This window comes from Mus caroli, unplaced genomic scaffold (genome assembly GCF_978045245.1).
Source record: "Mus caroli unplaced genomic scaffold, Mus_caroli_1 scaffold_12, whole genome shotgun sequence".
Classification (NCBI taxonomy): domain Eukaryota; kingdom Metazoa; phylum Chordata; class Mammalia; order Rodentia; family Muridae; genus Mus; species Mus caroli.
In genome coordinates this window covers 111,213,383-111,285,471 of record NW_028227267.1, presented here as the reverse complement: position 1 = coordinate 111,285,471, position 72,089 = coordinate 111,213,383, and positions in this window count along the sequence as shown.

The following is a 72,089-nucleotide window of genomic DNA, read 5'->3' as shown; positions in this document are numbered from 1 at the left end:
TTTTCTGAGATTGACAATGTTTAAAAATATAATTGGGTAGCCATTTGATTTTATCTATAGCTCATGGAAGGTAGACCTGAGAACAACAGCAGGAACCCTAAAACAAGGCCAATTGTGAATTTTTGTTTGTTTATTTGTTTCTGAAAAGGGGAGGGGAGCGAAATTGTACTACAAACCATCCTGGTTTCTACCACCACTCCCTAGATTCCCCTCTCCTTTCTTCCCCCTCCTCCCCCTCTACTGTATTCATGCATGGCTTTTTCTCTGTCTCTTCTACAGTTTTCACCTCAAAGTTAGGCAGACATTCTAACTATGGGCTATATTCTTAATACCCTTTTTGTTGCTTTCTTAAAAACTGTTCTAATACAAAGACCTCTTACTTGTATTTGTATAATTACTATCATTATAATAATTTCTCACCAAAAAATGCACAGCAGGCCCAAAATAAATCTTTTCAGAAGTACTTTTAAAAGACAACTTTATTCCTCTTAATACTTAGTTTGTATAAACAGTGAGTGAAAGATCAATGTTACAGAATATTCATGTGGTTATTCTAAACAACAAAAACATGGACATAAGTATCATAAATAGTTTACTTCTTAAACTATGTTTGCAAACATTTGGAATTATGTTCCAAAGCTTTGAAAAATAATATAGCAGATATACTCATTCTCATGTTGAAGAGTCAGAAAGAAATATAGTTAAATAACAATAAAGCTTTTATATGTTCCCATTTATGTACATTTTAAACTATAGCTTAGTCCCTTCAGTGGATGATATTGGCTTTCAGCATAAATCATTTCATAGAGAAGAGAAAAAAATGTGAGGATCTCATGTGAACATTAACATTGGCTTAGAAAAGCTGAACAAGCTACTTAAACTCACAAAGAAAACAATTTGGTCTTGTTCCATGTCATGCTGTTTTCCTGTTCTGAATGGCCTCGCACTTGACTTTTCTTGTTCTATTTGTCAGTACTGAACTCAACTGCCTGCAGCTCAGAGTGTATATGTGATCTGTGATCCACCAGCCTCAGGTTCTGGAATAGCTGGTACATATGTACCACCAGGCCTGGCTGCTCCTTAACCTCTCATGAATCAAGGTCAGAATAATGCCAAACATCATAGCTAACACTGACATCTTTGTAGCTAAAGCTACCAGGATAGTAAACTTTAAAATTCACAAATGACACAAAAAAATTGTGGAACAAAAATAGAACTCGGTTTTGACAGGAAAATACATGTAATTCTGTCGTAGAGGCAGCACTGCATTTTATCTTTCTTGTGAAAATCCCTGAGGGATAATACCATTAAGAGTCCCTAGAGATTCTCTGTGGAACAGAGATTCATATTGCCCATTGATGTTTAGTGAGCATCAGGGATACTGAGTCTATGAGTTATCATCCATACTTGTATTGACATTGCAGTGATGCAGCTGCATTTGAATCACTCATGCACTTATCCTGAACATTACCTATGTGTCTATTCTATTCTAAACCAAATAAACAACTAGCTGACCAAGACAGACCTAAGGAAAATCATTTCTTATTTTGCTGTTAATGTCATATTTGGGGTGAACCAAAGTTGAATATCTCTGTAGGAAAAATCACATAATTGACCTATATTCTAGAAGAAAGATTTTACCAATGTATTCTATACTGTTATGTGTATTTCAGTCTCATATAATCTTCATCATACTCAAGATTAGAGCAAACTGTAGTAGGTTTCAGAACATAAATGATAGATGTTAGAGGCACATGACAATTATAATACTGTTTAAAAAGTCCAGAAAACTATCTCAGACTTTAATATGAACAGAGAACCTTTACAGTAATAGTGAATTATCACTTAAGAGTTACAAGACAGGATTTCTGAAGGATTCTTTGGGAAATAGCATATATTAAACAAAATTACTCTTCTATCAGATTAACGTTATTTGAAATAGATTCATATTTACATCAGTTATCATTACTGAAAATACCATTATTAGCTTTGAAGAAAAACTATAATTGGGATCAAAATGAAAATCAAACAAATGAAAAAAAAATGAACTTAGGAGTTACTAAGTGTAGATTAAGTATAAGGACATAGATGATGGGTTAACAGACTTTTGATAATGAGGATTAATGTTAAAATAACATTCATGAAAATGATAGGACATAGTGGAATATATAATGTGAGATAATAAAGCAACAATTCTAAGACGCAATCAAAAGGAGGTAAAAGAAGCCGAAGATGTGTGACTGATTGGGTTTACCATTCATCATTATACTGGTAGGATTCAAGACTGATCAATATGAGTCAAGAGACATCAGTACAAATTCCTGAAACTGAAGAAGATAGAAGTCAGTATGAACAGAAACACATCTGGAACCAGAAACTCACAAAACAGTAAACAGGGATCTAATTTTAATATCACAAGATCAAAAAAGCAGCATAGTAGGGAAGAAGACATTTGGATGGCTGGAAAGTATACTGCACTATAACAAATGATGAACTGAGGAATCTCACAAGACAAATAAAAAAAGAAGCCTGAAAAGAAAAATGTACAATCAGAAAAGCTCTGGGGTAGCTAGGGCGCAGGGTCGGCTGACACTCGCCAGCTACCCACAACACCCACCACAGGATCTTAAGACTTCTGGTGAGTGGAACACAGCTTCTGTTCCAATCCAATTGCCCACGGGACCTGAGACTGCATTAGTTAGGGAAGCAGAAAACCGGCCTGAGTAGGACCACAGGCCTCTTCCTGCCGGACCAGCACCGGGGTAGCTAGAGCGCAGGGTCGGCTGACACCCGCCAGCTACCCACGACCCCCGACACAGGATTTTGAGACTGCTGGTGAGTGGAACAGAGCTTCTGCTCCAATCTTTAAACAGTGACAACGACAACAACTAACCCCAGAGATTACCAGATGGCGAAAGGTAAAAGTAATAATCTTACTAACAGAAACCAAGACCACTCACCATCATCAGAACCCAGCACTCCCACTTCGCCCAGTCCAGGGCACCCCAACACACCGGAAAAGCTAGACACGGATCTAAAAGCATATCTCATGATAATGGTAGAGGACTTCAAGAAGGACTTTAATAACACACTTAAAGAAATACAAAGGAACACTGGTAAACAGGTAGAAGACAGTAAAGAGGAAGCACAAAAATCCCTTAAAGAATTGCAGGAGAACACTGCTAAAGAGTTACAAATCCTTAAAGAAAAACAGGATAACATAATCAAACAGGTAGAAGTCCTTACAGAAAAACAGGAAAACACATCCAAACAGATGATGGAAATGAACAAAACCATACTAGACCTAAAAAGGGAAGTAGACACAATAAAGAAAACCCAAAATGAGGCAACACTGGAGATAGAAACCCTAGGAAAGAAATCTGGAACCATAGATACGAGCGTCAGCAACAGAATAGAAGAGATGGAAGAGAGAATCTCAGGTGCAGAAGATTCCATACAGGACATCGGCACAACAATCAAGGAAAATGTAAAATGCAAAAAGATCCTAACTCAAAACATCCAAGAAATACAGGACACAATGAGAAGACCAAACCTACGGATAATAGGAGTGGATGAGAATGAAGATTTTCAACTCAAAGGACCAGCAAATATCTTCAACAAAATTATAGAAGAAAACTTCCCAAATCTAAAGAAAGAGATGCCCATGAACATACAAGAAGCCTACAGAACTCCAAATAGACTGGACCAGAAAATAAATACCTCCCGACACATAATAATCAGAACAACAAATGCTCTAAATAAAGATAGAATACTAAAAGCAGTAAGGGAAAAAGGTCAAGTAACATATAAAGGCAAGCCTATCAGAATTACACCAGATTTTTCACCAGAGACTGAAAGCCAGAAGGGCCTGGACAGATGTTATACAGAAATTAAGAGAACACAAATTCAAGCCCAGGCTACTATACCCAGCCAAACTCTCAATTACCATACATGGAGAAACCAAAGTATTTCAGGACAAAACCAAATTCACACATTATCTTTCCACGAATCCAGCCCTTCAAAGGATAATAGCAGAAAAAAAACCAATACAAGGACGGAAACCACGTCCTAGAAAAAGCAAGAAGGTAATCCCTCAACAAACCTAAAGAAGACAGCCACAAGAACAGAACACCAAGTCTAACAACAAAAATAAAAGGAAGCAACAATTACTTCTGCCTAATATCTCTTAATATCAATGGACTCAACTCCCCAATAAAAAGACATAGACTAACAGAATGGCTACACAAATAAGACCCAACATTTTGCTGCTTCCAGGAAACTCATCTCAGAGAAAAAGATAGACACTACCTCAGAATGAAAGGCTGGAAAACAATTTTCCAAGCAAATGGTATGAAGAAACAAGCTGGAGTAGCCATCCTAATATCTAATAAAATGAACTTCCAACCCAAAGTCATCAAAAAAGACAAAGAAGGGCACTTCATACTCATCAAAGATAAAATCCACCAAGGGGAACTATCAATTCTGAATAAATATGCTCCAAATACAAGGGCAGCCACATTCATTAAAGATACTTTAGTAAAGCTCAAAGCACACATTGCACCTCACACAATAATAGTGGGAGACTTCAACACACCACTTTCACCAATGGACAGATCATGGAAGCAGAATCTAAACAGGGACACAGTGAAACTAACAGAGGTTATGAAACAAATGGATCTGACAGATATCTACAGAACATTTTATCCTAAAACAAAAGGATATACCTTCTTCTCAGCACCTCAGAGTACCTTCTCCAAAATTGACCACATAATTGGTCACAAAACAAGCTTCAACATATACAAAAATATTGAAATTGTCCCATGCATTCTATCAGATCACCATGGACTAAGGCTGATCTTCAATAACAAAATAAATAATAGAAAGCCAACCTTCACGTGGAAAATAAACAACACTCTTCTCAAAGATACCTTGGTCAAGGAAGGAATAAAGAAAGAAATTAAGGACTTTTTAGAGTTCAATGAAAATGAAGCCACAACATACCCAAACTTATGGGACGCAATGAAAGCATTTCTAAGAGGAAAACTCATAGCTCTGAGTGCCTCCAAAAGGAAACTAGAGAGAGCACACATTAGCAGCTTGACAACATACCTAAAAACACTAGAACAAAAGGAAGCAAATTCACCCAAGAGGAGTAGACGGCAGGATATTATCAAACTCAGGGGCGAAATCAACCAAGTGGAAACAAGAAGAAATATTCAAAGAATCAACCAATCAAGGAGCTGGTTCTTTGAGAAAATCAACAAGATTGATAAACCCTTAGCCAGACTCACTAGAGGGCACAGGGAAAGCATCCTAATTAACAAAATCAGAAATGAAAAAGGAGACATAACAACAGATCCTGAAGACATCCAAAACACCATCAGATCCGTCTACCAAAGGCTATACTCAACAAAACTGGAGAACCTGGATGAAATGGAGAAGTTCCTAGACAGATACCAGGTACCAAAGTTGAATCAAGATCAGGTTAATGATCTAAACAGCCCTATATCCCCCAAAGAAATAGAAGCAGTCATTTATAGACTCCCATCTAAAAAAAGCCCAGGACCAGATGGGTTTAGTGCAGAGTTCTATCAGACCTTCAAAGAAGATCTAATCCCAGTTCTTCACAAACTATTCCACAAAATAGAAACAGAAGGTACTCTACCCAACTCATTCTATGAAGCCACAATTACTCTGATACCTAAACCACAAAAAGACCCAACAAAGATAGAAAACTTCAGACCAATATCCCTTATGAATATTGATGCAAAAATCCTCAATAATATTCTTGCTAACAGAATCCAAGAACACATCAATACAATCATCCATCCTGACCAAGTAGTTTTCATCCCAGGGATGCAGGGATGGTTCAATATAAGGAAATCCATCAAGGTAATCCAGTATATAAACAAACTCAAAGACAAAAACCACATGGTCATCTCGTTAGATGTGGAAAAAGCATTTGACAAGATCCAACACCCATTCATGATAAAAGTCTTGGAAAGATCAGGAATTCAAGGCCCATACCTAAACATGATAAAAGCAATCTACAGCAAACCAGTAGCCAACATCAAAGTAAATGGTCAGAAGCTTGAAGCAATCCCTCTAAAATCAGGGACTAGACAAGGCTGTCCACTTTCTCCATACCTATTCAACATTGTACTTGAAGTCCTAGCCAGAGCAATTCGACAACAAAAGGAGATCAAAGGGATACAAATTGGAAAAGATGAAGTCAAAATATCACTTTTTGCAGATGATATGATAGTATATATAAGTGACCATAAAAATTCCACCAGAGAACTCCTAAGCCTGATAAACAGCTTCGGTGAAGTAGCTGGATATAAAATTAACTCAAACAAATCAATGGCCTTTCTCTACACAAAGAATAAACAGGCTGAGAAAGAAATTAGGGAAACAACACCCTTCTCAATAGTCACAAATAATATAAAATATCTTGGCGTAACTCTAACTAAGGAAGTGAAAGATCTGTATAATAGAAACTTCAAGTCTCTTAAGAAAGAAATTATAGAAGATCTCAGAAGATGGAAAGATCTCCCATGCTCATGGATTGGCAGGATCAAAATTGTAAAAATGGCTATCTTGCCAAAAGCAATCTACAGATTCAATGCAATCCCCATCAAAATTCCAAATCAATTCTTCAACGAATTAGAAAGTGCAATCTGCAAATTCATCTGGAATAACAAAAAACCTAGGAGAGCAAAAACTTTTCTCAAGGATAAAAGAACCTCTGGTGGAATCACCATGCCTGACCTAAAGCTTTACTACAGAGCAATTGTGATAAAAACTGCATGGTACTGGTATAGTGACAGACAAATAGACCAATGGAATATAATTGAAGACCCAGAAATGAACCCACACACCTACGGTCACTTGATCTTCGACAAGGGAGCTAAAACCATCCAGTGGAAGAAAGACAGCATTTTCAACAAATGGTGCTGGCACAACTGGTTGTTAACATGTAGAAGTATGAGAATCGATCCATTCCTATCTCCTTGTACTAAGGTCAAGTTTAAGTGGATCAAGGAACTTCACATAAAACCAGAGACACTGAAACTTATAGAGGAGAAAGTGGGGAAAAGCCTTGAAGATATGGGCACAAGGGAAAAATTCTTGAATAGAACAGTAATGGCTTGTGCTGTAAGATCGAGAATTGACAAGTGGGACCTCATGAAACTGCAAAGCTTCTGCAAGGCTAAAGACACCATCAATAAGACAAAAAAAAAAACACCAACAGATTGGGAAAGGATCTTCACCTATCCTAAATCAGATAAGGGACTAATATCCAATATATATAAAGAACTCAAGAAGGTGGACTCCAGAAAGTCAAATAACCCCATTAAAAAATGGGGCTCAGAACTGAACAAAGAATTCTCACCTGAGGAATACCGAATGGCAGAGAAGCACCTGAAAAAATGTTCAACATCCTTAATCATCAGGGAAATGCAAATCAAAACAACCCTGAGATTCCACCTCACACCAGTCAGAATGGCTAAGATCAAAAATTCAGGTGACAGCAGATGCTGGCGAGGATGTGGAGAAAGAGGAACACTCCTCCATTGTTGGTGGGATTGCAAGCTTGTACAACCACTCTGGAAATGAGTCTGGCGGTTCCTCAGAAAATTGGACACAGTACTACTGGAGGATCCAGCAATACGTCTCCTGGGCATATATCCAGAAGATGTCCCAACCGGTAAAAAGGACACATGCTCCACTATGTTCATAGCAGCCCTATTTATAATAGCCAGAAGCTGGAAAGAACCCAGATGTCCCTCAACAGAGGAATGGATACAGAAATTATGGTACATTTACACAATGGAGTACCTCTCAGCTATTAAAAAAGAATGAATTTATGAAATTCCTAGCCAAATGGATGGACCTGGAGGGCATCATCTTGAGTGAAGTAACACAATCACAAAAGAACTCACACAATATGTATTCACTGATAAGTGGATATTAGCCCAAAACTTAGGATACCCAAGATATAAGATACAATTTGCTAAACGCATGAAACTCAAGAAGAATGAAGACCAAAGTGTGGACACTGTGCCCCTTCTTAGAATTGGGAACAAAACACCCAGGGAAGGAGTTACAGAGACAAAGTTCATAGGTGTGATGAAAGGATGGACCATTTAGAGACTGCCGTATCCAGGGATCCATCCCATAAGCAGCTTCTAAACGCTGACACCATTGCATACACTAGCAAGATTTTGCTGAAAGGACCCAAATATAGCTGTCTCTTGTGAGACGATGCTGGGGCCTAGCAAACACAGGAGTGGATGTTCACAGTCAGCTATTGGATGTATCACAGGGCTCCCAATGGAGAAGCTAGAGAAAGTACCCAAGGAGCTAAAGGGATCTGCAACCCTATTGTTGGAACAACATGATGTACTAACCAGAACCCCGGAGCTCTTGTCTCTAGCTGCATATGTATCGAAAGATGGCCTAGTCAGCCATCACTGGAAAGAGAGGCCCATTGGACTTGCAAACTTTATATGCCCCAATATAGGGGAATGCCAGGGTCAAAAGAATGGGAATGGGTGGGTAGGGAAGTGGGGGGCGCTATGGGGGACTTTTGGGATAGCATTGGAAATGTAACTGAGGAAAATATGTAATAAAAATATTAAAAATTTAAAAAAAAAAGAATTAAACAAAAAAAACAACAACAACAAAAAAAGAAAAATGTACAATAAAAAGGGACGAAGAGGAGGCTGTCACCTGGATGTAAATTAAATAAATTAACTAATGGAGAAAAAAGTAAAAGAAAATGTCTCACTGACCATAATTCTTCACAACAGATTAAGAAATGTTCTAGTGACTAATAAAATTTTACAGTTCGTAAACAAACAAACAAACAAGAAATAGATATCACCTCTCCCAAAGTGTGAAGACTATCTCAAGGAACACAAATAATTTCAGTAAAACAAAATGGAAGCGAAAGTCTTAGAAAGTCAGTTGGTGGTAGAAGTGGAAAGAAAATACTCTTCTAAAGCAAAAAGCTTGAGTAGATTTTCTGGCAAAACATAGGCCAAACTCAAATTGTACTTCTAAAATGTGAGCCTCTAAGCACCTTTGAATATTTACAGCTTCACTAGCCTCAAGGAATACAAAAGTCACAGCCACACTGACAGTAACTATTCTACAATGTAAAACCAAATCCATTCTGTATTAATTTCGTATGATGGGCTTTGTCCTGACGTCAAATTAAATGGATATATTGCAAATCTGCATAGCTCTAAAACAATCTTTTCCTTAAACTCACAGCTAGGCCTTCACAAAAGACCTGCAAAATGGATTGGTAATGTGTTACAACAATGAAGAATGATGTTTTAGGTATGCAAGTCACTTGCCCATCCAAAAATTCAGCCAAGGAATCAAACCAGAAATATAGACTTTTCTAATCATATCAGAAGGTGTAGAAAAATCATTTGCCAAAGCCAAACATGATGATATAATACTATACACACAAAAACTAACAAGGGTCATTTCTTCAGTGTGCTCAAGAACACTTACTAGCAATCCTAAAATATATCCATAGCTAACTATGAAAGTTTCTACAGGAACAATTCAAGGCTGATGTGTATCACCCTTAATTAATATTCTACTGATAAATAAAGCAAGAAACTGAAATAAATACTGTATGAAATAAACCATCTCTTTAGACAAACAGAGAGACTGAGAGATTCAAGGCTGATATGTATCACCATTAATTAATATTCTACTGACAAATAAAGCAAGAAACTGAAATAAATACTGTATGAAATAAACCATCTCTTTATACAAACAGAGAGACTAGAGAGGAGATAGAGATAGAGAGAGAGAGAGAGAGAGAGAGATTCACATAAAGTTTGGTAAACAGTAAGGTTATTATGGGCTTAGAGAAGGGAAAACAGGATCAAAATATACCAGATAAAATGTAATAAAAATACAAAAAGGAAAAAGTTGTTGCTACTTCTTGATGGCATTGTGAACCTAGGCACTCTGACAGAGTAAAGGATACAAATATTAATGATCTCTTGAAATTAACAAAGAGAATTCAGAATAAAAACATTAGTACATACCAGCAAAATCACTTGGAAAAACAAAAAAATAAAGTTATAACAAGAAATATGAAATATTCAAGAATTAATTGATGCAGTATATAGGATCTCTATATGAAAAAGGAATTCACAGCTAAAAATTATAAACTATTTATATAAATCAGTGGATATTTGAGTTTCTATGATGACTCAGTATTAGTGAACTGTGGATTTGTTTTAATTTGGGGATAAAGACCTGTACTGGCTAGTTTTGTGTCAACTTGACACAGCTGGAGTTATCACAGAGAAAGGAGCTTCAGTTGAGGCAATGCCTCCATGAGATCCAACTGTAAGGCATTTTCTCAATTAGTGATCAAGGGGGAAGGGCCCCTTGTGGGTGGGACCATCTCGGGGCTGGTAATCTTGGTTCTATAAGAGAGCAGGCTAAGCAAGCCAGTACAGAGCATTCCTCCATGGCCTCTGCATCAGCTCCTGCTTTCTGACCTGCTTGAGTTCCAGTCCTGACTTCCTAGGTGATGAACAGCAGTATGGAAGTGTAAGCTGAATAAAACCTTTCCTCCCCAACTGCTTCTTGGTCATGATGTTTGTGCAGGAATAGAGACCCTGACTAAGACAAGACTCATACAACCAATGTTAAAAACAAAATTCCTTTAGATCTAGAATTTTATAAAAATGTTAACTCAAAATGCAGTATAGATCAAAATATAAAATACCTAATTATAAAAATTATTTAAAACATAAGAAGAGATATATCATCTTACATGAATCTAATTTCCTAACAGTAACATCAATAGTAGTACTAATAAAAAATATTAAAACTTATTTTAATTACATTATATTTTATTAAAATTCAAAGTTTAGTTGTATATTACACTAGTTGAATGGGAAAAATCAAACGTGAGAAATCATTACAAAAAGCATAATTAATAAAGGACCTATATTTCTAACTAATAAATATGCACACTACTAAAAATGCAAAGGAAACCCTGTTGTATTCAGCCCCAACTAAGACATACCACAACTCCTGTGCCTAAGGTCAAGGATCATAGCAGAAGAGGGAGTGGAAAGCTTGTAAGAACCAGAGAAACAGGAAGTTTGCTGTAAAATTCAACAACCAGGATAAGGACAACATTTTAAAATTACATATGTGTGTGTGTGTCTGTGTGTGTGTGTCTCTGTGTGTGTGTACATGTATGTGTATGTATAAATAATATGTATAAATACACATACATTTAAATGTATAAATCACATATTGTAAATATCTTACATATTTAAATTTTCTATGCATATTTAAATTGTAAACATTTAAATTATATTTTTTTAATCTGAATAGATAGATATATTTAAATTTAAAATAACTTTCTAATAAGATATTATTTGTTGTGGATATCCCTGGGGCTAATATTTGATGTTAATTCCATTCTCCAGTGAGTGGTGGTTGCAAACTAGGAATGAGTTAGCACTCAGGTGATTTCCTGTAAACCTGCTCCCCACCTTAATTTATGAAATAAAGGACAGCTGATGATTGGGCAGTTAAAAGGGAAGGTGGAGTGGAAGGTGAGGAGAAGGAAGAAGGAAAAAATGGAAGTGGGAGAGGACACAGAGGAGGAGGAGGAAGATGAAGAAAAGTGGAGCAGAAGCACATGGCCTGGAGAAACTTCAAGTTCTAAGGGGTTTCATTCATATGGAAGATGGTAGTGTAGCGGTAGATCTGCCCAATCTAAGTCCACAGCATATATTCATATGAATTGAGTCCTGTTTTCATTGCCTGGGTTTATTTTGGATGGAGAATTACTGCACCAATTATCCAGTGACATATCAACCATATTAGAGGATGGCAGTTTATTATCTTCACAGTAATTCTCCAAACTCAAATCTAGTTCAGAGTTAACTTTCATTATGAAAAGATACTCATCATTGTAGAGAAATTAAATCCAGCAATACAGCCACTCTGGCAAGGGATGACATCCAAAAACCTTCAGGGTCTATGTGATCTGGCAGAATTAAGACATGCTCTGGATTGCTGTGTGATCTGCCTGGAAGGCAGACACATACTTAGTGCCCACTGCCCACTTTTAAATCCTAACAGTGAAGATAAGTAAGGTTTGTTTGTAGAGAAACCAGTTATGCTTGAAAGTAAATGAGCATGCTGAAGACTTAATTATTTATCCAGGACTGAATCAAATCTAAAGGTCAGAAGCACACAACGTTTTTGTTTGTTTGTTTGTGTTTTTAGATTCTTACGCTATAATTGGGACATGGAGGCTCAACAATGAGCAACAGCTTGAGTTTTATAGAAAAGTAGATTCACTTCATGAATACAGCTGGAACAAATTAATAACTATGTTGCAGTTAGCAGAAATAATTTGACTGTAGTACAAAGTATGGACAATAATATCCAAAATTATTAAGGCTTCTAATGGATATATATCTAAGTTAGAGAAAGCATCTTTTAAATTACTGAATATGAAATATTAAATTTGCAGTTGCATACTGAAAGACAAAGTATATATAGAAGTACTAGTAATTCTTTTTTTTTTTCTCCCAACTGTTGGAGATGTTGACCAGAGTGATGATATGCGGTCCATGTGGATGGTAGAAGGGAACTAAATACTGGTCCTTACTTTATAACCTCTGAATGTATAAAAACGGAGTATACCAGATGGGGAAAGAAAGAAACATGTTTTTGCAATATTTCAAGTGGGTCTTCTATTGTAAAATTATGCTGGTGGATCATAACCTGGGCATGTAAGTTGTGCTGTGCTTTGGACTTAATGAGATTGGTCTACAGGGAAATTCTAACTATCTTTATATTATGAAAAATGTTCGTTAGCTAGTAATAGATGAGTTTAGAGACAATTTCTTTTCTGTAAATAGAGAAAAAAATCCTAGATACGGTGTTTAAACGATTCTCCTGATGTTCCAATTTCACAAAAATTACTAAACAATTGTGAAGGAGGATTGGTAATTTGCAAACGATAATAATGGATCTTCTTTCAGTGATAACTGCAACGTATACCATTACATGTGTAATTGCAGTGATCTTCATCAAAGCACTGAATTACAGGTAACAGATGAAGGACAAAACGTTCATTTCCTAGATGTATAGGGCTCTTTGAGATAAGTAGTCAGATAATTCTAGTTGTTGAGTGATACATCATTTCATAACAACATTAATATGCATTTTAACAAGGCTCACATTTGTATTCAACTATATGAAAAGACTAGATAGTTGGCTTAATGAAATTCATGACATTTATGTCAAGGTTAAAGTTTCATCCTATTCCATATCTCAAGCAGGTGTGTGTTACAGGTTCTTCGTTCTCGCAGCGACAGGAAAGACACAGACACCAAGTCGGGTTTAAGTAGCAACTTTACTTCAGGCTTTTTCTTTTACAGCTCCCTTCCCCAGCAGCTTCTTCTTAAGGCAAGGGCTAAACAACTCCTATTACAACAGCTTCTCTTACTCTACTTCTACTCATGGCAAGGGCTAAAATTACTCTTATTCTACTTCTGGCTTCTACCTAGGGCAAGGGCTAAAACTACTCTTATTCTACTCATGCTGACTCACCTCCGTCTAGCTCCACCCCACCTCATCCAATCAGAATTCACACAGCTCCAGGCAAGAGCTTAGGTCGTTCACAGATAGGCTGACAGGTCAGGAGGAATTGTCCAGCTTGGCAGGCAGCACACGCTTGCATGCTCGGGCAAGGCAAGGCAGTAAACAAGTGGGTTTCACAGGGCCTGCACCTGCTTCCCGCAGGTATGAAGTTCAAGAACTATTTTTATTGCTAATGTTGTCTTTAAGTCAATGCAATGTAAGGCAGGCTTTAAGAATATGAAAAACATCAGCCAATAAAAAATCGCCTAATAACAGGCAAACTATTACAAGCTATTGTTAGGTAAATGTTTATAGATACTTAAGAAAATGATTCCTGCAAAGAAAAATTATCTCAGTAACATGGAAATTAGTTCATATTGTTTATGCAGCCACCATATCAGTTATACCTGTCAGGTGTACCTTTTACATTACATACACAGCTATGTATAGGTGATCACTGTGCTAATATTTTTGCTGTAAATTGTCTCTATTTTTATTTAAGTTTATAAATGGTAAGAGATTGATGTATACATCTTATTTTGTACATTTAAACCACATACACAAGTGCCAAATGATTATGTAAGTTTTGAAATGTATATTAAGGATATTATTCTCTCAGCACTATCACTAACAAATTCTCTGCCCAATTCCAAAAACAAGCATTATTGATTTAATAGGTATAATTTCAGAATGCGTGCATTGTTAAAGCGTAGGTACTACTTCTAAACACTTGTTAGATTTCAGGATGTTGTAAATATGTGTATATATTAACAGGTAGTTGGTAGATTGAGATCAATTATTATTTCAACAACAAACTAATCAAGTACTCACGGATGAAATAATCATTTTCCTCTATTAATATGGTAAAGGAAGTGTTGAGCATTGAGTACAGGCTAGCTCTTATAGCAGCTGAATTAATGATGCAAAATATTGTGAATGAGAAACAATGGAGTTGATTTTAAATTATTTGAAAATATGAAAGATTATTTTTGGAACTTGTTTTTAATCCCTTATAAATTCATGTGTTGATTGGTTTTAAAATTGAACTTTGAGTCTACTTCTTGTATCTATGTGTAACCAAGAAGGAATGGTAGACTCTTTTTTTTTAATATATTTTATTACGTATTTTCCTCAATTACATTTCCAATGCTATCCCAAAATTCCCCCATACCCTCCCCCATCTCCCCCATTTCCCTACCCACCCATTCCCATTTTTTTTTTTTTTTGTCCCTGGCGTTCCCCTGTACTGGGGCATATAAAGTTTGTATGTCCAATGGGCCTCTTTCCAGTGATGGCCGACTAGGCCATCTTTTGATACATATGCAGCTAGAGTCAAGAGCTCCAGGGTACTGGTTAGTTCATAATGTTGTACCACCTATAGGGTTGCAGGTCCCTTTAGCTCCTTGGGTACTTTCTCCAGCTCCTCCATTGGGAGCCCTGTGATCCATCCAATAGCTGACTGTGAGCATCCACTTCTGTGTTTGCTAGGCCCCGGCATAGTCTCACAATAAGAGATCTAACTTATATATTAATGCTTACAATGTAATTATTAACACTAATTTAGAAAATAGCACATTTACATTCTTAAATAGCAGACTGAATTCACAACTTAAAAGTGAAGATGCTAGATAATGCTTAGACATTTCCAAATGTGTGTGCATGTATGTTTGTATATATATATATATATATATACACACACAAATACATACACACATATATATATATATATATATATATATATATATATATATATATATATGGTGTGGGTGTGTTATGAGTGAAGGAGAGAGAGAGACAGAGGCAAGTAGGAATTATGGCATTGTGGTTTTGTAAAGAACAGTGAACAGCTTTGAGTGTTTGCCCTTGTCCTCAACTTTAAGACAGAATCTTTCTAGGTATGTGTGCTGTATGAACCACAGATCCTGCAACCCTCCTATTACTCTCTTGCATCATGCTAGAATACTGGAGTTGTAAAAAGTTATTGCTACATCTGTCTACTACCAGAGTTTTGGGAGTCCAAACTCAGATCTTAACAGTATTACACAAGATGTTTCACCCATTGGATTAACTTATCAGTCTCATAACAGAATTTAGATTGTGGACTTATAACTGTTGTCTTGTTTTGAGTAGTATTAATTTATGCAATAAAACACATGTGGGTCTGTTGTGGATAGCGTTGGGGTTAATTATAGTTCATAATTCTGTTCTCCTGTTAGTGGATTTGAACAAGGAATGAGCACTCAGCACTCAGGTGATTTCCTGTAAACCTGTTTCCCACCTTCATTTGTAAAATAAAGGAGAGCTGATGATTGGGCAGTTAAAAGGGAAAGTAGAGCAGAAGGTGAGGGAGAGAAGGAGGAGAAAATGGAAGAGGGAGAGGACACAGAGGAGGAGGAGCCCATAGCCTGGACAAACTGCAAGTTCTAAGGGGTCTCATAAATGTGGAAGGTGGTAGTGTAGCAGTAGATCTGCCCAATCTAGGTGCACAGCATGTATTAATATTGTGTTGTGTTCTCATTGCTGAGCATATTTGAGTTGGAAATCTACTGTAATAAAATGGTGCCCAATATATTGATTTGAATTCAACTATCCTGAGATAAAGGTTCAGAACTAGATAGGGAATATTAACCACTGACTCCAAGTAGAGAGAACAGTGATAATTGCCTGCTAAGAACAGGTATTAATTAATAGACATCTGTGGCTCTAGGTAGAGAGCAAAACATATGGGTGTTATAATAGGTATTAATTAAATGTCTGTGGCTCCTGGTAGAGAGCACAACAGGCAGATGGTATAACAGGTATGTATTAGTGAAAGTTTGAATTGCTTTAAATATGATATAAAGATATATTGCTCTAATAAGTCTTATGGGATTTGATAGAGGGAGACTCCCTGAAAACTAGATCCCAGAGAATCAAACGAAAAGTTTATCTTGATGATACTAAAATATTGTTTTGAGGTTTATCTATTACAGAATATACAGCCTTGGTGACTTTCATCATCAGATATGCTGAACTGACCTGCCTGGACTCCTGAGGTCTTGGTTTTTCATCTGGATCCAGTCAGGACACAGACATCAGAGACGAATACAATCATTGGTGCAGCCTTCTTAAGAGCAACTAACTCCCCCATTTCCCTTCCCCACCCTTCAAAAATATCTCAACACCCATATTCAGCTAGAAGAAGTTAGTTCCCTAAATTTTGAAGTACAGGGCTTAGACTCAGTCCTTCTATTCCTGTTATTATAAACAGATCTGAGATGTTTAAGCCTTTGAGTTAAGGGCCAAATAGGAAATTCATGGCTCTGAGTTTATTATTAGGGTGTTTTCAGTTATTTTAATTAGAAATGGCTGAGGGTAGGTAACAGAGAACAGTCTAGATTACTTCACATGATTAGTTGTCAAAAACTTCAGAAGTCCACAGAATGTGATATTTAATGTTATTTATTCACTTGTTGTTGAAACCAGTCTGCTCCTGACAACTTTCCATGTCTTGGATTCAAAGAAGAAACTGAGCATCTTTGAGTTACTCCAGTTGTGCCAAAACAGCCGCAAGGCAAAAATTGCCTCATTTCATCTACAGACATAATACTGTCCAAAGAAAGGACACAATTACTGTCCAAAGGTTAGGACAGCTTGATTTCTGCTGAGACAGAGTAGGCTAGTCCTTAATATTCCTGTTTCTCTGAGTCTGTCAGATGACCCTGGCTAGGAGGCTGAAAACCAATGCTCCAAAATGTTGAAGTAAGGGATTTTCTAAGTGATTGGTGGTCTCTATGGATTGGCTAAGTTTTGGAAGCTATTTTAGGTTTCCTATATATTTTCAGTTAATATCAGTTGTTCTTGGATTTCTGATGGGGTTGAAAAACTACTAGTCTCTTAGCCAACCCAGGCTTTTTACTTTGAGAGGATTGTTTTCAGATGGCATTCAATCTAAAGCCAAGACATAGCCAGATGTAGAATTATAAGTCTTTTAAGTAAAGATAGATGGCAGAAGTTCTGCTTAATTAACAAACATTGACTTGGTGTTAGGTCTCTTGTATTTTTCAAATTACAAAATAGTAATAGTTATGTTCAACTATATCTGATATTTTAATTGGACAGAAAGGGGAAATATTGTAGATAGCCCTGGGGATAATTATATTTGATGTTAATTCCATTCTCCTGTGAGTGGCTGCAAATAAGGAATGAGTCAGCACTCAGGTGATTTCTAGTAAACCTGCTTCCCACCTTCATTTGTAAAATAAAGGAGAGCTAATGATTGGGCAGATAAAAGGGAAGGCAGAGCAGAAGGTGGGGGAGAGAAGAAGGGAAAATGGAAGAGGGAGAGTCCTCAGAGGAGGAGGAGGAAGAAGAAGAAGAAAAGCAGAGCAGAAGCACATGGCCTGGAGAAACCGCAAGTTCTAAGGTGTCTCATAGATGTGGAATATGGTAGTGTAGCGGTAGATCTGCCCAATCTATGCACACAGCATGTAATCATATTAACTTTGTTGTGTTTTCATTGCTGGAGCATATTTGGGTTGGATAATTATGGCAACATGGGTCTATTCTTTTTTGTTTTCCTTTTTAATATTATATGACCAAACTTTGAACAAGTTCTTACTGTTTCTATTTTCTCACAGGTATCAACTCTCGCTTTTTTTTAACCAAGTTTGTTTGTTTGTCTATATATATAATTTATGCTATTATTTGTATTTAATTAAGAGAATAACTACATACTCAGTTATAATGTTTTATTATATGTAATTCTTAATGATTTTGTAATGTAAAATTGTTATTCTGGACCATTGTTTATAATGGAGCCCAAACATTAAAACAATCTCCAAGAACATGCTTTTGAAACAGAGGAATAAATGTGAGTGTTGACTACAGAATGGCTGAGAAGCCCTTAAAGAAATGTTCAGCATCTTTAGTCATCAGGGAAATGCAAATCAAAAAAACCCTGAGATTCCACTACACACCAGTCAGAATGGCTAATATCAAAAACTCAGGTAATAGCAGATGCTGGCGAGGATGTGAAGAAAGAATAACACTCCTCCATTGCTGGTGGGATTGCAAGCTGGTACAACCACTCTGGAAATCAGTTTGGCAGTTTTTCAGAAGATTGGACATAGAACTACCTTGAGGACCCAGCAATACCACTCCTAGGCATACACTCAGAAGATGCTCCAACCTGTAATAAGGACATATGCTTCAATATGTTCATAGCAGCATTATTTATAATTGCCAGAAGATGGAAAGAACCTAAATATGCCTCAATAATGGATACTGGAATGGATACAGAAAATGTGGTACATTTACACAATGGAGTACTACACAGCTATTAAAAACAATGAATTTATGAAATTATTAGGCAAATGGATCAAACAAGAAAATATCATCCTGAGTGAGGTAACCCAATCACAAAAGAAAACAGATGGTGTGCACTCACTGATAAGTGGATATTAGCTCAGAATCTCAGAATACCCAAGATACAATTCATAGACCATGTGAAACTCAAGAAGAAGGAAGACCAATGTGTTGATAGTTTGGTATTTCCTAGTGGAACAAAATACCTATGGGAGTAGATACAGATGCAATGTGTGGAACAGAAACTGAGGGAAAGTCCATCCAGAGACTGTCCCATCCCATTCTATATAGAGTCACCAAACACAGACACTAATGTGGATGCCAACAAGTGCTTGCTGACAGGAGCCTGGTAGAGCTGTCTCCTGAGAGGCTCTGCCAGTGCTTGATAAATACAGAGGTGGATGCTCTCAGTCAAACATTGGACTAAGCAAAGGGTCCCCAATGGCAGAGCAAGAGAAAAGACCCAAGGAGCTGAAGGGGTTTGCAGCTCCATAGGAGGAACAACAATATGATTCAACCAGTTCCCTCAGAATTCCCGAGGACTAATCTACCAACCAAAGATTACACATGGAAAGACACATGGCTCTAGCCGCATATGTAGCAAAGGATGGCCTTTCAGTCATCAGTGGGAGGAGAGGCCCTAGGCTTTGTGAAGGCTCCATGCCCCAGTGTAGAAGAATCCCAGTACCAGGAATCAGGAGTGGGTGGGTTAGTAAGCAGGGAGAGTGGGGAGAGGATAGGGGGCTTTTCGGGGAGGGGGCAACTGGGAAAGGGAATAACATTTGAAATGTAAATAATAAATTATCTTCTTATTGAGCTTCATATGGTCTCTGAATTGTATCCTTGTTCTAAGACCAAAGTGTGGGTGCTTCAGTCCTTCTTAGAAGGAGAATATACAGTAGCAAATAGGGAGATAAAGTGTAGAGCAGAGACTAAAGGAAAGGACACCCAGATACTGTCCAACCTAGCGATTCATACCATATATATCTACCATATTCAGACACTATTGTGGATGCCAAGAAGTGCATACTAAAAAGAGCCTGATATGGGTGTCTATGAGAGATCCTGCCAGAGCCTTACAAATGCAGAGGCAGACATTAGCAGCCAACCATTGGACTGTGCACAGGGTCCCTAATAGAGGAGTTAGAGAAGGGACTGAAGAAGTTGAAGGGGTTTGCAACCCCATAGGAAGAACAACAATATCAATCAACCAGACTGCCCCCCTCCAGAACTCCCAGGGACTAAGCCATCAACAAAGGAGTACACATGGCTCCAGCTGTATATGTAGCAGAGGATGGCCTTGTCATGCGTCAATGGATGCTCAGGTCCTTAGTCCTATGAAGGCTTGATAGATGCCCCAGTGTAGGGGATTCAAGGGCAGAGAGGGGGGAATGGGAGGGTGGGTGGAGGAACACCCTCATAGAAGCAGAGGGAGAAAGGATGTGATAGTATGTCCAGGAGAGAGAGAAACCTGGACAGGGGAAAACATTTGAAATGTAAATAAAGAACCTATCCAATAGAAAAAAAAGAAAATATCTAACAATAATAATAAAAAGCAAGCAGAAAGCAGCCAGCTAAAACAGCAATCAAATGTTAGTATTCTTCTCTCAATGAGTAAAGCATACGCCAGACTCTACTGGACGTTTTAATGGAGCTTCTAGGCCAATGTAGTAAATATCAAAAAACATTGTGTAGTTTGAAAGAAATATAAACTTTATTTTAAGTAATACATTTTTAGTTAGAAGAGTCTGAAATAAAACTCTCTAGTCCTATATGCCCTAACCACAGATACACACAGAAATTACATTTAAGAATATAGTAACATTACAAAAATATCCATATTAGCTGGATGTAAAACTCACCATTTTTTAAGAAGTTGATTATAAAATTATGAATTCAAAATATTTTCAGTAAAAATTCTGGCAGAATTTCTCTGTATTTGTTCAATTCATGTGGGAAGCCGCAAACGCCATTACAAGAGATGTGGGAAGCAGCAAACGCCATTACAAAATGGTGCTGGTTTCAATCAGCCGATGCCCATGAATGTGGGTAAACAACCAATGTGCACATGTGCATAGAGTTTTTGCTGAGTCACTGCCTGACCCGAGGCATGTGAATGAGGTGCTGAGGGCACAACCAATCAGGTGTGGACACGTCACTCCTAGGCCTATATAAGCAGCACCAGTTCTGGGGCTCAGGGTCTTTCGCCTACGCAGTCAATGCTCTCCCAATAAACGTGTTGCAGAAGGATCCTGCTGTGGCATCTTTCTTGCTGGCAAGTCAGGCGTCTCACAAATTCATAATAAATATATAATCACATGATCAGTGTCTCAGATATTTCAAACCAAGCAGTAAGATTTCTTTAAGTGATATTCAAACTGAAGAGGAAGCAAAATTAACAACATATTCAGTATTGTTGCAGAATAGGTAGAACACACAGTCTAATGGAATTGACAGTTCAAGTACATTTATCAGTAATTTGGCTTTTTATGATGATGATGCAGGATAATTTTAAGCCAAAATACAGGCATTTTATTCTACAGTTATTTCTTGGATAGCTATATATCCAATATGTAAAGAAAAGAAATAGACTGTTATTTCACATCATATGTGATAAATTACTCAAAATAGACTCAATATATAAAAATCCAAACATTAAAAATTTTTGGGAAGAGATGCTCTAAAATCTTTATCACAAGGATTCTTCAAAGAGAATTAAAATCCCAATCCAGAATATAAGCAATATGAACTTTCCTTGTTCAAAATTCATATCTTTTGGGCTACATAAAAGCACCATTAAGAAAGTCAAAGTTTAAACACATGAAATAGGATCACATATTTCAGTGTACCAGTTTGATAAAGACCTTCTATTAACAGTATATGTAAAACTTGTATAATTTGAGACTAACAAGATGATGCAGTTATTGAAAAAAGTGTGTAGATTTCTATGAGGAAGATACTTAAAGGGCTAACAAGCACGTGCAGAGACACTCATTATCATTAATCACCATGAAAACGCAAACTTATTTTATAATACGCCACCTGGGATGAATATAATAAAATATAATCAAATGACAGAATTACAAGTACTGATAGTGATATAGATATAAAAACATTAATATATTCATGGTAAAAAATGACAGGTATAGAAATTTGGAAATTTACCCGGTTATTACAATGTTAAGGATTTAATCAGGATTGTGGCAATTTTACTACTTGGGAAATTTCCAAATAGATAAAAACATTTGCAAAGAAATATGCCCACAATAGACAAAAGCTAGACAGAATGCAAATATACTCTTTTCATTGCATACACACTGCATCATATCTATGTGTAGATTTTCATTGAGCAAGGGGTTATACACCAAAGAACACTTCAGTAGAAGCACTGCTAAGACAATATGCCAACGTAGAGGGAGATGAATGTTGAATACAGCACACACACACAAACACATACACAGAGACAGAGATAAAGAGTGTGTAAGAAAGAGAGAGACAAAGACAGAAGAAAGGGAGGGAGAGAGAGAGAGAGATAGAGAGAGAGAGAGAGAGAGAGAGAGAGGCTATCATTTTCGCCAGCAAGAACACACTTCTGCAGCAAAAAGCTTTATTGCTTCTTCAGGAGGGAAGACCCAGACCCCGGAAAATGGCATTGCTTATATAGCCCTCAGCCATGGCGTTTCAGCACCTGATGTGGCGTGTCAGCTCCTGATTCGTTGCTCGCCCATCACCCCATTACTATGCCCTGAGATGGGCAGTGACTAGGCGTGAGTTCACTCTCGCACCTGCTGCGTACAAGGCTTGTTTACTAGTTAGGCACAGTGGAGGCCAGCGCCATCTTATAATGGCGATTGCTCGCGGCACGGCTCTCCAGAGAGAGAGAGAGAGAGAGAGAGAGAGAGAGAGAGAGAGAGAGAGAGAGAGAGAGAGAGAGAGAGAGAGAGAGAGAGAGAGAGAGAGAGAGAGAGAGAGAGAGAGAGAGAGAGAGAGAGAGGAGGGAGAGAATCTTTTTTAAACAGCTGTTATGCACAATTGCTGATTTTGACTAAAATTTGGGGAAAATGGCTGTGTGCCTTCAGTGATTTTTATATCTATGCAGTGCTCAGTAGCTGCTAAAGAATTCACTGTGAGAGAGGATTCTGAACTTTAGAGTATCTTTGGCCTGTGGAGGTGATCTGACATTTCACTAACTGACCTAAGGTTTTATCAACATTTAATTGCTGCCAAGGAACTAATGATCACAGGATATGAAGGACTTTTCACTTTCTGTTATGGATTTACTTACGTCTCCTCAAAATCCATATGCTGAAGCCCTATCTTGTACTTAGAATTGAGATCCTTTTAATTAATTATTAAATTAGATGAATTTATACATGTGCAGATCTTTACTAGTGTTAGAATTGCCATTATAGCTTTTATATAAAGAGGAAGAGACAACAGGTGCAGAAATGCACAGTCCCTCTGAAGAAAGGGAAATGGTGCCTGTCTACAATTCAGAAATGGACCTTAGTGAAAGTTAACCTGATAGTACTAGAATCCTAGACCCCCTTCCCTTCCCTTCCCTTCCCTTCCCTTCCCTTCCCTTCCCTTCCCTTCCCTTCCCTTCCCTTCCCTTCCCTTCCCTTCCCTTCCCTTCCCTTCCCTTCCCTTCCCTTCCCTTCCCTTCCCTTCCCTTCCCTTCCCTTCCCTTCCCTTCCCTTCCCTTCCCTTCCCTTCCCTTCCCTTCCCTTCCCTTCCCTTCCCTTCCCTTCCCTTCCCTTCCCTTCCCTTCCCTTCCCTTCCCTCCCCTTCCCTTTCTCTTTCCTTCTTTTCTTTCTTTTCTCTTCTGTTTTTCTCTTTTCTTCTCTTCTCCTCTTTTCGTCTCCCCTCCCCTCCTATCCTCCTTTCCATTCCATTCTGGTCTGTTCAATTCTGTTCTGTTCCCTTCCCTTCTCCTCCTTTTTCTTCTATCCTTTTCTTTTAGATTTTTTTTTTTGTTGTTGTTGAAAATAGATTATTTGAAAACAAATATTCTGATATGGTTTTCCATTCTTAAGCTTTTCCCAGATCATTTTTACAACTCACTGACCTGAATCCATACTCCCTTTCTTCCTCACATTATTTTCCTGTTACTGATAATAGATTTTCCCCCCTCAGATAATATAACTTGATTACAATTTTCCCTTATTCTACTCTCTCAGTTACTTTCCACCTCCCTTCCCATTTGGATCCACTACTTACTGCCTTTCATTCGAAAGCAAAAAGCGTCTAAGGAGTGATAATGAAATAGGATAAGCAAAGCAAGCAAACAAAAGGTAGCACATTGGAATTAACTTAATCACCACCACCACCACCACCACCATCAGAAGGAACAGAGCCCAGGAGAAGGCATAAGAAACATTGACCCACCTGTTCACACACTCAGGAATTTTATAAAACCACTAAATAGAAAGCTATGATATATTAACAAAGGACAGTCATTCTGTTTCCTGTTCTGCAGGGTCCCTTATGTCCCTAGGTAAGAAATTTAAGGTACATTTCCTACTGAGGAGTTTTCAAGATCTCTCATTCTTTGCATAATGTCTCTCTGTGGATTTCTTTCACTTTTCATCTACTGCAAGAGGCAGTTTCTCTGGTGATGGCCGAACAAGACACTGATCTACAACAGAATGTTTTGTGGAGTCATTTTATTGCTATGTTTTATTGTTATTGTTTGTTTGGTTATTAGACCCCATATCTCTAAGCTGTCAGGTCTCTGGTTCTTTCACACAAGTAGTGTCAGGTATAGGTTACATTTCATGGAATTCGTTTCTGGTTGCTCTCTCCCACAAGGCTTGCATTACATTTTCCCTACCATATCATTCACACAGGACACCACTGTAGATCAAAGGGTTTGAGTTTGCCTTGTGTTTACATTTCTCTTTTCGTAGTATAAAGAATAACTTCCTATACTTAATATGCTAGTCATAGGGCAAAAGGTCTATCTATAAAGGTACCAGCTGCACTTTGCCACCATCTGTAAGTTAAGTATGTGATGACATCACTAATGGGGCCTTGAGGTCAACTTGTGGAGTGCAATCTATTGTCTGGTGGGAATCTCCCCAAAATCCAAGATCTTCCCAAAACTGTAACTTTTTCTCCACAAACTGACTCTGATTTTTCTAGAAGTATGAGAAAATAAATTTAAGCCCTTGGTCTCTGTAAATTTGTTAACTGTAAACAGAGCAAAACAATGTATTTCTTAATATTAACTTGACACATTCTTAATTATATCTGTATAACAGGGATAAATTGACTTCTAAGATAATCTAAATGAATAATTTGGAACTCCTGTTGACCTGCAATTATTAACATAATAGGTACACCTAATATTTATCTTTCAACTGATTAATTAAAGCATTCTAATTACACTTCTAATGATATTGCTAGGCAGAGTACTTTTGAGAGTTTTGTTTAATTACCATTACTCCCTCTGTCCCTGTCCTACCCAGGAGGAAAGGCTTCTGACAACAGTGTGGTTTCAAAGTATTTGGAAATTTTTTAATAATTTTATCTTAATGATTTTAAATTTAAAGGGTATAAATTTTGTAACAAAATAGTGTTCTTATATGGTTTTTGACAATTAGTAGATATAAAGATTTCTAAAAAATGCTTTATAAAATATATTATGCATCACATTTATCATCCTATACAAGATTTTGTGATTTTTCTGATACTTTCTGTAAATTTGCTCACTCCCTATTTCTTAATCGGTTAAAACAATATGGGTCATGGTGATAATAAATATGTGTACTGAGTACAAAGGAGAGAGCTGGACAACTTTGCAACCACGAGTAGCAAAGAGGGACGTTTAAGCTGACACATTCCCTGTTTGCTGAGGAGCTTGCTGCCTAATATTCCTCCTCTGCATGCTTACAAGATGCTAAGAAAAGTCCTTTTCTCTAAGATGTGCTCTTCAGGCGGGTTACCTTCTGATGATGTTCAATAGAAGGGATAGAGGGACAGCTAGACTACTCCCATTCATGACAATTGTGAAGGAATTGAAAGTCACCCTTTGGATCAACTTTGACTCATGCATGCATCCTTGACTCTCTCTGGAACAGGGTATCTTTTTAAAAAAAGGAATGTTTAACAATGTTGTCCAGTTGATACATATAATGAGCTTTGTCCTGCTCACTTCCTTTTGCTCTCCTATTGCTCCCATACATTTTCCTGTGGAAATCTTTCTTTCTGAGTCCCTTCCTACATTCATGTCTTCTTTGTATGTGTGACCCACTGAGTTTAAATCCCAGTGCAAATAAAATTTGCCGGAACAGATTGCTCAAAACTATTTAAAATTTCATGTGCTCCAAGCAGTAACACAAGCCACATAGCCATGTAGCTTTCGCTGCCCACAGCTCTCATCCTCAGCCCACTTACTACAGATATCCTATATTAATATGCCTGATGCTTCTCATTCTTGCATCTGCAAACACTTCCTTACTGGACAGGCTGCTTATTTTACTTGTCAATGAGAAAGAGTAACTGACAAGAAACCATTTTAGAGAGATTGGATTTATATTGACAACAGTCCAGGGGGTTCCAGTCTATTATGGTAGGGGAGCATGGTAGAAGCTGCACAAGATTGGAGCAGCTGGGGCAGCTGGTTACATAGTGTCTTCAGTCAGAAGAGGATTATACACAGAAAGTGGATCTGGGCTTTAAGCTCCTACTGGAGTGAGGCTGTATTTCCTAAGAGTTCTACAACTGTCCAAAACAGCCTTGCCACAACCTGAGGAACCAAGTGATCAAACACAGGTGGGCATTCAGAATCAAACTGCAATGGCTGGAATGCTCTGCTGCCCTCAAAAGCAAATAAGTAAATTCTTCTTTCTCTAAATTTATCTATTAACCCAAACTTCCCAGAGATGTTTATTATACATAATTCTATAAGCTTCAACTCTCTTAAATTATTCTTTTTTTTCTTTTATCCACAAAATAGCTACTTCTAAGGTCACAAATAGTATTAAAGTGGACAATTTGAATGTGAATTCCACGTTCTTCTTCTTCTTCTTTTTTTTTTTTTTTTTCATGAAACAGTAGTTGGTATACTTGCTCACCCTGAGATTGAAGAACTTTTCTTTTTGACTTTTTGTCAGGAACAAATTCAAGTGGTTTTTGCTTGAAGTTATGAGTCCTTGTTTTTGGATTCCTTTCATGGTTCTTCAAAATGTTCGTTCCTGAACGTTGGAGTGCCTTAGGCTCCATCTGAGATTTTGTATATATATAAAACCTTTTCCTCAGTGAACATCCAATTTCATGAATGAGGAAACTTTGATAATAAAGAAAGCCACTAACTTAAAACTCCGACCAATACCTCCTCTTTAGAATTTTTATTGCCATGATTAATTAGTTTACAAGAATCTGTGGCTTACTTTAGTTGGTTGATAATGATATACATATTTGTTCTTTCATAACAGCACTAATAAAAATCACAAGAAAAATATTAAATAAATGTCAAAGAAGTGACAGCTGACATCATTAGGTATCTGATCTAAATTTGAAAACTTTTAGACTTTCTCAAGTGAAAAATAATAAATTATATTACATATATGATAGGAACTGCTGAGATTAACTAGCTGTTGAAGTGAAACATAAATGAAGTAAACATATAATGGGTAACATTATACATGATTAGCTAGGAATGGTTCCAATGATTTGTTGGGACCCAGTAGAAGAGAGAGTCAGGAATCAGGATAAAAACACATATCCTGAGGCATGGAAATAAAAAGGAACTTCGAAGACTTTTTATTCATTTTTATTTTTCCCATTACACACTCTAAAAGAGAAATTTTGCTTTGGGAGAAATCTAGAGGTGATTTAAAACACACAGAAGGCTGTGTGCTGGATATATGCAAATGTGATGCTATTTTATAAAAGACCTGAGCAAATCCAGATGTTGGTATCCACAGGGAGTCCCAACAACAAACAGCAACTAAAGGATGTCTGACCTAATCTTTGCCTTTTCCCAAGGTGAATCTCAGGTGCTGCTGAGGAGAGATATGAGCAACTCTATGGAAGCTGTAGGGACGCTGGCCATCTCTCAGCAGGGTAGTGTAGAACACAGCTGGGCCTTGTCATCCTTCAGAACTCCTGTTCCTCCAGTCAGGCCCTGCTGGCAAAGCTCGGCCTCAACCTGATGACTACTGGGCATAATGCCCTTTGTTTCCACCATCTTATGGTTGCCAAATCTTTTTCTTCTTTATCATTCCCTTATGGTGGAGACTTGCTGGTGTGCAGCAGACTCAGTTACTTAACCAGCTTCTTGTTGGTAGCGGGATATAGAACATTTCAGCTTTAAATATATCTGCACTTTAAATATATCTCCATGCAAAAGAGTAACCTAGTAATAAAACAACTTGTCTCCAACCTGTCACTAGGCTTCTCCTGAGTGACATTTGTGGGCAATCAGAAAATGGAACCAGAGGGATACTGCTTCTGATTTGTCTACATATAAGCAATGGGGTCAGTGTATTTGCCCTTATTATGTCCCTCCATAAGTGAAAAGGCAAGTGGTGTGAGAACACAGATATGGTACACATGCTGAAGTAACTGCATAAAAGAATGCTTGATTCTTAGGGGTAGTGGGCAAGTTACAACTGGTCAATAAATACCGCAAAGCAGTTATAAATAACATGATAAGAAAAAAAAAAAACAGCATGTGTAGATTAAAGTGTAGGATTTCTGATGAATGTAAGCAATGATGTGACCAGACAGTGCTCTGAAATAAATACCCATGAATATAAATCTCAGAGTAAGATAATGGAGCCCTCAGTAGTAATTAAAGGACACAAGGAGAAAGGTCAAATTGTTTCTCATAACTTGTACATTGATTGGGAGCTGAATTGCCTCTTTGCTCTGTCTTCATAATTTCAAAAACAAATAACTGGAGAACAACAACAACAAAAAGTTGTTACAATGAACAAACCAGGGCTGATCCCTAAGGTCAGAGCCCAAAGCATGAAAGACATGCTACTGATCGGCAGATTTTTCTGTTTAAAAGAACAAAATCAATTTCAAGTATTTTACTGAGTAGATAGATTTTCATGCTCCATTTATCCACAAGTCAATGGGTTAAATTTCTTGGACATTACATATTTACATTTATAAGCCCAATTACCCTTATGTTAACAGCCATTTAGAATTGTAGAGTTTTGGGTAAGTAGTTATTTTTTTTAGATGAAAGGTCTTGTCTCCATTTGAAATGTTTAAATATAATACAACATGCTGTTCCACCCATTTTCCTGGACACTTATTTACCTAAAAGTCCAACTAACAGAAGATCCATAGAGATCTGTACTGCCCTTCGAATGGATCTCTCTTTAGATATATTCAGGGATAATGTCTCTCTTGGACCACACAGCAAATGTGCTTTCACTGAATGATTTTGAGATGTTTTAGAATTACAAACTCAATTTGTTTCAGTATAAGCCATCAAGGCATTGGTTAGCATAGCCAGCAATACACCCAAGAATCTAAATAGATTTGATGCCTGTTTTATCTGGGGAATGTTTGATCTCAATGCTTTTAAGGAACTGAATTGAATTTCAGAAATTGGCATTTTTACATTGTTTGGATTGGTGTGGATTGGAACAAGTATATAACTTATTTAGACTGTGTCTTCAACTTGAAACAAAATACAATAAGAGCAGATGAGAGAAATTGAATGGAGGAAAAGAGGGGCTATGGATAAATTCAACTGCAAGGAATATATATATATACATATATATAATTATTTATTTATTTATTTATTTATTTATTTATTTATTTATTTTACAGTCCAGATGTTATTTCCTTCCTGGTTCACTATCTGACTGTTCCACATCCCATACCTCCTCCCCATACCACCAGATCTCTAAACTCTCTGGAGCCTCCAGTCTCTTGAGGGTTGGGTGAATCTTTTCTGAATGAACACAGACCCAGAAGTCCTCTTCTGTATGTGTGTTGGGGGCCTCCTATCAGCTGGTGTATGCTGTCTGATTGGTGGTCCAGTGATTGAGAAATATCCGGGTCCAGGTTAATTGATACTGCTTGTCCTCCTACAGGGTAACCCTTCTTCTCAGCTTCTTCCAGCCTTTCCGTAATTCAAAAACAGCGGTCAGCTGCTTCTGTCCTTTGGTTGGGAACAAATATCTATATCTGACTCAGCTGCTTGTTGGGTCTTTCAGAGGACAATCATGATAGGTCCCTGTTTGTGAGTGCTCCATAGACTCAGTAATAGTGTCAGGCCTTGGGACCTCCCCTTGACCTGGATCCCACTTTGTGCCTGTTGCTGGAACTTCTTTTCCTCAGGCTCCTTTCCATTTCCATCCCTGCAGTTCTTTCAGACAGTAACAATTATAGGTCAGAGTATTGACTGTGGGATGGCAACTCCCTCCCTCACTTAATGCCTTGTCTTCCTGCTGGAGATGGACTCTATAAATTCCCTCTTCCTGGAGATACAGAGACAAAGTATGGAGCAGAAACTGAATGAAAGGCCATTGAGAGACTGTCCCACCTGAGGATCCATCCCATGTACAGTTACAAAACACAGACACTATTGTGTATGCCAACAAGTGCTTGCTGACAGAACCCTGATACAGCTGTCTCCTGAGAGGCTCTGTCAGTGCCTGACAAATACACAAATGGATGCTCGCAGCCATCCATTGGACTGAGCACAGGGTCCCTAATGGAGGAGCTAGAGAAAGGACCCAAGGAGCTGAAGAGGTTTCCAACCCCACAGGAGGAGCAACAATATGGACCAACCAGTATCCTCAGAGCTCCCAGGGAACTAAACCATCAACCAAAGAGTACACATGAGAGGACCCATGGCTCCAGTCACACATGTAGCAGAGGATGGCCTTGTGGGACATCAGTGAGAGGAGAGGCCCTTGGTCCTGTTAAGGCTTGATGCCCCAGTGTAGGGGAATTCCAAGACAGTAAAGGGGGAGTGGGTGGGTTAGTGAGCAGAGGGAGGGGTAAGGGATGGGGGGTTTTCAGAAGGGAAATGAGGAAAGGGCATAACATTTAAAGTGTAAATAAAGAAAATATCTAATTTAAAAAATGTTCCCTCTTCCTAGTGTAGGGCATTTCATCTAAGGTCCCTCCCTTTGAGTCCTGATGATCTCCCAAGTGTCTGGTGAATTCTGGAGAGTCACCCAAATCTTCTACCTGGTGAGGTTACTTGTTTCCATTCTTTCTGCTGGCCCTCAGGGCTTCTGTCCTTTTCTCTCACCCAATACCAGATCTGGATCCCCTCTTCCCTTCCTAATTCCCTGTCCACTTTCCCTCCCACATCCCTGCTTCCTTCACCCCTTGTGGTTGCTTTCTTCTCCCTCCCAAGTGGGACTGATTTGGTCTCCCTTGGGCCCTTCAGCTTGGTGACCTTTTTGAGTTCTGTCGACTGTATCTTGGCTAATATCCACTTATTGTTGAGTATATACCATGAATGTCCTTTGGGGTGTGAGTTGCCTCACTCAGAATATTTTCTAGTTCCATCCATTTGCCTTTAAAACTCAGAATGTTCTCATTCTTAATATCTAAGTAGTATTCCATTGTGCAAATGAACCACATTTTCTGTATCCATTCTTCTGTTGTGGGACATCTGGGTTGTTTCCAGCTTCTGGGTATCACAAATAAGAACACTATGAACATAGTGGAACACGTGTCCTGTGGCATGGTGGGGCATCTTTTAAGTATATTCCCAACAGAGGTATTAAAAAAGTAAAGCATTTCTGGAAGAACGTTTTGGCTTACAAATTAAAATGTGTGTGTGTGTGTGTGTGTGTGTGTGTGTGTGTGTGTGTGTGTGTGGAAGATTTGGGTTTGTAAGTTGAAGTAAAGTTTGCAAATAAAACCTATATGTATATATACAAGTATATGACATAATAATCTACTATTCATGGATTAGTGTTTGCATCTAAAGTCTTACAGTAAAACTAAAATAAACACTTTGAAAAGCAAAACATATTTTTACAAAGCAAACTTTATACATAGGCAGTGAATGACAAGTGTATACTACACAGGACAGAAAGTATTTCTCTCTCAATATGAATAAATATGGGTAAAAGCACAGGAATTATAGACGCTAATAATTTCATATTTTGTCTGTGGCTTTTGGATCTTTTTTAAATTTACTTTTCATACAAACTCTTATAAGACATTAAAGGACAAAGGATATGTGAGGCAAAGTTGCATAGTTTCTTTCAGAAACATCAGTGCTAGAATTTTAGATTCGTAAGCATTGACTTATCCTATGGAATACAAATAGTAGCCTGACTCATCACCTTGTTAATACAGATCTCTCATGTTAGAGGTACCTGGTCCTTTAGTATATCTCTAATGGAACAAAAGTTCCTTAAGCCTTTCCTACTGACAGAGAGTACAAGTTTATCTTTGTTTCTTTATTTTAATTACATTTACTTATCTTTCTTTTATAGAGTTTTATATAACAAAAATAGAATCCTGTCTAGTTGTCACTGAATATATCCACTAAACACTCTACTATTTACCATATAAATCATTGAAGATAGCAAAAACCAAATCCTTAAGGTGTGTGGTACATTCTCTCATGTGCACTTAGATGAAGCATTTCAAACACCTATTGTTATTTGTGAACATTATATGAACCACTAGAGAAATCCCAGCCTGTTTATAAGGTCAGAAATGCTGAATAGGTGTGTGCGCACAAGCTTCAGCAAAGAGAAGCAATTTATTGAGAGGAGGAGCAGGATCCCAAAAGAGAAAAACAAGTTACTTAGCAAAAGCTATATGGAGGCACAGAGAAAGAAATGGATTTAAAGTACAATGAATAGGAGAGAATGACTGCATCTTAAGGGCCATAGACCAGACAGTTCAACACAGACTCAGCAATACAAAACTATGCTCATTCAGAGTTCAAGCTACGAGGGGGTCGTGTTTAGTTTTTGCTTTCTCTTTATTCTAATGTTGTTAGCTTACAGCTTTAAAGAATACAAATGCTGAATAAATCCACTATTTCCTTAAAGACTTGTTTATATTCCACTTCTATTATACTATGGTTCAAATAAGAAGACAAGTGGTTTATATTGACTTTGGTAATTGGGATGCTTTTCATTACCTGTGGTTAGAAGCCCATGAAGCTGCTGCTTCTGAATTACGTTCAATGACTTCATCAATATCCATCTGCTTAGCAAAAGCCACACCTAGAGGAAAAACAGGTCCCCCCCCCCATGGAAACTCTATGTTCTTGTATTCCGTAGAATCATTTCTTGGATTATGCTGCTTCGATGATAAAATTGTGTAAGCATAGACTATGTTGAGAATAATCATCAATCATACTTTGAGTCCTACTGAATTAAGTTGAGGTCATGATTGAAAGTTTCAATGTCCTTAGTATGGTGACTAATCATGGTTGTCAACTTGACCTCATGTGTAATCAACTAAAACTCAAGCTGCTTGTCATTCCAGTGAAGGACTTTTTTTTTTTTTAATTTGAATTAGGAAGACCTGCTCTAACTATGTGTGTTGGCCTTGGTGGCACGTTCATCTATGTCGTTTCTGGGACATTTCTTCTCTTATATGCAATTTATTTTTCAGTATTTCATCTCAGACTGAAGATCATCAGCCTTTCAGAAATGCCCCAGGCCTTGGGTGCCAGGTTGGTTCTGCTGACACATCCACATTCTGACACTTAGCAACTACTTTATACTCTCTAGTGCAAAATAGTCATAGTTGGAGAACCTGAGCTATATCCTATGAGCTGGTCTAATAAATCCCTTTTAGTGTGTGTGTGTGTGTGTGTGTGTGTGTGTGTGTGTGTGTTATCAGTTTTGTTCCTTTAACGACAACTGACTAATGCATACAGTGAGATGTACAGCTCTATCAGAGTTGGGAGAGATGTCTTAACTATATTTTCAGTTGCTGCCCTAAGAAGGAAAACCTTATTTTAAATTTTTGGACTTATAAATGTTGTACAGGAACGCATTTATTACAGTAAACCCAATTTTGTTCTTTCTCCAAAATATAATTTTTCTAGTATTTGGGTGAATATGCGGTAAAAGAACAAAGCAATATATAACCCATTGAAAGTTAGGAAATTGAAAATTTGAATTCCATTCACTATAATACCCTGTGTGAATGTAGTCTTTGTTTCATTTTCTGCCTGTTCAGATGGAAAATTCAATTTGTTTATCTATGATTTCTTACTTCTGTACCAAATTTTTTATACCCATGAAGCTAAATATTAATATCCTGCTTTCTGTTCTTGTAATTCACAGACCACGGTTGCACTCTCCAACAAAGGGTTTCTCACAAATTCTCCAGTTTAGTGGAAGCCTCCTTGTTTAGTTTCCTTTGCTGTCATTTTCCTGTACAAACATCGACTTTATTATTGTCTGACCATTATTTTCATTTCACCTAACCATATAATTCATTTAAAATTCTGCCCATTGTCTAACTTGCTTTTCAAATTTCATATCTTCCATCACATGTTCATAAATATAACTTTATAGGACTTCACTGCAGTTTTTGATGCAGTGTGTCCCTGAGGGAATCACAGTGAAGGGAGTCACTTATCTCTACCCTCTTCCATCCTTATGACTTACTGTGATGTTTCCTCCAGTGGCTCTGTGTGGCATGCTATGTTTTCCTCAGAAGGCCAGCAGTATAACAGTGCTGTAGTGCACTTTTCTCTTATGATCTGTGCCTCATCCTATCCTACCCAAAGCAATGTTTTAAATTTTGTGCTGCTATTGGGCCTAAATATTTGCAAATATGTCATATACAGTAATATTCTTGAAAAATCAGTTGGACTACATTGTTTCTTGAAAATATGATCAATACAACATGTGCTCTCTTTGGGGTTCAATACAAATATTAAGTTATAATGGTTAATCTTGTTTTCTGTTCCATGTTATTTATTTATAATGTGTGTTTATATGCATGTATGCAGATGTTAGTACATGCATGCTGAAAACACAATTACATGTCAGATAGCATAAGGGACTCAGCTCTCTCCTTCCACTGAGTAGGTCCCAGGGATACATCTCAGCTGATAATGATAGGGTAAACATTTATGTACCAAGCAAACTCACCTGAAGGTTTATGGTGGTAAATCTGGCAATCCAACTCTAAAGGATTTAGAATCAGCAGCAGAAGACACCCCTGTGGCTGGGAAGACATTTTTTTTTTAATTGAGGTAGAAATTCTCATGCTGAAAGTTGGTATCTAGAGTTCCACAGGAGATGAACAGGTAAAAGCAAACTGAGCAATGACATCCAGCTCTAGCTCCTAACTGGACAAACAATGTGAGCAGGTGCTTCTTATGTTTAACCATGGTTTCTCCACTCCCATGGGCTACATCAGCAACTTAGCAGCCAGACGAGTTGTCCTGCCTTTTATAGCCTTGGTGAGGTGTTTGGCCACACAGTCAGAAAAATTAACTAATGCACCTACAACCGCAAGTTGAGTTAAAGTGATTCTTCTGCTGATATTGGGCTTCGGGGACATTGCCTCCTCAGGGACACAAAGTATAGGATGTGTGAAGATAAAAAGGGCTCATAATGTTTCATGTGGTCTATTTTGTCATACTTTGAAGAACTTTGGAACATTTGGAAACAATGACATTGGTTGAATTTTTTTAAAAATCATTTTAAAAAATGACGGATATAATTAAAAACTCACATGGTTAGCCTTGGCAAGGTGGTACCACCATTAATCTCATAGAATTGACTGCATGGTGCATGCTATCTCTTCTGCTATATAAGTCCTATATATAAGGGCAGAGCTGGTCCTTATGATGTCTTTTGAAGTCAACAAATTATTATGAATTAAAAACAGTGAAACCAAGAAAATTATTTCTGTTCTTAAATGCAAATGAAAATGTTGGAAATATACTATACTATAAATATAATCAGGGGACAACTTTTAGGTGTGGATGTGTTTACTGCTCAAAATACAGTAAAGCCTGGGAAAATGGAACTAACAAATGAGGCAGGCTAAAGTCTCATGCAATAGCCAACTTTATTCACAAGAGTAAAATGCATGTGCTGTCTAGTTTTATGTCAACTTGCCACAGAAATTGAGTTACCTGAAAGGAGGAAATATTCAATTGACCAATACCTCCATAAGATCCTTATGTAACGTATTTTCTTAGTGATTGATGAGGGAGGGTCCAGATTATTGTGGGTGGTACCATCACTGGCTGGTGGTCCTGGATTCTATAAGAAAGCAGGATAATCAAGTCCATGGGAAGGGAGACACTAAACAGCACCTTATATATGGCCTCTGCATTACCTTCTGCACCCAGGTTCCTGCCCTGTTTGAATTCTTATTCTGACTTCTTTAAATGATGAACAGTTCTAAGGAAGTATAAGATTAATAAACCCTTCATTCCCCCAATTTTTTTTTTTTTTTGGTCATGATGTTTTGTCTGAGCATGAAAAACCTAAACTAATACAGGGTACAATCAAAAGGACAAGCCACATGTGGCTGACAAACTCCACCATGTGAGAAACCTATCTTTTCATAGAGAGAGGCACATATACAAATATTGATAGCCAGTTCTAAGGAAGTCTGATATAAACTCACTCATATCTGCTATACCTGAGAGGGGAATATAGGGACAATCAAAGAACAATTACATGTGTTTGAGGAAACTGAAGTCCCTAGATCGTTGGATTGTTTCTCACAAGCACTCAAAATTTCCCTCACATGACTCCATTCTTGGACCATGTTCCAATACTAGTCCATTCATTTCCAACTTGTTACTTATTCAGTCTCTTTGGCACTGTGCAAGTGAGTGTAGCTGCTCTGCAAGCTTCTGATGCCTGTTGTCAGAGTCTCTCACCAAACTCTAGAGGCATACTTTGACTTCTGCTGATTTTACTACAGTACCTGGCTTTAACAAGGGATCCGGGACTCTGAAATTAGGTCATCAGTGTTGCGTGGCAAGTACATTTGCCAACTGAGCCATGTCTTCAGCTTCAAATCATGCTTTCATTGCTATATACTTATTGAAATATGTTTGAGGTCTGCTCTACAGGAAAGAATTCACATCTCATACTAAAAATTCAGTCCCACAATAACAACTTCACTTATACAATGACAAAGAGACTATGTATGATACAAGGTCGGAAAGAGTGGATGGACACCTAAAGGCTGTCCTCTCTTCTCCATGAGTACAATGGCATGTGTGTGGTTCTGTACCCATACAGACAAATACACAAATGTGTCCACACATGAGTGCATGCACACAAACGTGCACACACACACACACACACACATGCACACATATGTGCACATACACACACATGCAAACACACACACATGTGCCCACAAACACACTGTAACAGAATTCAAGAGAAACAAAAGATTGGGGAGTTAGAGGACCCAGTAAAAAAGCTCCCACTTTTGTTTTCTTCCAAAGGACATGATAGGCTTGTCAAATTTCCTTTTAAAGAACTATGTTTATGAATATACACTGCTTCTCCTAATAAATTTGGTCACATGATCCTCTTTTCAGTGGTAAAGAATGAGTATAAAGACTCATGAGTGCTCCGAGTAATGAGACAACAGGATTGTAAAAGGCTTCACATAAGTGGATAATCTCTATCACTTGCTCCTGTGCTTAGGGAATATCTCAGAAATGGAAGGGAAAAAAGTATCAGAACCAACGAATGGGGTGTGGAACACTGACATCTGGCCATCTCATTGCTGTTCCATTCTTGCATTCATAACCCCTGTACAATGTCCACCTGACTTCGGGCTCATAGGGATCCTTCTACAGAAACAAGAGTTCATGGAGGCCCCTGCCCTCTTTAATAAGCTGGTATTCATTTCAAGGTCAGCGAATGAGGGAGAAAAAGATTTTCTTTGATAGTCTAGCCAATAGTGTGGTACATATTCTCCAATAACTGGGCCCTTATCCATTCTACAATCAATACAAATGAATTTCACTAGGTTAGAAACAATAAAACATCAATATAGAAGGTCTGTCAGATATGTAGACAAAGGTAAATAATGAATGTATATGTAGAACACAATAGATGGTAACTGATAGCTATGATATAATTAGACTGTGAGCATATATAGAATCAATTAGAATAGAAATCTATATATAAAATTAATACATATCAATACCTTTAATACAATAGTATTACATGTTTAACTTACTTCTACTGATAATACCCATTGACATAACTTGGGATAAGGTGTTCTGTATTTAGAATACAGATTTCTGATTATTTAATTTAAAAGAGAGAGATTATTCTGGACTGTCTAAGTGACCTCGATACTATTATGTGGATTCCTAAAACTGGAAGAAGAGGAGAGACTAGTCAATGGTTGTAGCTGTAAAAGAGACAGGAAAACACAATCATGTTAGGAACTCAAATCAAATTTGTTCAAGTGTAGTGCATTTCATTTAAACATAAGAGCTGGTTATTTATTTGGGATAAAATGTAGAAAAGATTCAAAATGTAAAAATTCCCCAACTATTTTCTTTAAACAGTCCTGACTGGGATTAGAAGCTGGTGCGTTAGTGACTATAATCTCTTCTGACACACTAGTGACCAAACTCCCTGCTGCCATTTGTTGCTGATTATCCCAAAAGTATTGACTCTGATATCTGAACAAAAGTGTTTATCCTCAAACTTCCTGCCTTTACACTTATGACAGAAAACCAGACAGACACTGTGTAGGACATTTTAACTAGAATGAGAGGCAGAGTTCTGAGAAGTCCAAGTGACTGCTCTGCTGAAGTTTTAGAGACTAGAGAGCTTGCAACATAATACAGTCAAGGTGCCTGATGGAAATCTAAATGTCATCCACTACTTCATAAAGTCAGGATAGTCCAAAGCCATGCAGGCCACAGGAAACTGCACTGGCAGTTAGTTACCCTCACCTGCCTGTGCTGGGAGACCTGAGGACAAAGGTGGACGAACCAAAAGAAAACTAGGTTAATGGACTCTTCTCCACGCTCTTCAATGGCTTGGAAAGTGAAAGCACAAGGGACGGGCCCAGACATAACCACACTTTGCTCCTGCAATGGAACTGAGGTCAAACACAAAGTAAGAAATAGAATGCTCCCCTGGTGCTCAGCCACTTCACCAAACAAAGAGAGTCAGGGAAATATCAAACAGCTTATGTAACTGCACAGTAGCATAGTTCTCTTCCAAACTAAATGTTACCTCAATAAATGACAAAACTAAGAAGTTCTGCCAATATAAAAATTTTAAGAAATTAAAGACTCTCTATCTCTTAGTTTTTATTGTAGGAATACACATTTTTTTTATTTGTGTTAAAAAATGCACTGATGAATACTACCCGAAATCGATGGCTATTTTGATTTAGTTACGAACTTTGAATTTCAACATGTAAAATTGAACTCAGAGTTTCAGACTGTCTTACCAAAGGAAAACAGTGCAGAGAAGGAAGGAATGAGAGAATGAGTTCCAGATTGATCACATAGAGGATGCAAACAGGAAGTACCTGCCATCCTCAGCTCTAGCTGTCACCTGACACAAGCTGGAAGGCACCTGAGAAGAATGAAGCTCAACTGAAGAATGCTTTGTGGCAGTGTCTATGAGACATTTTTATAAACTCTAATGAGAATATGAGGTTCCACTCTGATGTGGGCAGTGCCTTGTCCAGGCACGTGAGCCAGTGTTGTAATAAAAAAAATGTATCCCAGACAGCCAGTAAGAAGAATTCCTCACTGGCTTCTGCTTCTAGGTCCTTTGTTGAGTTGCACCTTGGCTTCCTTTGATGATGGACTGTCTGCTCAAGACTAAAATGAACCATTTGCTTTAGGTCATGGTGCTGATCACAGCACCTGGAAGCAAACTAGAAAACTTAATATAAAGCTGTTTAAAAGCTAAGATTGAAAGTTCAAAGTGCGATAAAATATAGGTCACTTCCTGTCTACCTTCCAAGTGTTGCAGGAGCAGCAACATTTACAAATGTGGTTGGAAGTAAATAAGTGAAATACTCTATGAACTTACAGTAAGCTTTCTTTGTCAGTGTGGCAGGTTTCAGCAGGAAAATTTGGTACTCATGACACTTTCTGATACAAGATTTTAGCATCAATGCATGCAAATAATAATTATCAGAAATCATGGAGCAAATGAAAGAAACAAAGCATATAATCACAGACTTCAGCATGTCAAGATAAGACTGCAACATGTCAAGGAGTTAAAATTAATTGCATAATGTAAATGGAATTATTCACACCTATTATCAAATAATAATAGGTAACTATTTTGAGACTTTTCCATGGTGCTAAAGTTTTAAAACAGAAAAAAAAAATACCTGCTGTATTGTTACAGATTGTATTACTTTTATCGTTAAATTTTTATTGAATACAAAGCTCCCTTCTTTTTGAATTTTATGTGACAAAATTATGCCCATGAGGAGGGAATGGAGAACCCAGAGGATTTTTGGTGTCCTATTATACCTTCTTTAAACAGGATGAGCTACCAAATATGGTGCTAAGCTGAACACAAGCAAGGCCAAGTGTCTCTCCTATCTCTGTCCAATCAGAACTGAGGTTACTGCTAGCTATCACCATGCCATCCACAGAGATTTTACATAGACTTTAGGTATCTAAATTCCAGTCCCTGGCTTTGTGTAGAAAACATTTCTCACTATTTGACCCACTTTCTCAGCCCAAGAAAAATGTCTAATATGAAATATTTGAGACAGAGAAAGAAAGGATGTGTATTTGGTAGATATAGATAGGAGAGAAACTCTGTTTGAGGAAGGGAAACCATAATGAGGATATATTGCATTAAAATATATTTCTTCAATATGAAAAAAAGAAGTGTTTGACCTTAAGTGATTTTTTTTTCATGTGAACGAGGTTATCCTATTTTCAATGCAGTTAACAGTAGGAAGACAAAATATCTGATTAGAAGCACATCACCTAGAAAAGTAAGATGGTCACTAGGAAAACCAACATGTTCCACAATAAGAAGTGCTGATTAATCACTAAGAGTTTCCTTCATTATTAACTTACTTCTTGGCTTACAACAAATTACATAGTCATCTGCTATAAAATCTGGTTTTTGTTTCTATCTACTCCCTGTATTGCTTCAGGAGTTCTTCATGGAGTAACTAGGTTTACACAGAAACTATGCTGCCTTTAAATTTAAAGATTTCTGGGACTGGAAGATGGCTCCTATGTAAATTTCTGGCTTTGTAAACATACGGACCTCAGCTTGATCTCCAAAATACACCTAAATCACCATTTCTGGCGATTCTTGTTTGTAAGTCAAGCCCTGAGGAAGCAATGGCAAGAAGATTTCTGTGACTCATCAACCATTCAGTCTAGCCTAGATACTGAGTTCCAGAGAAACTGAAGCCCACATGGTACATAGCATTCCTGAGATTGTCTATTGACTTCCATGAACACTTCCATAAATAGGCATGAACACTCATGTGCATATGAAACAGCCCGCAAGTGTGCGCGTGTATGCGCGTGCACACACACACACACACACACACACACACAAATACACACACACATTAAAAATACCATAAAAACCTAACATCCACACAAATAATATTTTCAAAAATGAGTGAGTTCTAATTATAGAACAGGATAAAAAGTCTGAGTGTAGAATATTTTAGACTGCTGCTCAATATATCAGCATCTCTGCTCTTCTCTCGTGTGTTTTCCTGAATTTTTCCAACTATGTATGTGTTCTAGTGTTTTCAAATGACTGTTAAAATAAGAAACAGATTCTTTTGGAAGATTAAATTTGAATTTACAGATGAGAGTACCTTATCACCAAAATCTGTCCCTTCAATTAAAGCCTTCAACATTCCACCCTACATATTTTGCGGGTGTGAAACTCTGGAGATGCCAAATGAAGTCAGAAAATACCTCGGAATTCTAGCAATCAAAGTGAAGGAATTTACATTACTTAAAAGAAGGTTCAAACACCAATATCTTCTAAATTTTTCACATACAAAATTCATAATTAGATTGATTTATAAATTTATTTTTAATTGAGAATTTCATACATGAGTACTGTATTCAAAACATTGTCAACCCTTCCTGTAGCCTTAATGTTCTCTCAACTCTTTCTGAAATTTATGACCTCTTCTTTCTTAAATGTGCTTGTGTGAGTGTGCATATATTTATCTGTGCATGTGTGTAAAAAAAACAAAACAAAAAAAAAAAAACACATCACCTGCTCCAGCTTTTCCATGACGTATCATCAAAAGCACCAGACCACAGCTCCTTGATGAAGGATGCCTGAGGCAACACTTTGAAGTTCAATACTAAATAAGAAAGAATGGTAGATAAAAAGAATGAAATGAGAAGTGTGCAAAAGTTCCCAGCATTCCTAGGTCTGAGACTTGGGGTAACAGAGGTAAGTGCTCCTTTTGGAAAGTTTTTTTCATTTTCTTTTCACATCTTCTCTTTCAAAGATGTGACAGAACACCCGTACTAAAAACTGAAATTGGAAATATACTGCATTTTACAGCAATGTAATACACCCAGCCACACCACTAAAAGAATGGTAATCTCTGAAGAGGCTCTTGAGTAAGAAGGGAAGAGATACCCAGGCAACATACGTTCAAATCTTGACACAAAGTCACAAAAAAATAGTGAAATGGGGACATATGAGACCCATGACTCCTCTGTGTTTGAAATGACTCTAAATAATGTAAATAATCAAGGAAACAAAAGGTAAACTCATTTATAAAAACAAACATCATTTAGATATAGTGGGTTTCCCAAAGGGCAACTCAAGGATAGATAAAAGAATGATATATTTCAATGCTCAAATCAAAATAACAGTTGTTATTAGTACCATTAGCAGCCTCATTATCCATGTTTCAAAACCAATCTAAGTGTTAGTTGATCGATGGATAGAAAAATCAAAATTTAGACAAGGTATAGGATAGCATTTTCTTTTTCTTGTCAACGTAGCAAAATGTGGATTTATGGGGAAGGAAGAAACCAGAATTGAGGCCTGTAGGCAAAACCTGCAAAGTGTTTTCTGGTTTGATCACCAATTTGGTATCACTCACCAGAGGTGGCAGTGCCACCATAGAGCTGTTAGTTTCTGGATACTATAAGGAAGCAAGCTGAATATACCATAAGGAGACAGCTAAAAAGAATCCTTCCTCTAGGGCCTCTACTTTGGTTCCTGTCTCCAGGTTTCCATCTTGAATTTCTTTCCTGACTTACTTTGATGATGGACTAATATGGGGCGGGTAAAAAAAAAAAAAAAAGCAAAGTAAACTTGCTCCTTTTCAAGTTGCTTTTGGTCATGATTTTTTCATTACAGGAATAAAATCTCTAGACACACACCTAAAAGAGAATGTCACTCTTAAATAAGATCGAGTTTGTGCAGCTGCCAACAACATAGATGACCCCAGAAGATCTTTAACTAGGTGAGACAATTAAAACATACAGTGTTATATCCTGCAAAATTTCATGTACTATGAGAATGTATAAACATTGATCTCATAAACACAGTAGATGGCAATGTCTTTGTCAGTGAATGGCCCTTGAGAAAATGGAGAAAATGGAGAAAAAGTATTTATGGGGAAGGTTGATACATAATTTATTGGCTTGATTGTATTAAACACTACAAAATGCTATATATGTATATAAAATATATGCCACAAATGCATGCAATTCTCTTCTTAATTATGCTTTTATTATTATGAGACACAGTATAGTAAACTGGATAGATGACTTAGAAAGTAAGAGTGTCTACTGCCATAACTTGCAGGAAACCCTGCAAGCATTACAGCTGGCAGGAAACCAATCCAGAGGACATTAAGGATGAAATTCAATTTGATTTTCATTTTCTTTTCTTTTTTTTAAAGATTTATTTTATTATTTTACATAAGTACACTGTAGTTGTCTTCAGACACACCAGAAGAGGACATCAGATCTCATTATGGGTGGTTGTGAGCCATCATATATTTGCTGGGATTTGAACTCAGGACTTTTGGAAGAGCAGTCAGTGCTCTTACCCACTGAGCCATCTCTACAGCCCCTGATTTGTGTTTTCTTGATGACTAAGAATTGTGAACATTTCTTTAAATGTTTCTTGGCCATTTGAAAATTCCTTTGTTGAGAATTTTCCATTTAATCTCTGTGCCCCCCACTTTTTTTTTTTTTTTTTGATACAGGGTTTTTCTGTATAGCCCTTGCTGTCCTGGAACTCACTTTGTAGACCAGGCTGGCCTTCTGTGCCACATTTTTAATTGGGTTATTTGGGCTGTTGGTGTCTAACTTCTTGAGTTCTTTATAAATTTTTGATATTATCCCTTTATCAGATGTACGGTTAGTGAAGATCCTTTCCCAGGCTGTAGGCTGCTGTTTTGTCCTACAGTGTACTGTGTATTGACAGTGTACTTTGCCTTACAGAGCCTTTGCCATTTCATGAAGTCCCATTTATCAATTGTTGATCTTAGAGACTGAGCCATTGGAGATTTACTCAAGAACTTATCTCCTGTATGGATGCTCTCAAGGTTATTTCCCACTTTCTCTTCTATGAGATTTAGTGTACCCAGTTTTAAGTTGAGTCCAATTTACTTGGACTTGAGTTTTGTGCAGAGTGATAAATATGGATCTATTTTTATTCTCCTACATGTAGACATCTGGTTACACCATCATGATTTATTGAAGATGCCTTCTTTTTTCCATTGTATGGTTTTTGTTTCCTTATCAAAAATCAAGTGTCTGTAGGTCTGTGGTTTGATTTCTGGGTCTTTGAATTGATTCCATTGATCAACACTTCTGTTTCTGTACCAGTACCATACAGTTTTTATCACTATCACTATTGCTTGGTAGCTTGAGATCAGGGATAGTGATTCCTACCAAAGTTCTTTTATTGTTTTGGATAACCTGGGTTACTTATTTTTCCATATGATGTTGAGAATTGCTTTTTAAAGGTTTATACAAATATCACTGAGATTCCATCTTACACTGGTCAGAATTGGTAAGAACAAAAACTCACGCTGGCAAGATGTGAAGCAAGGTGAGCACTCCTCCATTTCTCGTGGGAGTACAAACTTGTGCAACCACTTCAGAAATCAATTTGGTGATTTCTCAAAATCTGGGAATATCTTACCTCAAGACATGCTAAACTCCTGTACATATATCTAAAAGATGCTCTACCATTCCATAAATACATTTGCTCAACTGTGTTCATAGCAGCTTTATTCATAATAACTAGAATCTGGAAACTACCAAGAATTCCATCAACAGAAGAATGGAAAAAGAAAATGTGGTACATACATATATACAAATAAATACTATGTGGCTATTCAAAACGAAGACATGAATATTGCAGACAAATGGGTAGATCTTAAGAATATCATCCTGAGTAAGTTACCCCCATCCCAAAAGGACATGCATGGAATGCATTCACTTGTAAGTGGATATTAGCCATAAAGTATAGGATACCTGTTGTGGATAGGCCTGGGATTAATTATATTTGATGTTAATTCTGTTCTCCTGTGAATGCATAGGAACAATGAATGAGTCAGCACTCTGGTGATTTCCTCTGTAAACCTGCTTCCCACCTTAATTTGTAAAATAAGGAGAGCTGATGATTGGTCAGATAAAAGGGAAGGTGGAGCAGAAGGTAGAGAGAGAAGAAGAAGTAAATGAAAGAGGGAGAGGGCACAGAGGAGGAGGAAGAAGAAAAAAAGCAGAGCAGAAGCCCGTGGCCTGGAGAAATCTCAAGTTCTAAAGGGTCTCATAGATGTGGAAGATGGTAGTGTAGTGGTAGATCTGCCCAATGTAAGTGCACAGCATGTATTCATATTAATTGAGTCATGTTTTCATTGCCGGGACATATTTGGGTTGGAGAGTTTTACTGAAACAGATACCCATGCTATAGTCCACAAATCCAAAGAAACTAAAGAAGAAGAAAGGCACAAATGAGACTGTTTAACTCTCACTTGGAAGGGGGAATAAAATTGTCATGAGAGGTAGAAAGAGGGAGGGAACTGGGTGGCAAAGGGGATAGGGAGGGTCATGGAAGAGTTCAAGATCAGGTGTTGGGAGGGACAAAAAGGATGGACAGATGGCCATGAGAATGAATAGAAATCTTCAACTGATGGGTGTGAGGAGGTAGGGAGCATCTTCAGAAGACAGAGACCTGGGATAAGGGAGATGCTATAAGAATCAATGTGAGTGTCCTTAGCTGTGACTTAGAGCATTGAGGATTTGGAATCCGAAGAGGCCACCTCCTCCTCAATGGAGGAATATGGACACCAACCCACCCACAAAACTTTCTACCCAAAATGTATCCTGTCTACAAGAAATGCAGAGAGAAAGGATGGAGCAGAGAGTAAAGAAATGTCCAACTAATAACTAGACCGAACTTTAGACCCATCTGATGGGCAAGCACCAATCCTTGACACTAGAAATGATACTCTCTTATGCTTACAGTCAGGAACTGATTCAGACAGATGAAGACATCCATAGCCAAAAAGTGGATGCAGCTTGAGGATTCTTAGGGAAGAATAGGAGGAAGGATTATAGGCCCTGAAGGATATAGGAACCCCACAGGAAGAACAATAGTCAACTAACCTAGAACCTTAGGGCTCTCAGAGTTTGAACCAGCAACCAAAGAACATATGCGGGCTGGACCTAGGCCTCCCTGCTCATATGTGCAATTTGGTCTTAATGTGGGTCCTGAACAACTGATGTGGGGCTATCCCACAAGCTATTGACTGTACATGGGATAAACTCTTCTATCTGGGCTGACTTGAGTGGCCTCAGAGGGAGAGAACAAGCCTAGCCTCACAGAAACTTGATGTGTCAGAGTAGGAGCATAGCCAGGAGGCCTCTACCCACTCAGAGAAGAAGGGGAGAGGGATGCAGGAAGGATTGTGGAAAGGGGTGACTGGGAGGGAGCATTGGGCAGGATGTAGAATGAATAATAGTTAAAAATAATAGTTAATAATAATAATAATAAATGTAAAAGGGGGAAAGGAAAAATGTTTTTGTTAGCTCATATTAAGCTTCATATGAATCTTTAAACCCCAGAATTTTGAAGAAGAAATCACTGCTATATAAACAATAGCACTGTGTTTTAATGTTACAAATGTAGAATAGACTTTAACACAAGATGCTAGGTATTTTTGTTAAAAATTTAAGGACATAGCCATTTATATTACATCGATTCTGAATGTTACTATTTCTTGAGAGTATGTTTCCTATACTTTTGAAAATGAAAATGAAACTTGACCTAAAATATTTGACAAACATATATGCTCATATATGTATGTGTGTATAGTAATACATATATTACTGCTTTAACATTTTTACATTTAAAGATATAAAGATTGATATTTTTGAAGGTAATTCATTGTACTTAATCTAATAATATATTTCAATGAAGGCTAAACTTTTTATTATTAAAAATAAAATAAAATAATTTTAGAAGAAACTTAAAGAAAAATGAATAAAATTTGTGTGAGCACAATTTTAGCCAGTGCTGAATAAAAAAATTCTAGAGCTTGACCAAGCAGTTTATTTTTCTTACAAATGTAAAAAGAGTAAGATTTTTGGAAAGAATGTTTTCACCTGACAATTACCACAGTAGGCTTTAGGCATGGGTACATAGAAACTACCCTTGTAAAGTCCATCTCTATAGCAAGACACCTGTGACTTTCATTGCAGGAATGGGTGCTCTTGACAGAGAAAGAGTGTTCTGGACAAGCGTCTAGGGAGTACGGGTTTGTAATGAGGATAAGTGCCAAGCACACTGGGAAATGCCACACGCACACCCCAGTGAAGTCTGCTTGGCAGGCTGAGAGGCCTGGAGGCGCTCACAAAGCAAAGAGTTTCACAGAAACTCACCTCCTGGAGCGTTGGCATTCTCATTAACCTGTATACTCATACCCTATTCCCGAGTTAGTCTGGTGTATGGATCCACGTGCTCTCCTTTAGTATTATCTTATTATAATTGCCTTTTAAGATTGAATTCTGACATAGCTAAACCTTTGCCTTTGTTCCAATGTCCTAGAAAGTCCTTGAGCTGACCTTGGGCTTGGAATTCAATGTTGCCTATTCAGTGACATTCAGAATTGCCTCTGGTATTACACTATCACTTAGAATAAAAGCCAAGTCTCTCCCATGTACAGGAATTTACAATGGTTTAGGAAGTAGATTGGGCTGTGGTTTTAGGGTAATGCATTATTCATGAGATGGTTAGCTAGAGTAGAACTCCCTAATTAGAACCATGACTTGGGTGTGAAAGCCTTGTCCTTACACCTGGCTTCTAAGACTATACCTGACCTTAGATAGGGCTGATTTTGTCTCAGTTGTTTTATTGCCCAGTTCCTGCCAGTCTTTGTGTTTACATTCCTCTGTTTTGTGTAAGAGTCATTAAGCATCCGATAACATCATTTGTACCTTGCCGATGTGTCACCTAACTTCCCTATTTTCTTCTGTATAAAAAGTTTGATGCTCAACTTGACAATTTACATTCAGATTTTACACAATCTCGCGTGTTGGTCTGTCTGTCACTCCCCAACACCTTGCCCACCTGTGACCAGAGACCCGTTCCCAGAGGGTCTGTAGCAGATAAGGATGGGTTATATTGCCTGAGAGAATTGCTCAGGCATTTGAGGAATTTGATAAAGGCATGTTCCATATAATAACAACAGTCCAACAGGTTGTCAGACTTCATCCACTGTAGCATTCTTGATGAATAAATGCCGTTTCCTTCCTTTGAATAAATGTCTACTTGTATAACAATTCTGGTTCCTCTAATATTTTGTGTCTTGTTAAAAAAAAAAAAAAAAAGCTGTACTCTCGATAATCCTGATATCCTGAGTTCCACATGCTCATATTTAAAATAAATAGGAAAATTTAATAGTGATATAAGAACCATGAGTAAAACAATCCAAGGGCATTTATTTATACTCATATCAATGCCTTAAAAAGAGTCAGTAAATATTTATTATCAATATTACAAATTATTGTGCAGGAGACTATGAAATGAGAAGACTCTAAAGTGAGAAAACAATTTTCCAGATCTGATTTATGTTGTCAGTTAGATGAAGTTGAGTTTACAAAGCTCATCTCTATTTTTTCTGTGTCAAACTAAATCTGAATGGTTCTAACTCCTTTCAAAATTTATATTGCTTTGTACCAAAAACAGAAGAAAAGTACAATGTATTTTCCTATAAACTATGTACACATATTTAAGTAATGTGTTTTTGATATTTTTTAATCTTTCCATTAAGAATTTAAAAATGCCCAAGTAGCAGTTTTTTTTTTCCCCAAAAACAGAAATTAACACTTTCTTTTCATTGGCAAAATTAACCTTCTGGTAGTGATTCATGTAATGGGTAATTATGGTACAAGCAGGAAATAATTCCTCAGTTTTTTAACATGGTCCTCAAATTCTATGTGACCTAGAAAAGTATAGTGGTTAAGAAACGGCTCCACGTATTAATGGTAATATAGAGTGTGGATTCCTCTCTTTACCATACTCTGAGTTGACACTCACTTCCATCCACTTCCTGAAAATGCTTGGTTATTTCTTTTGACATAATGTTTCTTAGTCAGTCTGTACTGCTGCACACAGTAGTCCTTCTTTGTAATTTTAAAGAATGATTTACATTTGCTGGCTTCATAGCTATACTATTCTTCTTCCGTATAATCACTATTTGTGTGTATAAGTTGTGGTGCATATAATAGATTTATTTCTCTTTCTCTCATTCTTCTTCCTTTCTATTTTCTTCCTTCTTACATGCAGATGTCCACACCACTTTATGAAGCAAAGAGTCATTTTATTTTATTTTATTTTATTTTATTTTATTTTATTTTATTTTATTTTATGGTGAAATCCCATGATCATTTTATAACAAGCACTCCTTTAAAGGTACTTTATCCCTTTTTTCCCCATCTCTTGCTAATTCTGCATTCCATGTTTCTACCAGAAGGAGATGAAAAACATCCCTAGTTGTCAAAAATGCTGCCTCACCAGCTTGATAGGAGTCTTACTCACTGTTACTCCGTTATTTCTTCCAAAAGTCCTTCCTACTCCATAACCCTCTAAGATGGACATTTATGAACTAACATCTCTAAATGGTTCAAGGCTAGCCTTGGTAAATCTGGGTTTCACCAACCTTTTCCTGAATTATGGTCTAGCAATATAGACAAGGCCATTTGGTCAGTAAAAACTTGACATTATACAGGCATGCCATCCTTGTTTTTAAAGTACATAATAAAAATTAAATAAAATTGAAATTTATTTGACATTGTTAGTTCTCTATTTTTTCAATTCAATCAACTAACAAAAATCTATCTCATTTTAAGTAAGTGGATTTTTGAAAAATATTTGTGGTAGAATGTATTGTATGACAGAAGTATAAATAAAATGAAGAAAGAAAAACACTATAATTTAATAATTACAAAAATGTGTCTTGTAGTATTTTTTATTTTGAGAAAAAATTCATATTGATTTAGTCACTACTTATTTAACAATAAATATATCAGAGTAATTCAAGAACAACAACAAATACATATCCAGGCTACTGAATAAACAATTATGATTTCATACCAAAAAAGACAGAAAAAGAATTGTGAAAATGAGAAAGTTGATTTCATTTAATTTTTAAAATGTATGTTATATCCTGAGTATACTTATTAAGTCTTTAATATGTACTGATTATAATAACCTTTGACCACTGAGCCAGTGACATGTCAAAACTGAATAAAAACAAACAAACCAATAAAAACTTGATTTTGTGCCACACTCTGCCCATGGAGAAGCAAATGCCTGTCACTCCAGATAGGAAACTGAGGACAGGTCAATGGAGGTATCCATGTCCAGTTTATCAATCAGCAAGTTCCTTGGGGTCGATTGCCTACAGGCTCACACAGCTGCGTTAGCAAAGCAGAGGACTTCATGGCTCACAGCTCACAAAGGCATGAGCTCACTCGTGGCTCACTGGACAACTTGCAGGCAGCTCAGCTGCCCTGAACTTTTCTTAGGCAGTGCAGCGGCTGGTCTATTACCAGAACTTCTAACTGAAGCCTCTTTTAGGAGGCTTGGCCTTTCTGAGCATTTTTCTCATTGCTTTTATAAACTTGAAAGATGGGGGGGCACATTTCCTAAAGTTTCTAAGATTTTGGCTATCCAATTTTTTTTTTAACTTTTAAATTGAATAATTTCTTTATTTACATTTCAAATGTTATCCCATTTCCAGGTTTCCCTTCCATAAACCCCCTATCCTACTCCCCCTCCCCCTGCTTCTAAGAGGATATCCCCCACCCATCCACCCACCTACAACCACCTCCCGGCCTGGCATTCCCCTAAACTGGGGCATTGAGACTTCACAGCATCAAGGGCCTCTCCTCCCACTGATGGCACATGGTGGTAGAATTTGCTGAAGAAATCAGAAGGCCGGAGGATCATGAGTTCGAGGCCAGCCTGGGCTTTCCAATTGTTAAGAAGCCTTCCTTTAGACTATCCTGGGTCTTAAGGAGCTTTTCCACATGACAGTGTGTGTCTCCTCTATTTAGAACATAACTAGTAATAGCACACTTCACTTCCCTCCAACATGGAATGTACTATCTAGAAGGAAATTCCTAATAGAATAACATTCAAAGACAAAAAGTTAGAAAGGCTAGAAGAAATTAGCAAAGTCAAACAATATGAAGAATAAACTATTTCCATAATAAGAATTATCAGATATAATTGAACAAGTTCTCCTTTTGAAAAAGCATCAAAGCATGAAAATCAAAGAAAATACAATTGTTTCAAATTAAAACATACTAGATGCCAAGACCAGTTTCAAGCAACAATTCCAGCCACATCATTTTAAATAACCGAATGGTATTGTCTGAGGCATTGTCTCTTTCTAGATCTTCAAAGCAAATGGAATCATTAAACCATTTCGATTTGCTTAAGTCCCAAGTTGAGTATTCATGACTAAGGAAAAGATGCATAAAAGACACATATATTTGCAGATTTACATACTTTCTAAGGATATCTATTGATTTACCTGGTTATATTCCACTTTATAGCATTTAAACAGCAAATGCCAGTTCCAATTAGGGAACAATGTGCACTGATAGAAGCATCAGAGCATCAGTAGGAAGCTTGGAAGTGCATTGACTTGCTAATGAAGCAGTCAGTTTCCAACTGCCTGGATAGATATTGCAGCCTTATTTAAGACAGCAGCAGCTCTGGCTCCTCTTGCAATACGGGTCACTAAGATTCCTGTGATTATGAAGTTGTGCTCATAAAGAGATGAGGATTGCCTATATTTATGGCTCATGGAGGCGGCTTCATTAGCTGTCAGTCACACCTGTTTACACCATTTCTCTAATGTGACCTGTCAGCATGTGGAGAGAGATGCTATTCAATAAAGTGGAAGCAGAGGCTATCAGGAGAATTTCTTACTGTACGACAGATTCAGACTGCCAGGGGAAAATGTACCTCTTCCCTAGCTGGTAGTCCAAATCTACTTACTGCTATTTCGTATAAGGACATCATCATGTTTTCAAGGAACATTGCCCTAAGGAAAGTTCCTGTATGTAAGGAAAGCAATGGAGATCTGCATAAAGGAGTGTGTGCATGCCTGTGTGTGTGTGTGTGTGTGTATACATGGCCCTTGGGGGATCTGCAGCTTTCTAGAACGAAGGGAAGAGAAGTAACTGTCAGCGTAAAAGCCGAATACTGAAATTAGGCAGTCAGGAACACTTCACTCAAGATCAACTCTTTGAATGGGAAGTGTGTGGAAGTTGTAATGAATGGAACAGTGACCGTGGTGTTACCGGCTGGTGTCCTGTCTGAAATGATGGACTCTCCTACATGAAAGTCAGCTTCCTCCCATCTTCGTTATGGGAAACAACTCAACACCTGGAGATGAAGCATTCAGCACTGTATTTGTACACACAGAGTCAGGCATACTTTTTCTTTCAACATTTAAATTTCCACTAAATGGTTATCAGTTTGAGAAAGACAGTCTCTTGGGTTTTAACTCTCCCTTGAGGTAATGGAGATGTACGTGCACTTCAAAGCACAGAGAAAGAAATTGCAAGTAAGAGTTTTCAATATAAATTTTCTAAGGAAACATTATAGGAGCCTCTTTTCCAGTAATCTTGTTTTTATTTCCCTAAATAGACACCTTAATTAGGGTCAAATTTCCAAACTAGTCTTGAAAATTTTCTCCTCTTATATTTTACCAGATGAATCAAAAGCTACTCTGCCAATCTCTAACATAATCTGACCGTCCTTGAATTTCTCAAAACTTTATGAGAGTAGTTCATGATGTCACTGTGATTCCTTGCTAAATTCATTCAAACCAGAACTTTATGAATATGATGTCATTAATGTAATGTAAAGACCTTTATCTCCCAAGTGAGCTAAAGGAAGGACTGCAGAGCACTGGAAAATTATAAAAACCTCTCCACCCTAACATGGAAAGATAATTGTACGTAGTAGAAAAAGTCAAATCTGTGCTACTTTAATCTGTGAGGGATAATATTTATTTTCTTTAATGTCAATTTACCATCCTAGCAACCTAGAGAGATGATATCTACCATATTTTCTCAAGCCATGTATACGCACACACACGCGCACACACACACACACACTAACATACCATTATTCCATGTTTCCTCTCATATACTGTACCATCTACTTTTTTTTCTATATTATCAGATCACACTCATTGTTCCTCTCAGATGATGCACATGTAAATTGAACCCACTATATGTACAATATTTTTAATTTATTCTTAGGCTGAACATACACACTTTTATCTTAACATTATTCTAAAAATCAAACAGCATTAGGACTGGTAGCATAACATTTCTACAATACTGTACTTTATAAGTACTGTTGGCATGACATAAAGCACATGGGAGAATGGTATAGAGACATATGAAAGTAGCAAAGAATGGTACTACATACCTACACAGGTCACAAAGGAGAAATGTCAAAATGTACATAGAGGAAGTGAAAATTTTGGTTTATAACAAAATAGCACCTCTGAAAAACATACTGCAATATGCTCCACTATGTTCATAGCAGCCTTATTTATAATAGCCAGAAGCTGGAAAGAACCTAGATGTCACTCAACAGAGGAATGGATACAGAAAATGTGGTATATTTACACAATGGACTACTACTCAGCTATTAAAAATAATAAATTTATGAAATTCGTTGACAAATGGATGGATTGGGAGGATATCATCCTAAGTGAGGTAACACAATCACAAAAGAACACACATGATATTCACTCACTAATAAGTGGATAATAGCCCAGAATCTCAGAATACCCAAGATACAATTTGCAAAACACATGAAACTCAAGAACAAGGAAGACCAAAGTGTGGCTACTTCGATACTTCTTAGAAAGGGGAACAAAATATCCCTGGATGGAGTTACAGAGACAAAGTTCAGAGCAGAGACTGAAGGAATGACCATCCAGAGACTGCTCCACATGGGCACCCATCCCATAAACAACCACCAAACCCAGACACTATTGCAGATGCCAACAAGATTTTGCTGACAGGATCCTGATACAGCTGTTTTCTGAGAGGCTCTGCCAGTGACTGACACAAATACAGAAGTAGATGCTCGCAGCCATCCATTAGATTGAGCACAGGGTCCCCAATGAAGGAAGTAGAGAAAGGACCCAAGGAGCTGAAGACCCTTGCAACCCTATAGGAGAAACAACATTATGAAATAACCAGTAGCCCCAGAGCTTCCTGGGACTAAACCACCAATAAAACACACACACACACACACACAACAAACAAACAAACAAAAGAAAACACATGTTGAGACTTGTGTCTCTAACTGCATATGTAGCAGAGGATGGCCTAGTAGGTCATCAATGGGAGGCGAGGCCCTTGGTTTTGTGAAGGTTCAGTGCCCCAATATAGAGGAATGCCAGGGCCAGGAAGCAGGAGTGGGTGGATTGGGGAGCATGGGGAGGTTGGAAGGGATAGTGGATTTTCAGAGAGGAAACTAGGAAAGGGGCTAGCATTTGAAATGTAAATAAAGAAAATACCTAATAAAAAAATAAAACAGAAAAAAAATTATATTTTTATAGTCATTTTTAATTTTATTATGCTCTCCTAGTGTAAGGTGATAAAAATCTTGTCCTTCTGTTGTCTTCTAGAAGCTTCACGTATTTAGACTCAATCTTCTTTTTGGGACCTCTGATATGTGTATATCTAATAATATACTGAATTATGCATGTTTATAGACAAGACTAGACAAACTTATTCCAGACCCTCCCAATATTTTCCCTTTGACAACTTGCCTGGAAATTCTCCTATTCCAGGATAAGGAACCACATTACAAATTGCTATCATTATGAATCAGTTCAGCTTGTTTCAAAACTGCACCGAAATCAAACCAGACAAATTGCACATTTATGTATCTGGCTTTTTAGCCCACTGTAATACGCTTAGATTTATCACCATCATTCTAATTATCGGTGGTTTGTATGGATGTATGAGTTATCTTTTATCCCACTGTTCCTGAATATTTTGTTTCTGCATTTTAGCTATTCTGAAAGAAGCTAATGTGAAAATTATCATAAAATTTATGGCTCAGAGTTATTATCTGTTTTAGTCTGTTTGATGAATATAAATGCTGATGGAAAATATGTGCAAATTTAACTTTATTAAAATTTCCAATAAATTTCCAGCAATATCATACCATTGTACACACTAAATTTATCAGTATGGGTGTGTCCAATATGTTTAAGCTTAGCCATTCTTTAAGCATAGTAGTATCATTGTCATTGGGCTTTGAATTTTTTTTATTTTCATACCATTTTTTGTGACTTTTGTGATTATCTTAAAGATTTTTATATTTTTTACAGTTATTTTTAACTTTATTATTCTCTCCTACTGTAAGGTGATGAAAAATTTGTCCCTCAGTTGTCTTCTAGAAGCTTCACATATTTAGACTCAGTCTTCTTTCTGGGCCTCTGATATATGTATATTTAATAATATATTGAATTATGCATATTTATGGTTTTACCTAAATGGATAGTATTTTTTATTTAGTTACAAGAGCAATATTTACTTAGGAAAATATGATTCTTGTTATATTAAGACAGTATGATGTTCATAAATCGATTAGAGTAGCTTCCAGAAGGACAGTTTTGTAGTCATAATCAATGTCTCTTAATTATTCTTTTAGTTTGATTGATTAGAAATATGGTAGTTTGTAGTGAAATGTTGATAGAATAATTGATCGTGTTCTTAATTTTGAGTCCACTTTTGGAAATGATATCATGGATGAAAACATGTAATTCCTTGGGTAAATTACTACATATATTTTACACTAATTAAACTCAAGTTCGTTTTTTTGCTGCCTGGTTTTATATCAACAAGACACAAATTGGAATCACTGGAGAAGAGGATGCCTGAATAGAGAATGCTTCTGTAAGACTGGGCTGTAGGCAAGCCTGTAGGGCATTTTCTTAATTAATGGAGAAGGTTCCAAGTCACTGTGAGTAGGACCGGTGCCTTGTGCTGAAAGATCTGAGTTTGAAAAGCAAACAGAGGAAGCCATAGTTTCAGAATTAAGAACATATTTAACATTAAAAATCGTGAAGTATTCCAAACTTCCCTTTTCCTCATGAACATTTAAAATACTTTATGTTGTATGTGATATTATTTTAATTAATTAATTAATTAATTTATAAATTATTTTATGTGTGTGAGTATACCGTCACTGTCCTCAGACACGCATTACTTCGGTTGTGGGCCAACCTTGTGGTTGCTGGGAATTGAACTCAGGACTTCTGGAACTCAGTGCTCTTACCCACTGAGCCATCTCTCCAGCCCTATTTTATTTTATTTTTTTTTTACATTCCCAAAGTTCCCCCCTTCCAGATCCTCCCTCCTGAGTTCATCATCACATCTCCCCTGCCCCCTCCCCTCACCTCTGAGAGGGAGCTCCCCCACCCCCTTACCCATCCTGCCTCACTTCAGCCAGCATCCCTCCTCCTGGGACATCGAGTTTCCACAGGATTAAGTGCTTCCTGTAGCAGACAAGGCCCAGGGGAATGAACAGCCCATGAATGCTCCTTGGTTGGTGGCTTAGTTTCTGGAAGTTCTGAGGGGTCCAGGTTAGATGACACTTTTGTTGTTCCTATGGGGTTGCGATCCCCTTCAACTTCTTCAGTCCTTCCCCAAATTCTTCCACAGGGGTTCCTGAAGTGGATATTAACCAAAAAGTTTAGAAGACCCACCCACGATATAACTCACAGATGAAAGGAAACTTAACAAGAAGGAAGGGAGAAGTATGGATAACTCAAACCCACTTAGAAGTGGAAACAAAATTATCATGGGAGGCAGAAATAGGGAGAAACCTGGGTGGGAGAGGGCAGGAGAAGGAGGGAAGAAGGGCAGAATCAGGTATGGACATAGAAGAGAAGCCCAGAGAGCCAGGAGAATTAATTGAAATATGCAGCAGTGTGGAGTGAGGGACAGAGGGATCCTCTAGAAAATCTGAGAGACCTGGCATGGCAGAGGCTACCAGGACTCCATGGTGATGACATTAGCCAAACTGCCAAACAGTGAGGAGATGGAACTGAAGAGACCTTCTCCCAATGGCCTCTAGTTGAGGCAGAGGACTACCCATACATCTTCAAAATTTTAGACCCAGAATTGTTCCAGTCTAAAGAACATTCAGGGACAAAAATAGAGCAAAGACTGAAAGAAAGGCTATGCAGTGACCAACCTAACTGGGGATCTATGCCATGCATGCACACCAAACCTGGAAACTAGTACTGATAGCCTGGCCCTATCAAGCACTGACTGAGACAAATGTAGATACTTACAACCAACCATTAGATTTTTTTTTTTTTTTTTTTTTTTTTGGTTTTTCAGAACAGGGTTTTTCTGTGTAGCCCTGGTTGTCCTGGAACTCACTCTGTAGAACAGGCTGGCCTCAATCTCAGAAATCTGCCTGCCTCTGCCTCTGCCTCCCAAGTGCTGGGATCAAAGGTGTGTGCCACCACTGTCAGGCGGTGTAAGCGATTTTTTAAGGTGATTTGCATATTGTTTATAATATCTGAATTTTTCATATGGAATGCATTCTACTTCAAAGCTCTCAATAGAATTTGAGCAAAGTAGCAGAAATCTGAAATATAGATGTAAGACTAGGTTAACATATAGCTTAAATATCAAAATCAAAATCAAAATTAGAAAAGAAAAAGAATTGATTATGTATAGAAAAGAGGATGGGATCGTACCAGGAAGGAAGTGGAGAAGGGACAGAAAAGCAAAAGGAAAGATGGGATGAAGGAAGGAGTGAGAAAAGGAGTGATGAATAGAGGAATGCAAAAGGGAAAGAAGGAAATCCACTTCTCATATTGTATGAGATCCAAAAATCAATTTGTCTCTGATCATAGAATAACATGTCAATTTCACGTAAACTTACAAGAGATAGACATAAAAGAAAAGATTCTGTGAACTACGCTTAACTGAAGTCTTTTATGGGGCAATCAAAATGTAAAGGCCATGAAAGTAAAACATAAATTTGGCTTCATGAAATTTAAAGGCTCTATTTTTATTACACCAATAATAAAGTTTTCCATCTCTAGGCAATCATTTCCGTTCTAGCCGCATAACTGGACACACTTTGATTTCAATTTCTTCTGTCTAGTGATAACATGGCTGTGAATTTGAGGCCGGTCCCTTTATGCTGTAGTAAGGTCCACCAGTGGGGATACTGGGTTGACTATGGCGTTTTTATCGATTTGGTTTTCTTATGGAAAGCATTACTTCCGATTATTCAATGCCAATGTCCTGAGTTAATTTGTATTCTTCTGTTCTCAAATCAAATATGATAGGAGGCTGCCAGGCATGGAACTCATCACCTAAACTCAGGAAGCTCTCATTAATTTAGTCTTCACAGTGCTTTGAGTTTTTATGTCAGTCTAAGAAAAGAGATGAAAGAATAGTTGTGTGAAAAGTTAGTAAGAGAAAAGCACCAGGGTCAAGCTGATTCCTAAGACTACAAAAACCCAGCGCCTGTGAAGTTGGCATTACACAACCGTTTTAGTATAGTTGGGACTTATTTTCATTTTAAAAAAGATTCTTCTAAACACTCATTTTTTAATGTCCAGATTTAGCATAAAGCAAGTTACTTAATGTATAATTCTTATCACGGCAATAACTTTCATAACCATTAAAATCATTTCTGTTTACTAAGCACTAAATAAAGGATCCCCCCCTAAGCATTTTTTTTTTTTTTTTTTTGTGCTGTGTTTACTAGCTTATGTGCCTGGTCATGCTGTGGGATTATCCCTTAATTACAAGTTTAGCCTTGGCAGCCCAGATGAATAGGAAATCATGTTAAATCTCCAATCTGCCATGTCTCTTGTTCTTCTGCCAGTCAGGGTGGTTCTAATTGGAAAATAAATTTAAAATGCCTTCATGTAGATACCTCGGTGGAATAACTGCTATAAATACAAAATTTACACAAAAGATAAGTGAGGCCAAAAACTAAAAGAAAATTATGCATTACATGTTATGGGATTTCAGAATCACATGCTGTATTTCTTTAAGCATTCATTATACATTGATCAAAGCAGTATACAGATGGCAAAATGCATTTGATGAATACTGACATTTTGAGGACTCAACAAATAGCGAGAATAATCGTGAATATACTGTAAAGTAATTCATGAGTATACACAATGTTGATTTTTTTGTTTTGATATTTTTGATGCAGAAAATATCTTATGCATATACTTTATACATTTTCAATCAAATGCTCCACTCTGTGCTCACCCCTTTCCACGAAAAATGAAATAAGCCTTAACACAGCACTAAAGATGTTGATCCTGTCTGCAGTAGTCGTTAAATGGTTCACTTGATTAGTTGAAATTTAATTTGCTTATAATGAGCCTGAAACGATGAAATAGAGGTACTAATGCGGTGTTATACATAATTCTATTATTGAAACCGAAATGAGACTTGACACGTTGACCTTGTGTGGCTGTTCTTTAAAACTGCTCATAGTTTAAACTCACATACTCTTCTTTCTGACCTAGTAATTTCCATTTGTTTAGAAATTAGTCATTTGTTTAGAAAGAGTGCTATCAATTAGGAGAAAGATGAGGGACAAGAATCAATGAACTGACCCCAAGAAGATGAAGGTAGTCCAAACTCAACGGAGAGAAAAATGATGGATAAAGGAGACATTCTAGACAGACACATAAAGAACAGAGGGAGTTTGTAAGTGCATATATATATTTATGAAAATATTTAAACACTAAATTTTAATTATAATTTCTAACATATGCTTAAAACATAAGAATAGTGACATCCCATGAAAATCTTAAATCCATTTTTTTTTATTCTAGAGTATTCCTTTGCTATTACATTTGTATCACGTGAAAATATCCATCTGATATTCTTAGGAAAGCCTGGCATGATTTGACATTTACCTAAATTAAATGATACTCTGGGCTGGTTTTAATAGTGAATGCAAAACATGTTTTTCTTGATTGGACCTCTCTACAGTTCCACTGAAGTCATATCATAGGAGAGGTTAGAGTAGTCTGGAGCACAGTAGCCTTTTTATGACTTTATCTGTCGTTTCCCAGGAACCATTATTCACACGTTGATGTGTCTACATGGTTAGAAAAGGAAGTCTCTGCCAGTTCCAGAGAAGGCCAGGGGACTTCCATTAAGAACTTGACTCACCAGAAAAATGAATTTTCAGTTTTAGTTAGGGTACAATGGCCCTGCGACAAGCAGGCTAATTACAATCTGGTTATAAACACCAGACTAGTGAACTCAAAAATCTGTGTTTTAGAAACCCAGTTCTAAGAATCGTATTATAAAATCATTTTTTTTAACTTTCATTTTGAGACAGGATTTTTTACTGGGCCCCAGGCTAGACTTGGCCTTCAATTCAGTCTTCTTCGGTTTACCAGGTACTACCTTATAGGAATGAAATACCATACTTAGTTATAAAAGTTTTATGCATATAGTTACTATGATAACTCACTATGTTGAAATAATATACTATTATAAATAAAACAAAATGTTCTAACCTTCTTGTTTTTAAAACTATAGTTATCTTAGCTAACCATTATTATTTGGACTTCAAACAAAACTGAGGGAGTCTGAGCTGGAGAAAAATTACGCTTGCTGTGGAAGTTTTCTGTGGAGATCTCAGGTTTCCGAAGCCCAGCGCCCAGTGACTTCTAGCTTACCTCAGAGCTCTTCCTCTTCTTTTTCATTCAATTCAGCTTCTTTCTTAAGTGTTCTCATGACAATTTCTACATGCCAATGCAGTGATGGATTTTGTTCTAATATCTGCTTATAATGTTCAAGTGTCTCATCTAGTTATCTGTTTTACCATACAATCCCATTTTCTACACTATTTCATGGGTTTAACTGAGATGCTCTGCTGAGGTTACTGGTGATGGTCTCCATATTCTGTCTCTTCCTGAATCAGTGTAGGAAAACTGGCTAGGTCTTCCTTGTGGAAGTAGGACAGAGACAACTGAAGGTTTAACAGGGAGAGTCTTATTGGTGCTTAAGAATTCTTACTATAGCTCAGAGGACTATGCATCATCGACAGGTTTGCTCACAACCTCACAAGCCTCCTGATGCTTATCCTCAATACAGTGCTTTAGGTATCTAGACATCACCCTGCTCCTGCTCCTCCAGTGGGTGGACTCATGTTCTGAAGCTGCTTCCTTTGAGCATCTTTTTACATTCTTTTTCCTGACCTTTGGCTATACCTATACTCTAATTTTGAATGCTAATTGATGTAAGATTGGCATATATTTAGATACATATTTTTACACATAACTTATTTTTACTTAATTGTGTAAAAAAAAAGAACAGTCCCAAAACTTGACTCCATATTATTCAAAAGCCCACTAATCAAATTAAGTTTGAAAATGGATTCTACACCTAAAAATAAGGGGAAAATATTTTGGACGCCTATAACAGAACAAAAATCAATCTTCACTGTCTAAAAGTGATCAGATAGTTCAGAGGTGTGACATGAAGGTTATTATTTTAATATCTGTTGATGTCGTGCATCAAGAAATTTATCTTAGTAATAATTTTCCTTTCCTCTTGATGGTACATCTCAGAAACTAACCATCTTCCCAACAGTTTACACATAACCACAGTGAGTACGATCTTCAATAACTTGAATAATGGTTGTTATATAGTTCTGGAACTTTATGTAGATTTGAGAATTGTGGTTCCACACTCATATTCTTGGCTCTCAGAGATATTATTGATTTTCTTTACAAGATAAACTAATTGAAAGACATTAAATTAGAAGTAAGCATCTACAACTTACACGAAATATCACCACAGGGTCGGATCAGTGCGATTCTCTAATTCAAATTTCACTGTCATCTTTACAAGAAAACAGTACAAGTTAGATGGCTGTTCTATGATTAACTGGAAATGATCTTAATTTTAATAGAAGTAAGCAGTCAAATGTATATAGTAAATATTAAAAATACTAAATAACACAAAATCAAGAAAATATATTTAATAGTTGCCAATGGGACATATTTAGAAAATTTAATGTTTACATGTGTTCAGATGGCTTCAAATATTGAATTACAGCCAGATAAAAAAAGTTATAAGACTGTGCCAATGCTGCTACACAAGCACATTGAGTGGAGCATAAGTTTCAAAACTGATTTTAAAAATCAGATAAACTAATATAAACACCAACACTAATGGAAGCATAAGTCTTCTTAGCTCATTTCCAGGCTGCATGAAAAAAAGGTCTGACAGTATTTATGTTTCACATTTTCAAGTCTATAAATTTATAAGTAGAAGAACAATCATCATGTAAATGGCAGGCAAAGTGTTCTTGATATGGTATTAATGTTTTCACCTCTGTTGATGTATTTCAAATGTTATTGTGGAGAAACTGTAAATCAAGGCCTTAGTGTGAAATTCAAATTAAACGATTACATTCTAAATCACATATGATTTTTATAAAAGTTCTTAAGATTGACAAAGGTGTTCAGAGAATAAATGAGGAATATTTTCCCACATATTTGTTTTGACTTACCTTTTATATTTCATATTATTTCACATATATTTATATATATATTCAAATAACAAAGATTGAAATATATACTAATAAAACACAGAAAGAAGGGGAGGTAATGAGGTGCATATCCTGTCTGTGTCTCATTTCATTAGCTGTATAGTTCATAATATATAATATTTGGACTTAATTTTGTTTCTACTTTGTCTTACTGACAATAAATGTTTTATTGAGGCAAAACTGTTTCATGTATTCAGTTCCTAAAACCTTTTTCCATTAGGTTAGAGGGAAAATCTGCATTGGAAATGTCTGTGAGGCTCCTTTAGGTTTACCTCCATTATAAACATTCACAAATATTCCTACAAAGTAAGGTCTTCATTATTGATTTCAGCATCATCTCTGATTTTAGCTCATATATTTTTCTAAGTAATGCACACATATGCACATATATGATGTTTTATAATAAATCATCTAGTTGTGAAATATTGATTCATATTAAGTCAGTTCCAAACATGAAGTATGTAAGTTTACAAAATATTGATTTGTTATCATGTTTCATTATCATCCAAATGGAAATATACTGTCTAAGTTAGTTATATAAGGTAAGAATTCTATTATACTCTTCTTATAAGAGAAAGTCCCATTTTATTACTTGACTAGAAAAGAATGTTCTCATGTTAAATAGCTATCTTTCTTTTTTTAATATTTTTTATTACGTATTTTCCTCAATTACATTTCCAATGCTCTCCCAAAAGTCACCCATACCCTTCCCCCCACTTCCCTACCCACCCATTCCCTTTTTTTTTTGGCCCTGGCGTTCCCCTGTATTGGGGCTTATAAAGTTTGTGTGTCCAATGGGCCTCTCTTTCCAGTGATGGCTGACTAGGCCATCTTTTGATACATATGCAGCTATAGTCAAGAGCTCCGGGGTACTGGTTAGATCAAAAAGTTGTTCCACCTATAGGGTTGCAGATCCCTTTAGCTCCTTGTGTACTTTCTCTAGCTCCTCCATTGGGAGCCCTGTGATCCATCCAATAGCTGACTGTGAGCATCCACTTCTGGTTTGCTAGGCCCCGGCATAGTCTCACAAGAGACAGCTATATCTGGGACCTTTCAGCAAAATCTTGCTAGTGTATGCAATGGTGTCAGCTTTTGGAAGCTGATTATGGGGTGGATCCCTGGATATGGCAGTCTCTAGAAGTTCCATTCTTTCATCACAGCTCCAAACTTTGTCTCTGTAACTCCTTTCATGGGTGTTTTGTTCCCAATTGTAAGAAGGGGCACAGTGTCCCCACTTTGGTCTTCATTCTTCATGAGTTTCATGCATTTAGCAAATTGTATCTTATATCTTGGGTATCCTAAGTTTTGGGCTAATATCCACTTGTCAGTGAGTACATATTGTGTGAGTTCCTTTGTGATTGTGTTACCTCACTCAGGATGATGCCCTCCAGGTCAATCCATTTGCTTAGGAATTTCATAAATCCATTCTTTTTAATAGCTGAGTAGTACTCCATTGTGTAAATGTACCACATTTTCTGTATCCATTCCTCTGTGGAGGGGTATCTGGGTTCTTTCCAGCTTCTGGCTATTATAAATAAGGCTGCTATGAACATAGTGGAGCATGTGTCCTTCTTACCTGTTGGGACATCTTCTGGATATATTCTCAGGAGACATATTGCAGGATCCTCAGGTAGTACTGTGTAGAATTTTCTAAGGAACCGCCAGACTGATTTCCAGAGTGGTTGTATCAGCTTGCAATCCCACCAACAATGAAGGAGTGTTCCTCTTTCTCCACATCCTCGCCAGCATCTGCTGTCACCTGAAATTTTCATCTTAGCCATCCTGACTGGTGTGAGGTGGAATCTCAGAGTTGTTTTGATTTGCATTTCCCTGATGATTAAGGATGTTGAACATTTTTTCAGGTGCTTCTCTGCCATTCGGCATTCCTCAGGTGAGAATTCTTTGTTCAGTTCTGAGCCCCATTTTTTAATGGGGTTATTTGATTTTCTGGAGTCTACCTTCTTGAGTTCTTTATATATATTGGATATTAGTCCCCTATCTGATTTAGGATTGGTAAAAATCCTTTCCCAATCTGTTGGTGGTCTTTTTGTCTTATCGACGGTGTCTTTTGCCTTGCAGAAGCTTTGTAATTTTATGAGTTCCCATTTGTCAATTCTCGATCTTACAGCACAAGCCATTGCTGTTCTATTCAGGAATTTTTCCCCTGTACCCATATCTTCGAGGATTTTCCCTACTTTCTCCTCTATAAGTTTCAGTGTCTCTGGTTTTATGTGAAGTTCCTTGATCCACTTAGATTTGACCTTAGTACAAGGAGATAGGAATGGATCAATTCGCAATCTTCTACATGATAACAACCAGTTGTGCCAGCACCATTTGTTGAAAATGTTGTCTTTCTTCCACTGGATGGTTTTAGCTCCCTTGTCGAAGATCAAGTGACCATAGGTGTATGGGTTCATTTCTGGGTCTTCAATTCTATTCCATTGGTCTACTTGTCTGTCACTATACCAGTACCATGAAGTTTTTATCACAATTGCTCTGTAGTAAAGCTTTAGGTCAGGCATGGTGATTCCACCAGAGGTTCTTTTATCCTTGAGAAGAGTTTTTGCTATCCTAGGTTTTTTGTTAATCCAGATGAATTTGAAGATTGCTCTTTCTAATAACTATCTTTCTAACTGAAACCTTCTACTTATATTTTCTTCATTTTCGTTTATCTGTTTGGATGTTTTGCCTTCATACATGTATGCATAGTCTGTAAATGATTTGCCCAAGGATGGCAGACAAGGGTATCAGATCCCATGAGGTTGACATCGCAGACAGTTGTGAGCTATACTGAGGGTAATATGGAAGAGCATTTAGTCCTCTTAAATGCAGACGCATCATTTCAGAATCCAACTTTCTATTTTTTTAACTTGGCAGTCATGCCATATAATAAAACTGTTCTTTCTTATTTTGTCTACGTATATAAATGTGGAACCATGAAAGGTAGTGTAGTCCCTAGTTGAGCTAAGGCTAAAAGCCCGGGAAACACTGAAGGGATGGTGGGAGCTTTGCCTGCTACAGGGCACCAGGCCCATGTCACTAGCTGCCTCCCCAGTGGCCAGCTGTGCCCTGTGGTAGAGCAGAAACAGGACCCACAACCCTACATATAAAGGCATAAAAGGATAACAAATTTTGTTGTAGAGGGATTTTAATCCAGCTAAATGGTTGCTCTGGCAAGTAATCACATCCAGGTGTTTCTAGGTCTCTGTGATCCAGCTGAAATGCAGATAGGGCACACACCTTTCATCCCAAACAAGGAAGGTAAAATTAATTTGTAGAAGGAAGTAGTCATGGTTGAAAGTGACATCTAACTGAGGGGCAAAGTGACAAATCAGAGAAATATTTAATAGGTTTTGTTAGAGATGGGATATGCTCAACTCTCATGAGATCAGACAGGAGAGGCTACTTAAGAGCAAGACAGAGAGAGTGAGAGCGAGACAGAGAGACAGAGACAGAGACAGAAACAGCTCAGTTGAATGTTTTTGAGTTTAGCTAAGTTTCAGCAGTTCCATTCAGTTCTGTTTAATTCATGCAGTCAGTGCAGTTCACATCATGGAATTCAGAGGAACCAAGCAGACAAATTCTGTCAGAAGGTGAGAGAGAAGTCAGTTAGAATCGGTCAACTTGAAGAGGAATTTTGCTCACAACTGTTGAGTTGAAACAGTCAGCCAGATTTTAGAAACAGCTAGAAAGTGTATGCTTATTCAGCAGTAAGCCTCTAAGACAGCAATTACATATGATGAATAAAAATCATTTTTACAATTTTTTTCCAGCTTTAACCTTAAAATTTCAATGCTTCTAAAGTATGCTAAAGGCACATTTTTTGAGGGTGGTCTTATATTTCTGCGTATAGATTTAGAGTGCTGATTTGTATATACATCATTTTTCTTTTGTTTTCATAAAATAATTACTGCGTAAAAAAACAACAAAAATGTTATGTCTCTTACAAAAAATAAATGAGAGAAAAAATAGATCTAATTAGGTTAAAATCATTCCATTTTTAAAAACTTTCCCATGATTGTGAGGTCATGTGTTTGGTTTATTGCATTAAGTTTAATTTCTATTGTGTCTCTCACCTTATAGCATATGACATAATTTATTTTCTATGTATGAATAACACTACTTTATATGTACACATGCATCCAAATCTTGTTTTTCTTCTCTGCAGCACTGACAATAATGCCACAAGAGAAATGTGGGCAGATACCTCTGCTATACGTTGCTTTCAACTCTTCTGTATGTGCTCCTAAGTGGAGTTACTGAGATCATATAAAGATTAGTTTCTTCAATTACATAGAATTTTGAAAAGAATAGGTGTTAATCTAAGGGCACAAAACTACAATTAGAATAATCTTTAGAGAATTACTGTGCAGATTGCTCATCATTAAGTAATAAAAAATTTCAGGCAACAATAGATGACGTTGTTTAGGATTTTAAAAGTTTTTACCACTGCATCATCAACATGTGAATAATGATTCCAACATGTTAATTAATCTCTTTACCTTGTAACTTCATCAAAATAGCTCATTGTACCACTTAAACGCAATTTATTGTTAAAAACAAGATGAACTATCAGCAAGCTAACAAGTCTGTTTCCCTTGTTTTGTCTTTCCTTTTATTTCTCTTTTAAAGTCAACAAAACTAGTTTATTTTATGGTATTTAGTGACTCCTAGGTTTGTATTTTGCCTGTCTAAATAATATAGAATAATTTCCCTGCAAAAATGATCCCTCATCTTAGTTTCTCCTGCCAACACCTTTCTTAATTGTAATTTTATTTGATATATTTGAAGGTTTTAGAAAATAAGGTCCTGATATGATTGGAGTGTAATTATTCTACCTACCACATTAGAAATAAATATTACATTTATGTGCATATAAAGTAATTAGCGATATGTAGGAATGAATAAACTTTGGAATATTGTCCCTTAAAGACAAGACTGAATTTTCTAAAACAGTTACTTTTTTAATTAAAATAAAACAAACCATTATCCCCTGCCTATGACCAACTGGTTTTACCTTTAATGCATATTACCTTATATGCATATGAATCAACGTATCATTTATACAACAGAGTATTGCTATGCAGCCTTTACTTGCTTGGCACTTATTGTATAACTCAGACTAGCCTACAAATAAAGACAGTCCCTTGTTTTAGCTTCTCCATTGTTACCATTACAAAACCCTGCCAGGTTTGAACTATTATAACAATAACAAAAAGATGGCACATTTGAGGGTCAGTTCTTCCTAATATTCCCTTATGACTATCTCTTTCTCTGATTGCTGATAGAGTTTTCAGCAGTTTGCAGTTAGAAAGTCATTCCTTTTGTGTATCTAGGAGAGGATACTCACTTGCATTACAATAGTTAGAGTGGCCTTTAAATCAAACCTCATGCTTCTATTCAACAGTGTTCAAAGGTTTCTACTGTCTCTGTTTCTGATCTTTGGGGGCACTGGGTTATAGATGGATACTTCTGAGTCCAGATTCATGTGGGATTTTTGGATTCAAGCTAAGGTTGCCATCCTGTAGCAACAAGAGCCTTTGCCACTGACCAGTGTCCTATCCATAATCTAGTACTTAAATGATACCTATTCAGTATTTTCTCTTGAGCTACCTATATATTCCAAATACACAATGTTTGCTTGAAACCACAAAGTACTGAATCCTGTAAATTTGCAATACTTATGTAATTATGAGAGAATTTGACCTTGGACTCATCTTTTATTAAGAGAAATAATACAATTGTGAAATTTAATATTAAAAGCAATATAGTGATATAACTATGAATAATATTGCTATCATCCTAATCTTCTGTTATGGAGCTAGTAGTAAGTAAAATAAGGGTTTATTTGATATGATAGCAGGCCAGTCAGCTTAATAACCTAGATTCAATAGTACCCAATGCCAATATCATTGGTTATATACATCACACTTCTCTCTCTCTCTCTCTCTCTCTCTCTCTCTCTCTCTCTCTCTCTCTCTCTCTCTCTCTCATACATACACACACACACACACACACACACACACAGACAGAGACAGAGATGGAGGGAGACAGAAAGACAGAGAGACAGAGAGAGAATTGTGCATAAAAATAACTAATAGTATATTTTTAAGATACTCATTTAGGTTATTTGAAATTTTGTGCACTGGCTCAAATCAAGACCAAAATGTTGTCCCCAAATGAATGCTGTATTTGTTTGTTGAGATAGGAACATTTTCAGTTTGAGGCCAGCCACACTGAACAATTTAGCTAGATCCTGAAACAACACAAAGCAACACGTGCAGAAAAACTCATAAAAGTGTCATTTTGCTCTACTTTTAAATTCGTAATATAATGTGGGATGTGATCCAAATGTTCCCCCTCGACTACTTCGTAGGTGCTTCACAGCTTTCTGGAAACGGAGCAAACTGGTGTACAGGAATTCATTGAAGAGTGTGTAAATAGTGCTAAATGGTCCATTGGATTTCATTTACTTTTAGAAAATGTGTTTGTTCAGGAAACAGAGGAATAAGCATATTAGTAGCTTTCTTCTGCCCGCATCTAAGGCTGCAGCTCTGTGTTGCTTATAACAGTTAGATTTCTTGTAAAAGTTAGTTAACTAACCTGAGGAACTATTGCATCTTACTTTCATTTACAATAAATTTGATTAGTAATGCCCAGAAAAATTCTCTTCTTGTGCAAGCTCACTAATTGAATCTGTGTCAGTCATACTAGAGGCAGTCTCCTGACTACTAATTCAGCATGTCTTTCACACAAAACGCTTCTTCACCTGCAGTTCTCCTGTGTATTGCTTTTCTTTTCATAAGTGATTCCAATAATCCCTAATGATTGACTGTGTGTATTCTTTGGGATTTCCAGATTGCCTTTCTACCTTTGAAGCTTATTACTTCAGAGAAGCAATATACTTGATTGATTTTTTTTGTTCCTCCTTAAATTTACTGAATGATTCATGGCATCGATCATACTATTTTTGTTTTCAAGCAAGTGGTAAAATGATAAGATCCAAATTTATAACTTGACTTCATTTTTCTAATATATGTACATATGTACATGTTTCTAATCTCTAATATAGTTATATAATAAAAAATCTGATATGAATCTATATATCTAGTAATAGGAGTGTTTATGTGACTGTGAGTGTGGGTGTGTTCTTTATTGCTTGCTATCTTATTTTTTGAAATGTAGTCTCTCATAAAACTTAAAAATGCAATTATCTGTCAAGAGTAGCTGGTCTGCAAAACTCCAGCAACCCTACTGTCTCTCCTCCCACATTGCTAATATTACAAGCATTTGCATTTTTACATAGGTTTAAAGAAGCCCAAATCACATCCTTATGTTTATATGGCAAACACTTTACTGACTGGACAATCTCTATTGTTATCATTAGCAATATTGAATATTTCTCTTAGGACTTTAGAAAGAGAGATTGGTAAACTCTTCTCTAGAACACATAAGGAAAGGAAAGAGTGTTACTGCTACTAGGATATGTATTTTCCTCTCTAAAGGAGGCATATCTGTTTTTGGGAACACAGTAGATAGATGGAAGTGATTTGTGCTTTAGGCACAGCTAAAATGGGCAAGTGGCTCTTATCACCTTATCATGGTTTTCTGAACACAGAATTTGAGAAATGTTCACACTGCTTTTAGTTGTCCATTGGCTATCAGTTTGGAGAAAATAAGAAAAAGCAAATCAAACAAAAAGCCTCTTGTCACCTAATGCTGTGTGAGTTGCTTCTGTGTTTCCATCTATCTGTCCTTGGCATTTCATGTTTCTTAACACTAATAAGTTGCATTCATGCATTCAACCAAAGGCATCAAATGAACTTTGTATTGTATGTGTGTGTGTGCTGATTCATGCATATATCTGTGTGGAAAATGTGTGTGTGTGTGTGTGTGTGTATGATACATGGAGGCCCCATACTTGCTGCTGTAGTCTCGGTGAGCCCATAAGAATCCTGCTTAGTTGATTCAGTGGGTCAGAATCTTCTACTTTCTTCAATATCCCGAGTCCTATATTCTTTTCTCCCTCCCTTTCACAGGCTTCCCAAGACTCCAAATGGAGAAATAGAGACCTTCACTTCTGACTCTCTCAAAAATATTCATATTGACTATTTCCAGTGGCTGACATTTCAGCGAATTTTGCTGGTAGTTAAATTATTATCATTTGAGTAGATATTCATCACAATGAGAATATAGTAATGAAACATGGGGAAACATAAAGTTTAAAAGTGTTAAAAGACACAATAAACAACTCTCAAATTCATATCTTGCATTACTTCCAAATGAACTGCATATTCTTTTTCCATAATTAATAAACCACATACTTAAATTTTCAGGATTGGTGACAACTTTTAATGGAATAGACACTATATAGTAAACAATATTTGCATATTCATTCTAATCATCAAATATATCTTAAAAAGTATGATAGATTATCCTATCAATTTAATACATTCAGGGTATTTGTCTTTCATTGTAACTAGTCTTAGATATATTGGATATACAACTCCTTTTCAAGAAAAAACAGGCATAATTCATTTTTCATACTATTAATTGATCCACAACTTTCACAATTATTTCACATCTTTGAAGTCATTAAAAGAATTTTATTTATAAGAAGAACAACGATAGCAATCAACTAGACCCTCCCCCAGAGTTCCCCGAAAGTAAACCACCAACCAAGGAAGACACATGGAGGGACCCATGGCTCCAGCCACATATGTAGCAGAGGATGGACTTGTCAGGCAAAAGTGGGAGGAGAGGCCTTTGGTCCTGTGAAGGCTCAATGAGACAGTGTAGGGGAATTCAAGGGTAGGGATGCCAGAGTTGGTAGGTGGTTGAAGCAGGGGTAGGGAGGATAGGATAGGTGATTTTCAGGGGGTGGGGAACAGGGAAATTTGAAATATTTGAAATTTGAAAAATTTATAATATTTGAAATGTAAATAAAACCTCCAATAAAAAAAGATTTTTTTTAAAGAACGTGTTTTGGTTTATCTGTTTTTATTTTTATTTTGTTTT